This window comes from Amblyomma maculatum, chromosome 3 (assembly GCF_055883805.1).
Source record: "Amblyomma maculatum isolate TAMU_Amacu chromosome 3, ASM5588380v1, whole genome shotgun sequence".
Lineage (NCBI taxonomy): Eukaryota > Metazoa > Arthropoda > Arachnida > Ixodida > Ixodidae > Amblyomma > Amblyomma maculatum.
In genome coordinates, this window is record NC_139346.1 from 199,107,043 (window position 1) to 199,179,131 (window position 72,089).

The following is a 72,089-nucleotide window of genomic DNA, read 5'->3' on the forward strand; positions in this document are numbered from 1 at the left end:
GTCACCAGAGATATCTGAGGCTTACGGCGATTTGTGCTAGGGAAACCTCTGGTCTCTGTATTTTATGTTGACGCTGTTTTAAAAGCAGACGTGACAGCGCTTAAAAAACTGCATTTCTACTCGGCACATTTTTTTTTTAATTTTTTTTCTGGATTAAGCTATTTCAATATTTAGCTTGTTATTACTGTAACATCACTACACGTCCTAAACACATGCTGTTAATTCATTTGAACCACCTGTGAAGATTCATATCGGTTGCGCACTCTCCTGTCATAGAGAGGGCCTGGGTTTCTACGACACTGGCGACAAATTTGTTTTGTTGAATTGTGTATTTTTTCTGGCTTGTTTCTGATTTACAGTTCTCAATATTTGTGCACGGTGATGGATTTTGAGCTGAACGAGCCCATACTATATAGCCTAGAATGTTTGAATATCGAAAAGCAGTGAGCAGTGAGCGTTGGACAGTTCGCAGCCCTGTCTTTGCGCTATGCCTTCGTTCTAGTTTACGTTTAGCCCAACGCTGCGTAACGAAATACTGTATTGATAAAAATACACTTAGCTACACTGAAAAATTTTTTTGTTTTGAATAATATTTCATTCACCTCTGGTTCTTTAACCAGAGCGTATACCTTGATTTCGTTCACTGAGTTTGAAGCTGACTGGGCTTGCAAATTAAAGTCGGAGCTCATTAGGACATGTATAAGTAGGAACTCAACAACCTTTGAAGCAGACGTTCAATTACTGCAGTTTTTCGTCATAAATTATATGAGCTTTCATACGAGGTCTCATATCTGGTACCATATCCTGGTTGGACTTTTCAGCGTGAAATTTGCATTTCTTAACTTTGTGAGGTCCTGTCAGCCCGAAATTCAGCCCAGCCGCATAATCTCGCAAGTAGAGCCTTAGCAAAAGATCTTCAATAAGCCCTTGGACAGGAGGCCCCTCACGAGGTTGAAAGAAGACCAGCGACGAGGAGCGGCTGGCGGACTCCATATTGGGTAGCATGAAGGTCGACAAAGCAGCACCTCCACTAAATTTCATGTAAGGGTCAGGGTGGTCCAGGACTCTGGAAGACAGACAAACACTTCTTGCGGCTGACATGACACGCGAGAAGAAAGGAACATTTCAGTGGCTGCGATAGCAAAAAAGGTCGGAGGTCGTCGATGGACAGGTTCCCTGTGGCACCCAGCCGCGCGCAATTTGAAGCTGACGTAGCGACCTCGAGATAAGGAGCGTTACCTTATCTCGTATGACAATCTCGAACAATGCAGAATTAATTACATACGGCTGGTAACCTTCCAGATAAATATGGCACCATCTCTCGCCGGTAAGAAAGGGATAATGCTACAGCCGTTGGCTTTAAACAAACATGAGTAGAGCTGTGATGCGTTACCATGTTCCGCCTTTGTGAAAAGTACCCAGACAGCTTCTTTCCTAACTGTGCAATGCTGAAATTACGACCCGCAGAAGCTCTAAATATCTGTTATGTAATTAGAGCACTTCCTCTCCCGTTTCGAGACGTCAGAGCACTTTAAGGGGCTTTAAATGCTCCGCTCTACCGCTGACAACCAAGCCATTCTGCTTGCTTATTGCTTGCAAATACGCATACGTATTTTTACGGTTTATTCTAAACCAGACCAGCTGCTGTGGCGCCGGCCCCATTTAGACAATATACAGAATAATCCGTGTGCTATGCGATGTCAATGCACTTAAACATACCCAGATTAGCAGACATTATTCCGGAGTCCTCCACTACGGCCCTACAGAAATGAAATCGAAGCAGTAGAGTGAAATGTCCATCTGTTTCGACAATAGCATTTTTATACAACTGCACGCATAAGTGAGAATTCAACCAGGGCGACCAAACCAACGAAAAACCGGTTGTCTCTGCGGTGCATCAAGCATCTAAGGGCGCTTAGCGCAATTTTATGCGGGATACCAGCTTATCAATGCTATGTCAAAGCACGGAGGTGGACGAGGATGCTGGAAAGTGCACTGGCCACAGCATTTCACCGACACCTTAATTCAACTGAAATATACAGCTGCTCTTAACACCCAAATAGACTAGCGGAACATGCACATAGAATATCTAGCCGTTGCGTATTTTGGCAACACAACATTGCACGCGGCAATTTCCAAGCCTTTTAAGTTGGGCGTCAGAGTTGGCACTTCAACAAAATAAATATTGTGAAAAGCAGAGGTGGAATATTCCAATTCGAGGTGTCAGAAAGCGAAGTCAGGAACATGGACAAAGCTAACCGGAAGATTTATGTGGTATTCAACCTTATAAACGTCGCCAACCTGCGTTGCTCCTCTTTTTTTAACCTCTATTTCTCCCCGTCGGTGTGACACAGGCGACGAAAATCGAACTACATCTAGGCTATCGTCAGCCACCGCAAACATAAGAAATAATTATCTCGCTTCCAGTGGCGAATGCTACAAGGCGCTGGCCTAAGTCTAAGTCACGCTTTACATGGTTCGTGTTTAAAGGGCTGACGGCGGTACATAAGGTTACTGGGACCTAAGTGTAAATATTATAGTACGAGGAAGCCGAACCTCTCCTTTATTCTTTATCGAAGGAAGTTACAGACATGCGTAAGATAAATACGCAGAAACCCACATACACAACTTTGCTGCGTGCATAAAGTAGAAATTGAAATGCAAGGGAGAATTTCTCTTCCTTTTAAGCCCATACGTTAGGTAAGTGCTAAAAAACAAAAATCATAAAATAACTTCATCTAAAGCAAGGGTAAAATATCTTTCAGAAATGAAACGTTTTCGCTGCTTTTCAGTTTTATAAACTCATGAGTAGTAAGAGTATTTTTAAAAGCTATGGGGTACTTTGTATTTTTGTTTAATAAAAACTGCCAGCTTTACACGTAATTGAGTACAACATAAATAAAGACCCCCACATGTAAAGACGCGCTCGTTCTGGATGCCTGCTTCTGTCTCAGAGAGGACAAATATATACCCTAGCTTCGTGCTACGGCCAATCTGAGAAGGCTGCATCAGTGGCAAGTGCAAGTCTTTCTTATTATTGGCGGTTCTTGTCACGACACTCCTCCGCTAGTTTGTTTTGAATTTGTTTAGCTGAGGCTAGCTTTTTTATTCTTGCATTCTCTACTGGCTACACATTGAGATTACATATGTTGAGCCTCCATTCCTGCGCTGTTCCCCCTCTAGTTAATTTGCTATAGCTCTTTTGTTCATGAGTGCGTGCTTAGGCTGCCAACGAATATATTGAAACAAATGACGGCTGCCTTGTCGTGAGCCGGCATAAAACCCTCGTCGTCTAAGAAAGGAGGAAGTAACGAAGAAAAATGACGGGACCGGGTTCCTGTGGGAGGTCTGCGAAATAAAGTCGTGGCCGAGTTTAGGCATGAAGCAGCACTGCAGGATACTATTGCATCCTGGTATGTTAGGTTGGTTTAATAGAGCTTCAAACAGTGAATTTAGCCCCCGAACATCTTTAGTTAATGAAGAGACAATTGCGACGTACCTGAGAACACTACGTAATGGCAGTATGTTCCAGAAAATCCAACAGCTCACATCAAAAAGAAAAAGCACCAGATCCTTGTGCACGTGTGGGCTTGAGACGAAAAAAAAAAAAAAAACGCCATGCTTTTTTTACCACACTGCCTTACCCACAACCATGCATGCATCAACCATAGCCTTTTTTCTTTCTCTTGAAGAGGCAAGTTTATATTAGGTTGCTGAGAGTTGGTAGCCTATTAACAGTAAGAAAAAGAAAACGAAAAGAATAAGAAAGGAAAAGGGAAATGGTAGTAATTATGAAAGGAATAGGAAGAAAAAGAAAATGTGTAGAGAGGGTTGAGTTTCAGTCTGAATTTGTTGGTAACTAGGTTGTGAAGGAATAGTTTTGTGTTTCTTCGGTTCGCATGTTGGTGCCGAAACCCGGGAATTTCGCGAAAAACAACGGCAACTTGAAACCAGCGTTCCAACTGTAACGGACGACAGCGATGGAGCGTCTCCAAACGAAGAGAGAAATTACGCGAGCCGAACTGAACCGACTAAACGAGGAGCTTGAGCGACTAACAACGACGGATGACTTCGGCCCCCAGCAACGAGACCTCCTCGCGGAAATATCAGATGAGTTGGACATTGTTTCGAGAGATTTGAAAAAGTTAGATGCATTGATTGAGCCGCATGTTTGTGACGAAGGCCTCGCGGAAGAATACAAAGGCGTTCGTCAGTGTCAAGCTCTCATGACACGAATGCGGACAAAGCTTCGGCGTTGCAGTGAAACGAATTCTAACGGTGCAACAAGCACACTGAATGCAGAAGAAACCGCGTCCAGGTTACCTGCTGCCCGTTCCGGACAACTGAGGTTGCCTAAGCTGGAGCTTCAGAAATTCAGCGGCAACAAGCTTGACTGGCAACCGTTCTGGCAACAATTCCGGCAAGCAGTCCACGAGAATAGCGGCTTAACCAGCAAAGAAAAGTTCTTGTACCTGCGGACAGCGTTGACAGGAAAGGCGGCGGCCGCTTTGACCGGCGTCCAAGCGACGGAGAATAATTACGACTACGCTGTAAAGACACTCCAAGAGCGTTTCGGGCGTCAGGACGTGCTCGTGCAAGAACGCCTTACGCAGCTGTTAAACCTTCCCCAGGTTAGAGCTCTCAGTGACGTGAACGCGCTGCGACGCCTCCACGATCATGTTCAGCGAAACATCGCAGGACTTGAAACTTTAGGTATCAAATCGGACAGCTATGGTGCGATGCTGTGCGCGGCTTTGTTTCGGGTATTGCCGGCCGAATGGGCTGTTGAGTACCATAAGGCCCACAGTGCAGACAAGGACGTGCTCGACAGTTCGAGTCTCCAAGCCATTCTGCAATCAGTTCGCCTGGAAGTGGAGAGCAGGGAAAAGGCGCACGGAGAAAGCACGAACGCTCCTCAGCAAACGCGACCTGACCGCGCCAGTGAACGGCGTCCCAACAGCGTCTACGGCAAGGGCTCAGCGGCCAGCCTCCAGGTGGGTGCCAAATCGAGCAAGGAAAGATGCCCTTTCTGCGCTTCAGAGAGGCATGAGGTTGCAGATTGCAATGCTCCGATATCAATTGATGAGAAGAAAAGAAAACTGCGAAAGGAAGGGAGGTGCTACCGATGCGCAAAGAAGGGGCACATGGCGAAAGGGTGTAAGAATTGGGCACTACGTTGCGCGAAGTGTGGCCGACGACACATCACCTCGCTTTGTGATCCACCGGCACCGAACGCCGATGGCGAGACCGCTACTGGGTTGCACTCAGCAGCGTCTCTTAGCAACAGCAATAAAAACGCCGTGCTGCTGCAGACGGCGCAGGTGTGGGTCGACGGTCCGAAAAGAAAACGCCTCGCTCGCTGCCTGTTTGACGGAGGCAGTCAACGATCGTTTATAACAGAGAAGCTCTCGCGAATACTGGATCTTGAGGTGATCGGTGAAGAGGAAGTGACCATTTGCCCTTTCGGCGGCTCGACCAACGTTATAAAGAAAAAACGACGCCGAGTGAAGCTCCGGCTACGAAGCCAGTACGACCGCAAGGAACACAGCATCGAAGCCCTCGAAATTGAAGAAATCTGCTCCGACCAACTGCTGCGTCCAGAAAACGCTGTTGAGATGAGTCAGGTGGCTGATTTGAAATTAGCGGATGTCACCATCTCACCAACTCGCCTCTTCACACAAGGCATCGAAATTCTAATAGGCGCTGACTATTATCGGACTTTTGTGCACACAAAAGTAAGGAAAGTGCAAGGGGCCTTGGTTGCGCTCAAGACTGACTTCGGCTGGACCTTGCAAGGGCCGATACCTCTGTCTGCTTCAGGTGTGTCGTGTTCCACCGTTGCCGTTCTGCGCACCAGCGTCTGTGACAAGAACGCCAACCTGTCAGACGAACTTCGAGCGTTCTGGGAGCTGGAGAGCCTCGGTATCTCCTCAAGCAGCTGCCTACTTGGAAGCGAGGAGCAGCAGGTGAGAGAAGACTTTACTTGTTCTCTGACTTTGACCGATGGGCGATACGGGGCGAGCCTTCCGTGGAAGGCACTTGACCAAAGGCTAGCCAGAAGCGAAGTTGTAGCAAGAGAACGCCTGGCCAGGTTGATGCGGCGTCTGAGACCCAAGAACAGGCTAATGGTCTATGATGCAGCCATCCGTGACTACCTAGGTAAAGGCTTTGCTGAAAGGGTTCCAGCCGACAAAATCGACAGCACCTCGTCTCGAGTGTATTATATGCCTCATCGTGCTGTTTTCCGTTCAGAGAGCTCTACCACCAAAGTTCGCATAGTGTTCGATGCATCTTCGAAAGCACAAGGCTGCTTGTCACTTAACGATGCCCTCACCAACGGCCCGAACCTGAACTCCGACCTGCTGCGGCTTACGCTGAATTTTCGATGCCACAAAATTGCATTGACCGCCGACATCGAAAAGGCCTCCCTTCAGATTGGCGTCAAAAGTGAGGACAGCGACGCACTGCGATTACTCTGTGATTCATCTGCGTCATATGAGAGCTCATCAGAGGGTGATATAGAGGTCTGGCGCATGACCAGAGTGCCTTTTGGCGCCACAAGTAGTCCCTTTATGTTGGCTGCCACCATATGACATCATCTGGCTAACGTCTCTGAGGACCTCTCTCGCTCCGCACAAATCTTAGGCAGCTGGCTGTACGTAGAAGATTTGATAACCGGAGTCAGCAACACGGAACAGGCGACCAAATTTTATGAGGAGGCACAGCAAATAATGAGCTCAGCAGGAAAGAAACTGCGAAATTGGAGTTCCAACAACGAAATCCTACAACGGTTCAATGCTGACGGCGTTGGAAATGCCTGCGCTGACACTGCGACGACGACTTCAGCCATGGCAAGAGTGTTGGGGCTCGAGTGGGACAGAGCAAACGACGAGCTGAAGTATTCCCTGAAAACGGCACTGGAGCTTCTTACTATCAACAGGAACACTAAACGCTTCGTGATCCAGGCCACAGCGAGAATCTTCGATCCCCTCGGTCTGCTGAGCCCAATAACAATCACAGCACAAGCACCTCTTCCGGTGATAAAATTTAAGCGCTTCAGCAAACTGAATCGCCTACAGCGAGTCACAGCCTGGATGCGACGCTTTGTTCGCAACTGTGATCGAAAAAAGGATCGACTTGAGGGCCTGCTCTGCGCATTCGAAATCCAACAGGCGCAGAAATGGTCGCATCACGGAGGAGTTTCCTGGGCCAGATGGAAGAACGCGATCCTGTATGATCCGTTTACCAGGTGGTACTTTTGTAGCCGTCGGAAACCAGAAATTAATGAGCTAGCGCTCATTCGGCGGGGAGGATGTTGAATAATCCGGGTGCTGCCTCCGCGGCCTTCGCGGCACGACATTTGGGCCATCCCACGGACAACGGGGGATGGACGTACACGAACTGGAATCGCCCATTCTTCACCGCGGGGTACGGCTGTGTGTGCGTGTGCTGTGTGTGGTCGGTGGGTGGCGCGAGAAAGGGACGCTCGTGCGCGTGCTCCCTTCAAATGACAGACACTCAGCGTTTACGGGGCAGTGCGGTGCATAGTTATGGAGACGCTCTCCCACCAGTGTTGAAGTGAGTGCAGTTTGGAGAATTAAAATTCATGTTGTTGTTGTTTATAAAAGTTCTCCCTAACGTATTTGAATAACGAACACATGTCGACCGGGTTCATCACTGTCCTTGGTATATTCACTATGATTGAGTTCTCAGGCAGTCCGTTCTTGGGGAGCTTATTGTTGCCCCGGAGTCACGCTGGCAGAGAGATAGAACACCATCTTATCGGTTATTGGTTGCGCACGGTACCGTCTGCTACCCCGTAGTGCGGTAGCCTTTGTTCGTCTGAAGTTTGTTCATTGTCATTGCCTTGTACTTTTGAGTATTGTAGGAGGTAACATGTCGGCCAGATAGCACTAGTCATGCAGCGGGGCTGATACACAAACAGCAATGCCCGATGCCTCTACCACTCACGTGTTCACAGTAAGGAAATTGCTTGTCATACAGAAATAAACACAAAAAGCTCAAGTCATCATAGTTTAGCATCTATATGTACGCTGCCGAAACAGGTTATTGGGTTAGATTTTTTTGGTTAAAACCTTAGCATACTATAGGCTTACCAGTTTATTTCGAATCAGTAACGAAAGCCAGCCGCTTGAAATGTCTGTGGTATCTGATAACAGGCATGCTCCACCAGGTGGCAACATTTTCAGGTGGCTGGGTAATGAGGCAGCGTAATAATAACTTTGTTTTTGTCGAGAACATGCATCCCGCACACTTATCAGGTCGACAGTGTGTGCTGACCTTCATACGCGGTGGCTGGTTCTTCCTTTGTTTGGACGAACTTAGCGGCGAGTTTCAAGCTGATGAAAAGGCTTCCTTTCTAACTTTTTTCTAATATTTATATACCTGACGCAAACAATACAGCCATACGTACAGAAAGTTAAATAGAACTAGAACCATACTAAAGCCTGAAAAACTGTAGTACTCTGATTGCACGTATGCTCATTAGCATACAGTCGTAGGATAATGTAGATCATATTATGGCCCCACGGCATGCATTTATAAAACACGTGCCCGTTCTGAAGCCGTGTGCGTTGAATGGCCTAGTCGGTAGCGTCCTAGGCCCGTCGCAACCTAAAGGGTCTGGGTTATAAATCTGCTTGAAACCTGAGATCTTTTCCGAAGTCAATTCTTATTAAAATAAACCCTTCGCGACATTCGGAGGTTATTAACTTTCATTACACGTCACGTTTTACTCACTTTTATTCCGAGCGTGGCCTCAAGCACCGCGCGAAATATGCGAGACGTTTGAAATTCCCGCGAGAGTTCATAAGACACTGAGCTCATGACCCTTTTAGTCAATCTACCTTTTCGCTTAGGAACGCATTGCCGACACCACATTTTCTGCTACAAAGGACCGTTATGCGGTCCCGTAAGCCCTCGGAACCTACCCCTCCACCATAAAAAAAAAATTCTGTCTAAAATGAGTACTTGCCAGTCTGCTTACAGTGTCTCTTTAACGTACAGTCCTCGAAGGGCTGACTAGGCGGACACTGAGAGTTACCTAATAACTGCCAACCACATTTAGGCTGCGCAGTTCACAAGAGAAAAGTGTTTTCGATATTTCACAAGCGTACTTAAGCTTAGATTGTTTTCAATTAGCTTCTAGAAGTACATTTTTGTGTGTCTTACGGGAACATACAGTACTCAATATTGGCTTCGCTTGGGCGAGTTGGTTAGACATGTTGATCCTGAAAAGCACGTAAAGAACAGACGGACAACAGCAAAAGACGGACACATGAGCTCTTATATTCAACTAATTTTATTTCATGAGAGAAGCATAATATTTGTGCTTTTAAAGTGACATGCGCATGCGAAGCTAAAAACTCAGAGTGAAAAGGAAAAACATTATCGGGCTGCACGTGTAAAAGATGAAAGATATGACATCTCTTTCTCAGGCAACATAATCGATGGATCACTTCCACAATCATCGCCAGTTCATGCTGTCTCTAACGCCTTAACAATATCGCGCGTTTTTTATATTTGCTCCTATAAAGAATTTCACATTAAGGAAAGAGAGGACTACAATCCTTCTTTCTTCTGCACTTGAGACAATGAATGCTCATGTACCCCCCTTTTTCGTTGTCCAAAATGTATTTATGCTCACCTAATCTCTAATTTAGGCATCTACAACTTTGGCCTATATGATATTGACCACAAATCAATTGCACCTTTTACACAAGCTCTTCTGTGCATTTCAAACGGCTTTTGTAATGCTTGATCGTGCAACCAGACTTCATCCTGCTTTCTGAAGTGCTCTGCTTACTTGGGGCAGAGAACAAAACATTGACATTCACTCGGTTACCAATTTTTTTAAGGTTGTGTGACAATCTGTGCACGACCTTAAAAAAAAAAAAAAAAAAAAAAAAAAAACATTACAAGAGTTCAACGCTGCTGAAGCAAATATTGAGCAAAAGAATTAACTGCGGGTGACCGAGCGTTCTTCTTTTTTTGTTCTTCCTCATCCCACATATAAAGCCCCGCTTTAACCAAGCCGTATGAACCAGGGTCCTAGCAGGCTGATTCTGACATAACCGTCCCATGTGAAACGAGAGACCCAAGTTGGCAGCTGCTGCCAGCCCGTGTGTCACGTGGGGTGCGACGTCAAAGCGTCACGTGGGTAAGACGTAACTGCGGCCGGGTCACACGAAGGCTTGAAAGTGCGAGTAGTATTGCTTTCGCAATAAAATACAGCACTCCCTACCCAACACTTCGGTTTATAATAAAGTGGGGGTATGATTGATTTTCACCTCACATTTTTGCAGTTGCAGCGCGATTCACCTTGAGAAACTAGAGCAAGACATACGTAGGAAATCAACGTTATTATGGCTACTGGTAATGAAACCTGAAAAGTTAATTTCTTCAGAGCGTGCACTACGCCTCATCTAACATCAAGGCAAAAGCCAATTTCCTTTGCCATCAGGGAGTATAGCGGGGTGCGCTAAATAACTAATCAGCACAGCCATGTAGAGATAGCGAGAGCACTAATGCCGTGGGTCTGCTTCCCTGCTTGCTGAACGCATCCGCGTCCCTCGGTTAAAGTTTAACATTGCCCCCGTAGACAAGGCCTTTCCTTTGTTTTGTCTGATATTTGGCAGCTACCTAGGGCACGCTTTGTTCACATTTCCGGCGGGTTGTGCTTTTCGAAAGGGTCGATATTCTTGTGCCGCGGGTCGCTGTTTATGCCTTTGTTAACCCCGGTGTAACTTCGAAGGTTCGTTCAGAGTGTGATGATACCTGGGAAATGCACACATCAACTAAGCCTAGAGAAAATAAATGTGCGCATGGATGTAATTTCAGCGCTATCTTAGTGAAAGCCTTGAGGAGAAAATATGCCCCAACTCTTACGCCGTAAACATTTGGAGATTTTAAACACTGCTTGTAGAAAATGCTCTATCAAAAATTCCTACCCAATTCCTTACTCCGCGTTATCACACTTGCCTAACAATTTAATAATCCCTAGATGGTTTCAGCATAGAGTGGATGGAATATCCTAAACGTAGGTATACCGATATAATGGATGCCCGCTGTGCACGTGGTATCCAGCCCCCTAAATCTGAAAGCGATGAATAAGCACAGAAATACTGGCAGATTTGTTCTTTTGCAAACGTATTGTATCTGCACATACAACGCACACAGAAAATGGCAGACCTAAGCGTCGCGGGTTAGCTCATCAGAGCGCGTGAGCTAACGGTATTTGCCACCGAAAGGCCTGAATGGTAGGAAGGCTGCAGACCTCCGCCCTAAGGCTGCCCCCATCTAGGGAGAGGACGAACACGGCTGCGTTGCAGTCTCCATCCCGCTGTTTCTTACAGCAACGACGCCGCGGCTCAATTCCCAAGGTGGGTGTAGAATCTCGACCAAGAAGGTCCGGTCCAAAACGCTGCAGCATGGTAGCTGAGAAAAAAGCCTGTTTGAAGCTTTGTTTTGTTCGACGGAAGGAAAATCGTTGAGCCTCTTGCGGTGCTCGCATAGGTGGTATATGCCTGTCGAGTAGCTATGCTGTGTGAGGCATAATAACGCGGCAACGTTAAATGCCATGTTCACCGAAACTCTGCCATCGGCGTCGGAGGCAGATGTTGGCATTGGCGCTGTGAGCTAAAAATCTCGACCATGGCCCTGGCACACGCTAGACGGCAGCTTGCATGGACGAGCACTGACTGTAAGCAGGGTTGCCTGACGTTACGTTGGGTAGTAGCTGCCAACTAGGACCTCTCCTTTCACTTGGGAGGATGCCAGAATCAGCATTCCAGGCCATTTGAATTCACGTTACTCCTAGGCGACGCGTGCGCATTTATGCAGTTTGGTTAAAGCGGAGCTTTATATGTGGGTGGTAGTCTATGCAGTCACATCATTCATACCCTTAAAGACGGATGTCACGTGCACTCCAAAAATTTTCAATTTGCTTTCTGTCGGTCATGTAAAATCACTATGTTCTGTAGGATAGCAGGGCTCTTTTCTCTGTCTTAATTGCTTCATTTCGTGACTCGCATTTCCCCCTTGTCCCAAAAGGCCCCCCTTCAAACCAAACGAAATGCAGTTTCACGCTGCAAAACGAGATGGCGCCAACATTATCATCGCTGTGGCAGCTGCGGTACTCTCACGCATGCGCAGAAGACAACATTGCTCGCCGGAGAATGCACTGTATCATCTCGCATACGCAAAACGCAAGGTAGTGTTCCGACGAATGTTATGGAGGTCTTCACTAATGTTTCCATGAGAGTCTCTTAAACACTAACAGACGCAGCTTACGCGTCTGTTAGTTGTAATCCAAGACCCCATTCAGGACGCTGAAGCCGCGCAACCTTTTTAATATGCGCGCTATCTCTTAAAGGCGCGAAAAAAAAAAGTTAGAGGGTATCTTAGGTGTCTCTTAAGAGGAAAATGGTGAAACTTTACCCTTCCTCCTTTCATCATTTGCCCCTTATCGGCGTTCGTTGCAGTGCTACATATAATTACAATTGGTTAACAGGAAAGGAAAGTACAGTATCTGTCACACTTTTTCTGGCAATTTTGCTTGGACAGTACACCACCGCTTCTGTCGCGTAGCGTTCCTTGGCGCTCGAAGTGTGGTATTGCAGATGACAGGAACCCTAGACAAGAACACATCTAGCGGAAGCTCGCGGATAATGATAAGCCTTGCGCAAAACTCTTGCGCGAGGGTTTTCGTTCCATGAGGCTAGAAAGGATTTCGCCTTAAAAAACCTTTCAAGTAAACGATACCTTGATACAAACAACACAGACAGTTGTGTTTCCAGACGATCTGCAGCTTCTGCATTGAGTGTTTCTTACTGAAGCGATTAATAAAAACTTAACCAGTTAAACTACGATTGAACTTTGCAGAACAAATGATACTCCCGACTAGGCCACTCAACTCTCAGCGGATCATTATTTGGGTGGAGTGGTCCGAAGACTTCTTGGGTACCTGGGCTCGTATCTCGTATATCCTGTCCTTGAAGCCGTTTTAAAGCAAGTGTTCAGACGAAAGACTCCCGCCGCGCTGGGGAGCTTGAAAAGCGCCATTGTAGAGTGCACTGTAAAAACAAAAACACCTTATTAGGTGTTTTCGCATGTCTATAACTAACACCCATGCACCCTTGAAAAAAAGTGGCTTCAGAGTGCCAGTACACCCTCAAAGATGGTGCTTCGGTTGGTCATAACACCCTTCTATGGGGCCAATGCACTGGGGTGTTTTCATCACCTTTACACCCTATTGCAGGGTGGAAGCAGTGGCATTGCACCCTTACACCCATTTATAAAAATCAGTGCGGGTAACGTCCATATATTTCATTCCCTAATTAGGAATTACTTTTGCCACTACACGTTCCTTAATGCTTTTCCTATGTGCACATTTGCGATCAAGCTTAATGGTATTCCTTTTAACCACCTGTAATGCCAAATGAGCATGTAAAAAGATGCTGCATGCCTTTATTTTGACATCTAGAATGGCCCATGCCAGTATGATTGTTTTTTCAAATTCACAGAGCATGTTACAAAAAAATGTCACACAGAAGGAAACTGGAAGTCTTTTATTCGGCATAGAAGGGTCAGGGTTCGGGCTAGCGGGTGCTCGGGTGCTGGTGGAGGGGGGGGGGGGGGGCAGGGGGGCACTTGTGTTCTGTTTCTTCATTGATGCGCGCTATGGAACCTCATTTATTTAACAATACTGCCACTCTCCACCGAGAGCCTAGCAGACGGGCAAAAACATACATGGTATGTATGTAAATACCTAAAAAAATGAAAGAAGCAAAACAGTTCCAACAAATGCAGACAACAAAGTATACAATTTTTTTTCAAAAACAGACCCGAACAATGAACACTACAGCATGGTGACATTTCTGAAAAAACAACAACAAAACGTTTAGTCGTATGCAACAATAATCGCAGTACACAATATTAATCCTATGCTTTGTCAGTGTCAACGCGTGCGCTTGCATAAAATTCGGCCTTAAGCGATGAAATAAAGCGTCGTGCAGCGCATCTTGGCTTCGACACGCAGACGCCCAAAAAGAGGTGCTCTATAAAGCAGCACAAATTGTCGGACCCCTTGTCATACGTCAGATTGAACAGCCAAAATCGACCCATTATTGGAACAATACCCTAAGTAGAGTCGATGACTCGAAGAAGCTTCCGCTGCTGAATGAAGGGGAAATGCTCTTCAGCTTCTTTGATGCTGCTCCCAGTATATCCGACGTACGGCGTGGCAGGCTTTTCTTTCTGTTCCTTGATAAAATTGTGAAAGAAGTGCATAACAGAGCAGCTGTATAAATATGCACTGCACCTGGCAAAAAGCAAATTCAACATATTTTCTACTCTATATTTAGAATACGCCAATGCCCCTTTAGTGTACAGCAGTGTGCTGGAAAAGGGCCCTATCGGAAACCACTGGTGGTTATCTCACAATTAACAATGCAGAGTACACTGTTATGGTTGGTTCAGGAGGCACAAAGCCAGCAGTCTGATCAAGTCATAAATGAGAGCACATAAGGTCAACCCATTTTTATTCATGCAGCATGCTGTTGCATGGTAATTTTTGGATTATGCAAGCTATTTTATCAAACAAAAATGGCTACACTCATCAAAAGCACCTGGGTTAGAGAACTTCAATGCTGGCCCACGAACTTTTTATTTCACATGAACTGGAATGCTTATTATGATAGTTAAAAATGTAAATAAACAATAAACACCACTGGAGCACGGTGTTTACTACTAAAATATTAACAGCTGGCTCAATTGAAGGTGTCACACAAGGCCTACAGCATACCCTGCACTGGCCAAGTAGATACTGCAGAACCAAACAAAAAAAAACATGGAAAGAACATACTTAGTAATGAGACCACTACAAAAAAAAAACAACAAAGTGCATGTAATACATAACACATAATGCATTTCTGAACTTTTGCACGTCTTCTTGTGCTAAGTATGAACCAGCCAAGCCCTAGGTCATCGCAATGCTTCCTGAAGTGTTTACATTTAAGGTTTAGTAACAAGGAAAAAGTGTTCTCGCTGCTCTATGTGGCAGTTCTGAAACTTCATCACACATTATTCATTGAAAGTGTACACTGGAGCTTTGAGTTGAGCGACAATTACTAGTGCAACAGCAGAGCATTACCAAACAACCAAACAGCAGAAGCTCTAAAAAATAACACTGAAGCATGGCATGTTAAAACATTTTCCACGCATAGCACATTGTATGCATAAACATCCAGAACATCAGTGGTGAGCCTCAAGAGGCGGCAGGAAGCTCAAGTGTTCAAGAAGTTGTAATCGTTATAGCGGCAGGCAGTCTGAGCACTTTGAAATACTAAAGGTTCGAATACTAAAAATATGTTGACTAACTTGAAATGCAAAAATAACAATTTGGATTTATTGAGAATGTTTACTATAAATGAGAATGTCTATGACAGTGCCACATGGTTAATGCATGAAATGTTAGCATCTGTAGTTGAAGGCATTATATTTATACAGCATGAACCTTGAAACACAGCAGTATTTTCTCCCAACCAATGTGGTAAACCTAATCTCCGAAGAATTAAAATTATTACATCATTTCAAACTTCGCTAGCAAATTACAGCATTTTTTTAAAACAACTATTAAACTGCAATACCCACCTTCAGAAGCCTGTAGGATAAGACAATGTGGCAAATATTTCTTTTGAAGCAGTCTCAGATTATATATTCCAGACATTAGGAACATGTTAGGTACTATAATGCATGAGCAGGTTGAGAGACCCCTTTCCAGCAAATGCTAAACCCCACCAAGCTGCCTGCAAGAGCCATCTGATAAAGCACTGCTGGTGCACTGCAGCAGAGTGCTTAGTCAAATGGTACACTGCACCAATCTTGACATTACCAGTGCTTCATCAGGTGACTCTTGTATGCAATACGACGTGGTAAGCATGTGATGGCAGGAGTATCTTAAAAGTGCTTTTGATTGTACTTACAGTGCAAATAATCCTTTCACAGCAAAGAATTCACAGTTGTGATGAAAACTTGTGTAGTATTTCTATTTGAATTATGAATCACTAATACATATTACAAGTTAGACTGTAAACGATTTTAGAAACAAAGAAAATTCGCTAATAATGTCAGTTTAAAGTAGGCTTCCTGAATATTCAAATGACAAAGAGAAAACTTACAAATGATACAAACAACATCCAGAGCTCCCGGCTGGTTCCCAATGTTTGCTTAGAGTTGCAGAATGCATACTGTCTGTACATCTACAATAGAAATAAGCAACACAACAATGGTGTACCTCCTTGCAGGTAAAAAGAGACAGCCGAGTTTTGAGGCGATAATTTATTGTCTAATTTAGGAAGGCGAATAAACAAAATTGAAAGCATGTAGAGGCACGCAAACTGAAAGCCAAACATCTGACAGCAAAAATTAGCAAAGCTTGTGAAGATTTGAATCAGGTATCACCTAATTCTCTGCTACTAGTTGAACAGATTCGAAAGGGCTGCACCATTACAATGGAGAAGAACAATAGGTAATTTAAATTTAGCTAATACGAAAATTGTTACATATGAAGAAATGCACAGGCTAGTTATGGTTTTATTATTCTTTCTGAAGCTCAGCCATGTTTTTAGTATATCTATAAGGCAATGCAAAATGGCAAAAATGTAGGCATTCAGCGAAAAACTGCCAATTAGATAGCACATGCAGCAAACAGAAGGAAACAGTTGATTACTTACGCTTCTTTCTCCTTTCACGCATTCTCTCAGAACTTACTTCGAGCACCCGGGCAATGTCCTTTTTTCTTGCACGAATGGTGTCCTTCGAAACCAAGACAAGTGTCTTGTTAAGGCCGATTTCAACTGCCTCTTTGCCGTCCTTCTTGATCAGCATGTTGAAGTCATGTAAGAACTGCAAGATTGTGTGAATGGTAGCCATAAAGAATTCATTTTACTCAATGTTTCAAGTAACTGAATATTAAAAATCATTGTACAAAAGCTAAGGCAATTGATGCCTTTGTAATATCTGAAAAAAAAAAAAAACTGGCATTAGCAAACAGCAAATACAAATATTTACTAAGGTTAGAAAACAGCAAAAACCATCAGTATGTTGCCACTCATCGCCAAACTGCAAGCAATATTAAGGAAAGTCTAATATAAAAAATAACTAAGCAAAAATTATGATCCTCCTTCCCTCAACTTGGCACTCGGCTGAATGGCAATAAAATATGTAATATACCTCTAAACTAAGGGTCCCCGCTCAGCTTTAAAAAGTAGGCTTCAATTCTTAGAGACAATCTACAGACATGCATCGTTAGCATATGAAAGTCAAATTGTTTTCTGGGCCCTTTAAATCAGTAAACTGCTTTCAACACATACATTACAAATTTTTTAATAACAGTAAGTCACAAATTTGCCTGCAATATGCGCACTGTGATGAGCAAAGAAGGTAAACATATGCGACTAAGGCTGTGATAATCGCTTCATATGTACATTTAAGCAAAAGACAAAAAAAAAAAAGTAAACATCTGGTCAGAATCAAACTCTCTAATAGCAACATCCGGTACAATATTTGGCCACGGAATTCAAGCTGTCGACCTCTACTTGAATGCTGAGGCATCAGTATCGAATATTCATTTATTCTAGTCTAAAGACACTACAAAAATCAAGTAATGCGGTCAAACTGTTATGTTGAAATGTGACCACGAAAATAAACTGGATGGTTTGAACCACATCAGCTGACTTAGCACGTGTACAAGTGCCTTAATTGAAGTCTTGCTGAAAATAAAATACGTACCTAAATGATTCTTCGAGAGCGAAAGTAAACGCCATAAAAATGCAAATTCACACTCCATGCAACCGCAAAATATAGTCCCCGTAAAATGAAAAATGCTCCCATTGTGACTAAAAAAGGCAAATCCAGACGCGGGGAAGTTAACATAGGCTGATGATAGCGGCATATAGTTTACGCAGTTTGGAATAAACTATTATGCAACCAGGCCGGCCGACCAGCGCACTTCGATGCCGAGAGCATGAGCGCAGAGGCGTGCCGCGCTGAACGGCCGCCGAGAACGAACATAGCCTCCTCGAACAAAAAGTTTAAACAGAAGGGCTGCGGGAGGACGCTCCCCGAGCAGCAGGACGGTGCGCGCCTATGCTCCGAGTAAATAAAAAAAAAAGGGGGGGGGGGGGGATGGCAGCGCTCCGAGTGAAAGAAGACGACGAAGCATGAAAGGTTTCAGGAGAGCGAGCGCGAAGTCTAAGAGATAAGGGAGGAGGGGGGAGTCGAGAGTGCTAGGAGAAAATAAGGTAGTACGCCAACATGACCTTGCCGCACGAACGGAAACGGTAGAACAAAGCCGAGTCGTTGCGAACTGAGCGCAAGTATCAAACTGGCAAGAAACGAAAATCGTTTCGTGAAACTCCTGCGCGTACAAAATGCAAGGAAACGTAGCACATACATTATTTCTGTTCAAGAAAGTTGAGACTGATGTTCTTGCGCGAAATCTGCGTGACTCGCCGCGACATCTACCACATGTGCGATGTCATTTTGGCAGCCAGGTGAAAACAAGCGCGTGTCTCACGTTTTCATTTCAGCACATTCTGGAGCGTTCCGGCACAAAAAGACACAGAATGCAGCAATCCGGTAGGTCACTGTTCCCACAAAGCGCAATATGCGTGAGAATAGGCTTACCTTTACAGACGATTGCGTCAGCCGCAAAGTACGCTGTCCGCCTTCGTATCACCGGCACCGAACCAACCAGTGCGATTTCAGCGCGAGTGCAATGTAGTCGGCGCATATACCTCTTAGTCACGCAGAAAAAAAAATCGTCCATGCCTTCTTCTTTCAAACATCTCAAACAAAGCGGTGCAGCAGTCCTTCGGCCTGAGCAAAGCAAAAAGAAGCCCGGACACTTGCCGACACGATAAATGCCCGTTTGCGTTAAACACCACATGTAGAAGGCACTTCACAAGCGTACACACTTCTGTAACACATATGCAAGGGAAATGCGACACATTTCACGAGGGTACACAATCGAAGAAGCACGTTCAGCATTCGCCGAAACGTGGTCGAAACGCACCCCACAATGCTAACGGCCATATTGTGAAATTTGAAAAGAGCGTTCGCAGCTACCGGCGGCCTCCTGGCGGTGAAATTTTGTTTCAGTTTCTGTTTCATTTTTAGAAAGCACTCGTGTGTAATTTTAATTTTAGCGTTACTTTTGGTGCTTTATTTAGGTGTTGGGTTATACTAGCAGCGCCGCTTGTGTATAAAAGGCTACGAAGTTACGCAGCCATATACCACCAGCATGTTAGGTGATATTGCTTACCCGTAACACCCTAAGGCATATTCTCCAACCAAAGCACCCCTTTGGCATGCAAGAGGTGATTTCCAATGGCACGAACACCCTAGACTCAGGGTGTAAGGGTGTTTTGAATCAGACAAATGCCCAAAAAGGTGTTTTTGTTTTTACAGTGTGGTACCCTTTGCAGAGGCACCCAACCATAGTTGAATTTGTTTAATAAACAAACGACTTCATTGTCTGTCTGTATATGTCTGCGCTATACGTGAGCTTAGTATATAGCGAGCGGAACCCTCGCTACCATAGGGTTTGTTTAAGTAGAAAGAAGGACTATAAAATGTTTGTCCTGCCGACATTTTCGCCACTTTTGCAAGTTTGACACTGGTAAGAAATAACAATGCAGAGAGTAAGTTGCGTTTCCGCATCAGTAATCACACCGGCATCAGATGTGGCTACATCAACACATTACGGTTATACATTACAACACTTTACATAATAAATAAAGTTTTGCTACAAGTGTCACTTTACTGGTCAGTTCTGCTTTCGTAAGTGCCAACTTCGTTGGTTGGAACTGCCTGCTGCCAATTCCTAAATAAATATCGCGTAATTTGTGTTTATCTCGCAAAAGTAAACGAGATGTCGGCTGAAAGTTTAACAGCCGCGGGCAGCGGCAACTTAAAAGCGAAGAACAACGAGGCTGCCGGTCAATTCCTGTCTCTCCGGGTGGACTGCCGACTCACTTAATTTGTAGAGTCAACATATCAGACCCGCTTGGACGGATGGAAGTTGAGCTGGAGAAACAAGATAAATGGCAGAACAAGCACCAGTGCATGAAACGGCTTCTTGTGCTGATTCCTACTTTGTAAAGAAAGCTCATTTCAGTTGCTCTTTTTTATTGGTTGCTCTTCGGTATAAATGTACTTTCAGCATCGCGAAGTTCGCTTTTATATTATAGTAAGAGGATAGCCAGCTCCTTTATGACGTACCTTATTGAACGTATACACAAGAACTGTTTTTCTTTAATTATGTCCCTATTTATTGGAAGAAACTCGTGTGTATTCACTGCACCTCGAAAAGGGAAACCAAATTTCGCCAAGGGTCCTGCATTCAGTCTAATGATCAGATAATAAAATTTGCGCTACCCTATAATATTCCCGCCTAGCGCTGAGTATAAATGGTTTCCATAGAGTAGGAAAGCCTTTCTTCTGCACTGAATACAACCTGAATGATGGTACCGAGAGTAACTCTCCAGTGGACATATTACAGTTGAACTCTGTTAATGTGAAAAACTGAGCGAGTTGGATCGCGTTCATTGTAAGGGAAGCACGCAAGATGAGGTCAAAAGAAGACGGAAGGCATAACACCAGAACAGAATATAAAATCACATTCCGAAAAAATAAATTAAAGAAAGAGAGGGGGGGGGGGGCGGTTAAAAGTGTAGCAGCACGAAAAGCACTGGCCAAGAATATTGAACTGTGGAGACAAACTCTGTGAGAAGGCACCCGAACAGAATACAGGAATATTTGCAAGAAACCATTCCCACTCGCGGTCTGGACGTCATTTGTTGCACAGTCAGGTCAATCCAAAGAGCATTTATTTAATGAAAATTGGTTTACAGCGCAGACAGACAAACACGGGAAGGAACGAAATAAGACGACAGAGCGCTAACAGCTATGGAATATGAATAACCGATCCGTCGTTTATATACAGAAGCTGCTCATATCAACAAAACGCAATGGCAAAAAAAAAAAAATTCAGGAGAACTCAGAACAACTGATATGAAGGCATACAACTAGTTCTCTTAGAGCGCGAGGTACTTCAGTTTTGTCTATGATATCAAAATTCAGAGGTTACCGACAAACGAGCTACGAGAAATTGCAATCTCATCAGCTTCGATAGCCGCTCTTTCTAGTTACTTCATGCACCTGCGCAGCACCGCTATATTATCTAGATTATATGCTTTATACATCTCCGGCCAACTTATTCGACGCCAATCTACCGTACAGATTCTAGGGACGCATCTTGACCAAGACGGAAAGGGCACATCATGGGTCAGTAAAATTAGGTCACAGTGCAAGACACTCCTACGCCTCATTAGCAGAGTAACCAGTCTCCAGTGGGGTACAAAGGATAAGGATACCCTCAGGATAAGGAGACCCGTCAGCTAATTACAGCCCTTCTCAACTTCTGCATAATGCATGGATACAATTTCCACATCATCACAAGCAGGCAGTCTGAAAACGATGAAAAGCTCAACTGAGAAGCCATCCGCATTGGCACAGGTCTGCCGAAACACACCCCTCTGAGCTGTACGCGCACAGTGGCATGAGCCTGCTTGTGGAGATTGCTGAACAGGCAAATCTCGCCCAAAGAGATCGGCTTAGCTATACCCCAGCTGGATGGTGCACCCTAGAGGAACTTTTTATTGAGCCAAATGCAGAAGTTCGATCTTCAAATGATTATGTGTATCCACCTTGGGCCCCGGCAACATCGCTGACAAATGGTAGACCATCACCACGAAATATTGCTCCTCGCTGTGGCAACTCGGAGTGGCGTAAGCGTTCCGCTAAGGCGCATAGCTGCAGAGCAGCGAACAAACCAACGGCTACTACCACAATAATATATACTGATATGGCAGAGACAACACTTCCCACAACCAATGCCAATAACAGCGACACAGATGTTCCCAAGATGTTCTGTTGGTGTGGAAGAAATATTGAAATTATGTTAAGCAGCACCATCACTTTCTTACCTCTGCGTCGAGCATTCTTTACGAAGTAACCAGTTCCTGCAAGGATCCTTAGGAGTTTAACACATAATTATATCTTTCCACTGTCATAATTACCGCTACATTCCTCGCGTAAAGGAAATCCTCTGTATTTTCTCTCGTCTCGTCCCCTCCCTTTAACATTTATTGCTTTCTTCAGCCTCCTCTTGTAATTCCTAAAGAAAACTATTTCCGGAAAAGAGTCGATTCAGTTCACCCATCTCGCTGTGAAATTACTTCGGAGTGTTTAATAAGGTAACTGCTCAAAAGCCATCCATGCTGGCCTCCGTGTGCTATGATAGAAAGACAAAACAAAAACGTTATATTTTGCTAAAAAGCTTCTGCTGTTCGCATGAGCGCGTCTCTCCACATACGTAGTCGTTCGAGTGGGCATACACAGCTCGCTTTAGAAATAAAAATTAAATTAGGCCTTACTTGCCCTTTCTTATATTTAGAATTGCACTTCCTACGCGTTTTTCAAAGCGAGATTCTCCCACTCTTCGCAAGGACCACAAAAATAACGAACTGCCATCGAATACCGAGCGGAATTTGTCGCTCGTGTTATTAATTTGGAGGCAAATTTTGCCCGCGGCACTTACATCGAAATATTCAGAGAAAGCGGCGAATGTTTAAATTAGATTAAAGAGGGTACTTGTATGTGCTTAGCAAGCTACTGAATTAATTGAACGCACTCAGCCCCTTTATTGAAGCTACTTACGTCGCCAGTTGGTGGAGTTGTTTTATCCATAGCTTTTTGAGGTCTGTCGCGCTGAAATTCTGATGAACTTTATTTAAAGTGAAACCTTGCATATACTACATGCGTGTTTGAAGCGTGCTCGAAGCAACAAATAGGAAGGAAACGAAAAAGCATAAAGCTTCACTTTCAAGGCATACGTCGACATCATTATATTTATTTATTTATTTATTTATTTATTTATTTATTTATTTATTTATTTATTTATTTATTTATTTATTTATTTATTTATTTATTTATTTATTTATTTATTTATTTATTTATTTTTTTATTTATTTATTTATTTATTTATTTATTTATTTATTTATTTATTTATTTATTTATTTATTTATTTATTTATTTACATATACCGGGTATTATAGCTAAATGTAACAAAGGTTTTAGACATGCAGTGGACCTCATCTCAGTGAAACAAATTCAGAGCTGTTCAGAGTCAGCTTTGCTAATCTGCAGTATGTTTTGTTCACCAAAGCTAATTAATTAGTCAAGACTAATTAGCTGTATCAATACAAAATTTATAGATCTCGAAAAATGGCTAGCTACACTGTTTTAATCATACCTCGACTTGGGCCGCCATATTTATAGGCCTGCATGAAATGCTAGTACGTGACCATGCTGTTATTTTAAATGATTCTCCAACTGCCTACAACCAGATTCATTGTAGACAGCGCGGCCCATAAAAGCGAATTTTGTCATCTCGGACGAGTCTCGGGGCTTCAAAGTGATATCGCAGTTACGAGGAATTCTTTTTTTTTTTTTTTATTGCGCTAGGCGTCGTTTTCGGTTGTTAAAAAAGTTCCTTTACGTAGACGCTAGTTTCATGGGAAAAACGTAGGTAGCCGTCTTTCGAGATGTAAAGTTTTTACACCGACACCTCTTCTCTCAAGCCAGTAGTAGGAAAAATAGCTAATTAGTCTTTATTATATTAATTTTATTGAACGAAGAAACATTGCAGATTAGCATAGGCTTCTCTGAACAGCTCTTAGCGGATTTGACTGCGCTATGGCTCACCGTATGTTCTACGACCTTGTTTACATTGAGCTGGGACATCCTATATATATATATATATATATATATGTATATGTATATATTGTAAAGATGAAGATGTGCGTGCGATGATACAGAAGAAGCTTCCGTGCACTGTCGCCAGTGACATCGCTATCGGTGTGTGCGTTGGGCCTGCTTGTACGCGGACTGTTCCTGACGTGCGTCTAGATCGCGTCCCGAGTACCTCAATAAACCCATCCTACATTTGGTGGAGGTGCTGGATGAGATCTATCAACATTATGTACAGCGCGAAAAACAAAAACAGGGCAAGAAACACGCAAACAAACAAGCGCTGACTATCGACTGAAATCAACTGCTTATAAAGGCTTCAAACCCAGCACGCGAAGTCGCGCAAAGCATGAAACACACCAAAAACAACAGAAACAGCAAACCAAACCACGTGTGCGCATTAGCCTCATTGCACTGCAGCAGTACTCTAAAGATAATTCAGTTCTACCTGGTGTAACGCCACCGAAGGTTTCGCAGCGCCCGGGGTGCGCGATGGGGCAATCAGATACGCCTCTACTATTTCCCCGCACAACTGATTCCTGTGCCTGAAGACAACTTCGGCACGCCACAAATTAGGAACATACACCCTATCATTTCCTTTGCTGCAGTCACGACAATGTAAATGAGATTTGATGAAGCGGCAGAGGTCTTCAGCGACCTGTCATGCTCTCTCAGGTGGACATTGAGGCACCTTCCAGTCTGCCCATAATTAATTTTCCGACACGATACGGGTATTTTGTACACATCGCCCGTGTTGCATGGCACGTATCTGTTGGCGTGTCTGACAGTGCATGTTCCTGCAATGGGCCTTGAGTCGTCCTTTCTTTTCCTGACCGTGGCTCAAACCTTTCCAACCTTATTCTCAGCAGTAAAAAATCCCTGTATGCCGAACCTGCCTCCGGGTCGGGGCTGTGTATAGGTTTCAAAGTTGCCCCAATCCTCAGCGACATATTTTTTGGGATGGTGGATAGGGCACTCGAAAACGATATCAAGCTTCTTGCAACCAAAGTGCTCCGGTATGTGGACGACTACCTGGTTTTCATTAGAGTAGGGAGTGACGTGAGAACCTCAGTAGACCTGTTGACACTTTTTAAGGAAAAGGGACAAGGCTTGAAATTTGCCTTTGAGTTGCCAGATAGTCGGCATATCCAGTTTTCAGACATTAACCTGCTGTTTATCGAAGACCACGTGTGTTGGAAATATGCACCACGATAGCAGATATCGCTTCTGAGCCACGAGTCTGGTCACTCGAGGCTTGTTAAATATGGCATAGCAATGACATGCCTTGGGTCATCATTGAATACGTCCTGCCACACTTGATAGAGTGCAGCTTCTTCGCACAGGTTTCAATCAGGTTTCATCATACCCAGCTCCCAGTCTGCGCCAGATTATTCAAGAACAGGTAGCTGAATCTTCTCCTCCAGCCCATCAATCCAAGGCCTGTCGCAGCCCCGTTGACATATGCGGCTCTTGCGGCCCGACCACAACCTACATATGCTCCGCCACAACCTGCCTGCCTTCAGCCGCCTCCTGGTCCTGCTCGAGAGTCTGCGCAGTTTATTCCTTGGCGCACGACAGATAACCGGCCCATTTGTTACACTTGCTGGCTGGCTGGACATATTTCACGTTATTGCCGAAACCGTCTCCCAGTGTCTGCACCACCTACTCACAGTTCTGGGTACTTGTCTTCGACGCCTCAGTATTCCGCGCCTACTGAGCCTCCAGTAAGCCGTCATTTCTCATCAGACCGCTCAGCCATGCCCGACCGCCGTTCACCGTCACCGCAACGCCGCTATATATTTCCGATGAGACGTCGACAGAATGCTTTACGGGGGGAAAACTAGAGGCCGCAGTTCCTGGCGCGAGAACTGCGACCTCGTCGAACTTCCCAAGTCCTCATCTGTCGCCAGCCAACCTTATTGAAGTTTTCGTCGAGGATGTTGCTGTCATGGCTCTTATTTACGCTGGTGCTGCGATTTCGGTAATGGACCCAAAACTATGTAGCTCTTTAAAGAAAGTGAAGACGCCAATTGCAGGACGTTTTTTTTGCAAATGGCCAGTGCTCAGCATATCAAGCCTTTAGCAGCGTGCGCTGCTCGAGCAGTGATCCAGAATTGCCTTTATACAATTGAGTTCGTACAAATGAGTTACACAATTGAGTGAATATAAAGCCATGATTAGCTTTTGATTAATGGACTAGAAAAGTTCAGTAACGATGCCATGAAACATTCCTTATTATCTTAGTTTATTTTACGGAGCGTTTAGGACAATGGGCCGTCTTGGATCAGGGCCTGCACCTACACCAAAATGTTACAGGTGGCATGACAAGCGATGAAACCCACCGACACAACATATAATGAACAACATGATTAAATGACGATGAGATATGCTTTAATGACCAGCAGACCTGGTTAAAGCGTTCAGCCACCCACCACTGCCCGCTTTGTCATCTTCGTAGCATGACCTGGGGCCACCGAGCGATCGCTCCTATCGATTGATGGAAATCCAATGCATGATGCGGCGATGACCACATGGGGAGGGGAGGCAAAGCTTGCCACCCCGATTAATGGGAAAACGTTATGAATGCTTGATCCCCCGGAGCATCAGGTCCAGCCCTCGCCGTTGCCGAACGACTTACCCATGGACACGTCGATGGCTTGGGCGAGGGTGCTGGCTTGGATCTTGTGGTGATGGGTTTACTTCGTCGTGGGGTCGTTGGTTTGGTTCTGCTATTCCATATCGTCATGACTCGTGTTCAGGGCAGGGGACGGGGCGGGAGAGGGTGGCTAGTTTAATCTGGTTGTGTAACTGGGATGAGCCGGGATTAAGAGTCTAACTGGACGCAGCCGACGACCAATACAAGCGGAATGCTTCACTCCAGGGACAGAATGACCGATTACATACCAAGAACCTGCAGCAAATATTAGGGGAAAGAACTTGGAAGTAACCGCAACAGTTCACCGTCAAGGACACACTGCCAGAAATAATCCAGCCTAGCTTCAGCGTCGTATTTGTTCGTCATACCGCACCAGCACATCTTCGTCATCTCGATACTACATATCGTAACAATATAGAGGCGCTGATAAAATCAAGTAAAGACAAGTCATCTGTACAATATTTGAAAAAATATCCAGCGCTTGCCGAATTAATCGCTCCACTAAGATTTATGTCATCCAAGTTTTTGTAAAGGACATAGTAAGCCTTTTTAAGAATCGGTATAGAAGTAGTCTTAAAGGTGGAACCTGCCATTGTCCGACAGGCTAGCTGCATTCCCTTCTCAAACAAAATTCGGCTTCATAAGTTATCGCCATTGAATTTTAACCATAGACATCCTATTCCCGTTCTGGTCTTCGTATAAATTCAATAAAACGGGTTTCTTTTCCGCCTTCATTGGAGACTTGCGCCTTTGATCTTCGTGCTGTCATGCTCTAGAGCTACAGAGGTTTTAATGTAAACAGGGAGCAAGCCGTCTACTAGCCCTTTCACTCGAGCGAGGAACCCCCCCCCCCCCAAAAAAAAAAAAAAAAAAAAACAGTTGGTAATCGAATCGGCTTAATAAAAAGAGAACAGCGGCGGCGGTCTTATAGTAGCGCAGCACAACACGCTCTCCCACAATCCCACAAAACTGTTTTTTTAAGCCTGAAAAAAAAAAAAGGGCCTTATTTACGCCCTTTTCAAAATGCAGTTCTCTTTGAGAGGGAAAAGAAAGATAAAATTCGAAGCAGCGGATTCGCCTTCTGAGAGGACCTCATCCTAATGACTTCTGTCAGAGATTCACGCACCTTACACCGAGAGAGATTCGAGGCTTGAACAGCCGATCGGTGGCTGTCATAGAAGTATTTGTAAATTACTCGAAAACCTGACGCACAAACTCTCCCTTTCTCTTTTTATGCTGTCACGGACGAGGAAGAAGAAGAGGGCAGTAGCATAGGCAGGAGTTCTCGCGCAAGGCGCGTCAACATTCCTTAAAATCATCTCAGTAATATTCTATCTGTTCAGTACCTTTCCACCCCGTAGCAATATTCTAAGCAATGGGCTTTTACATTATTTCACTTCTCGATGTATTCAATAAAACTTGAGCCCAAGACACTGCTGTTTCAATAGCTGTGTCATGTATTTCAGCAGTGCATCTCTGAGCAAGCACTCCTAGAATTGTGGATTATCTTACCGGAATGAACGTTGCCACGAGTCCGTGAGCGTACTGGCGGGCGAATCCACCAGGTGGCATGACAAAATTGGGTGGCGTGGTACAGAGGAAACCCCTGTCCCTAAAGACAGATACCGCAGCCATGCCAGACAGGCTGTCGAGACCATTGAACAATTGGAAGCCAGAATAGCCCGCTACCAAGAAGGTTACCAAATGCAGAAGTGAGCCAAGATAGAAGCGGCCGCAGTGGCTGCGGCTTTGCCGATGCCTTACGCTCGTGAAACTCAGAAATTCAAGAGTAATTGAACCTCCTAATGACTGACAAGAAATAAGTCTTACAACCTTTTTAAAGTTGTATACAAATTCCTTCCCCGACTACATCATCGTACTGTTTTCTGATTCAAAAGCTTCTCTCGTCTGTATAAACACAACTGTGAACCATTTGAGCTCTTACCTAATTATACGACTTTTTAAATATCGACTATTTCAGTGCTCGTTTTTCTAGGCCCTTCTCTATGACACGCTCGGTCTACAACGTTCTTCTTCCCTATATTTCTATTTTTTGCAAACAGATTTCAGTGACTGTTTTTATTAGATTTTTGTTAGGTGTGAGAAGCTCCACTGTACTAGCGCGATTACAGGTTGGTGCTACTACAAAAGCGAGGGAATGGTTAGAAGTGCACTCTGGTCGGAGGATATAGAGCCTTTGACGACAAAGGCACAGTTTTCAGCTCCATTCAATTTTTTTTTCTTCCGTCTTAATGTCTAAGGTACCACTGCATTCCTCCTATCGCTGCCATTAGCCAATTTTCGCAGCATATGATAGCACTGTAATGCGGTAGAAACAAAAATGGCTGTAAAAGGTAAGTTTGATGCGAATGTGTATAGTCTGGCAAGGGAAAAATGCTAAGTGTCTTACTGCAGATGAAGTGAGCTCAAAAACGTTGACAAAAACCTGCAAAAGACCCATTGCGACAAAAAACATGCGTGGTATCATATGTGTCTCCTCTACGTTTTTATTTTTCTTCAACATTTTCACGCTACCTTCATTTACAATATGTACAACCTTTTAACCCGGAAATATGCACTTTCGTTGTTAAAGGTCACTTTGATCAATCACATTTTTAAATAAAATTATATTTTTAACAGAAATGCCTGAACGACTCTGATCAGGTTGATTCGCTCTTTGAGACAGAGCGATGCAGGCCAGTCGCGTACGAAGATTGGCGAGCTCCGCTGCAGCAACTATGTAAACCCCGTGGAGCCACCTTGCCAATGAACACTCTTCGCCTTGAGGCAGATGCGGATGCTGTCTCGATCATATCATCCTACCAGTTTATTAGTGTTATTGCATTACTGGTAGTGGTGTGGTCTAATAACATGCGAAATGCTTCGCCGTATAATTAGGTTGCCTCAGAGTGTTTTGTGTGAGACGCAGGAGGTACGAAATGCGGCGTTGCGAGCTGCACTAAATCGGCTCGAGCAACTAACATCGCGGACCTAAGTAAAAAGAGAAAAAAAAAAAACAGCAGAGTACACATGACACGCACGGCGCGGATTTTTGCCCAAAAATGTTTTTTGAAACGTTGTTTTATGTCTCTCTCACATGACTTTTAAATGTAGTAAGGCAGTAAATTTGTAGATTACCTCAAAATGTCACTGAAATCGACACTATCAATCACAGCGAATTTACCAATCTCATTTATACAATAATATATTCGTGGGGCCCATGCTGAGTATTAGCACCCACTGATGTGCTAACTGCGAAGCGTTTGTGTTCGTGTCAGGTGTGTCAAATATCTATTGCTTGATAAAGGTAAGAGTTTAATTGAAAAATTGAAACAGTTAATTTTGGCATGCTTAAGTTTCTCAACGGGAAATTCTAGTTTTTCGTTAATGGATCGAAACTGAGTTCTACTTTGTAGTTCACTGGCCTATATCCTTATCTTTTAGCAGGAATGCCGTTTAATCGTTTTCTAGTGTCCTTGGCTCTGCTGGGTATTATTGTTGGCAACAAGTATATATATTTTGTAATTGTAATAATTTTTATTTTCTCTGGCGCGGCATAGATTTGCAAGACTGGAAGCGTGAATGAAACTCAGAATCTCATCTTTCTGCCAACAGCTGCACCGCACCGTCTGGACTGCATATCCCGCCGGCTCCTGTCTGCCGATATGGTCCCTCATTCCTCGCAGATTAAAACTTGCGGTCAAGTGAAATTCCATTGCATCGGATGCGTGAGGGGGTGTTCTGGCCGCAAACTTCCCTTCAGCTTTAAAACCGCGAAATTATCAATTCTGGTGCCACTGAAAGCGTTCCCTCTCGCTCTTCGGCAACCCGCAAGCCTCTTTCCGCTCTTCATAGATTGGATGCCTATCTCTGCCAGTTGGAAATAGTTGGCGTAGTTTGCCCAGCTTTCCCTGAGCTGGCTTTCGAAACCGCTGCCGAAATTAGAAAAGTGGTATGGCAGAGTTTTGGCGGGAGTGGAAGCTAGCTCAGTTAAGTAATTACGGCAGCTTCCATACAAGACTGCGTGCTTTGATGAAACTGGTATTCTATGCATTTATGTTTTCACACCGGATGCAGGGGATCTAGAGATGCTGGGGTTGCGAGGTATTAGAACGCCGCCACGCGTTGTCTTGGCTCAGTGTAGTGAGATGCGACATGCACCGCTTAGAGGCCGCGGTTTCATTAATGCAGTTTAATTCGAGTCCAGTGGCTAGCTTATAATGCAAAAGAAAACAGTACAGCTACTGGAGAACAACCCTTGCTTTAAAAAGGACAATACAATTTTATACAGCGAATAGACGCGATTTCGGAAACCTTTAGGCGAGGTTTATCTAGTACATTCAAAGCTTGATACGTTTTACTTTTCTAGTGCTGCCAAATTTTCGCTCTCTGATTTTGTCTCTTGTCCGCGACAAACTTTTCCAAAAGCGACTCTAGAAATTACGCATATACTAATCATTAGTTCCGTGACATTTGAGGAATTCCATGTGGCATCTTGTTTTCAAGAGATTCTATTAAAATAAAGCAGGTCCCCTGTTCTCAAGAACATTTTTGCAGGCTAGTTCATGCAAAGAAATACGAGGACAACAGAGAGAAGCGCGGTGTTCCGTCTTCAGTCTTTCTGTTACTCTTGTCGTTCTGTTCTAACCTTGCTGCCCTGTTCTGTTGCAGTTATGTCAAATGTGATAAAAAGCTACCTAAAAACTTCACGTTTACAAAATTTGCTGATGTGAATAAAATCGAAAAGGCTGAAATGCAGAAGTGACAATGCAGTGATGGTAACTTATGAATGTTATTTTCTCACCATACATAAGCTATTGTCTCGTCCTAGCCACTGATACTTTTTGGCGGGTAATATTCTCCACTTCTAGGCGATCCCTCATTTCCTCTACCTTACCTGCACCTGTGGCTGCGTCAAGGGTTTTGGTGGATTCTTCGTTGCATATGTTGGAACAATCACTCTTATTTTTGCTTGGGATTGTCGCGGTGTAGGTGTTTTTTTATCAGTTCATGATTGTATTAGTCTATAAGGTATGGTCTGTTTCATCCAATGTCACTTCGGCCTGCCTATACACAGGCCGGTTTTAGCCTTCACGTTGCCTTTTGATGCTTCGTTCGCCACCAGTCTTTTCTTTCGTGTTTGTATTCTTATGTTACGTATATAAGGGCTATTTCGCACAGTAATCATGTACAGTATATTGATTGTCACTTCTACCTTTCAGCCTTATCGATTTTAATCACATCAGCGCTTTTTGTAAACGTTACGTTTTTAGTAGCTTTTTATCGAATTTCACACGACTGCAACTGAAGGCGGCAGCAGCCAAGTAAGTTAAGGAGGAAGAAAGAAGGAAAAAAAAAGGTATAAATGCGTCCTTTAGGGAGTGAAATACAGTTGCAAGTCTAGCTTGGGCCCTGTCCCCCTACCTTCCGTGTGTCTTTCCTGTGCACTAGCACCATGTCTGCATTCCTCAGTAACCATTTTCTTTTCTCTTACGCCATCATGAGTATTTACACTTCAATGCAAAGGAAATACGTCGATTTTCTCACAGTAGGTATTATATCTGCGAAAGCATACGTTTCAGGGATTTAGTAATGAGCCACATTTACCATGATTCACTTGTTGACTAAACATGCGGCTAGTTATTTTGCAAGCACGTAATAAGTATTTACTTGAGTTAAAGCAACCAACTAGAGTTTTATATGGAATAAAGATTACTGCGCATATGCTAGTCGTGTTTAGCGCTTCTTGTATGCTGTAAATATATACGCTAGTTTCTTTTTTTCAAGCTATAAATAAATGCTTACTTCAAATCTCACTTGTACAGGAACACGTATTTAGTTAACCTCATGAATTCAGTGGGTACTCAGTGGCGCCAAAGCTTTAGCGTCATCTAAATCACCACGAGGTGTCACGCTAAATATAAACCATAAAACCTCACCAAGGCTCATGCTGGGCCTGTTGAGCACGCGCGGATGGACTAATATTGTGTTTTCCCAGACTTATGTTAAGACAGCGTAAAAAAAAAAGGGGGGGGGGGAGGATTAGAAGCTAGTCTAATGGCTTCATTTCTCACACCGATGAAACGTATATATATGTTAAGCTGAATTCCCAAAAGAATATAAAGCTCAACTTCATTTTTCCTATGTTAGCCACGTCGTCTATAACCAGGTGCCTAATAAGTAGCCGCGCTGTTGATGATTGTTCTTAAAGCAGCGAGTTGCGGCTAGAAATGAAAACGCAATCTTGGGAGAAAGTTAAATACATCACTCAAGATCTACCAAGAGTCCAGAGTTTTGATTATCTTGGGAACAAGAATAACCCCTACACTGTAGTGATCGCTTTCGCTCCTGAAGGCCAAAGCAAGCATTGGGTCCTCGTGGCATTCAAGGTACAGGGTAGTGCACATAACAGCCAAGAATGCTACACTGCGCTTTTCGTGTCAGCATCAGAAAAATTAGCCATATTCATTCACCACGGGAACATCTCCAATGCGACTTTCTTATAAAGCGATCGCAGCACGACAAAAACAAAACAAAAAAAAAAACACGAAGAAACACAAATGACAGGACAAATGTTAAGCAGCAGTCGTCCTGTCGTGTGTTTCTTCGTGCCCTCGTTTGTTTTCTTTTTTTCGTGCTTTGATCCCTTTACATAATAAATCAACACCAAAAGGCCCAAACATCAGTGGTGTTTTCCAATGCGACTATACAGCACTTAACCACTTAAAAGGCAGTGTTGCGACTCTTGGTAAGACTCAAATTGGCCCACATGTTGATTCCACGATTTTGGTAAGTTACTGGTTGGCCGAAATATTTATGCGGGTAGTAAGAAAGAGAGAGAAGGAACACTATTTGGTGAGCAAGGAGAAGATGTTCTTCTTGGGTCTCCTCAGCACCTCTAGGTTGCCGGCAGTAAGCCTGTCGGCGACGTCTTACGCTCACGCGAAGCGCCGTGATTGGAATTTAGAGTCCAGACTGCAGAGAACGCTTTCTCTTTGTTCAAGCGGGGAAGGTGTGACTAGATCTGCCGGCTGTGGGTCCTCCACGCAGTCAGAGGTTATGAGCTCTAAGGTCGAAGGCTCGCCACAAAGTGGACAATACGGATTTACTAGAACGTCGAGGGGTTTGCCTGTTCTCGACTGTTCGCTGTTCGCTCACCTTATTCTCTGCTGAGCGAAATGTGCTGAGGAGGCAGGCTCGCTCTAAGGCGCCTTTTAATAGTTAGTTAAAGCGCGATACGTATCCTGCGCCTCATATCATGGCATCCCTGCGTACGAGACACCTCACCAGCTCAGCTGATGATACCTTGAGGCCATTGCTGAGTGACGTCATTCACATTCCTCCTTGCAAACTGGGCATTCATGGCACTTCCATGTTCCTGGTTAAGCTGGCTCTTCCAAAACATGCCTAAATGGGATTTGTTCACCTCCATTCGAATGCAATGCAGTAAAAAAAAAAAAGTACTTTTGGTTCTGTTACGACGATGACAAATGTTTGGCTCCTGAATACAGTTGACATTAATTTTAAGCTTACCCCACACCTTCACTCAACTAATTTTATTGAAATCGCACACTTCATGCAGAAACCTTTCCTAGGTTTGTTACTGAAAGAGTAAATGGACTTTGTGACTTGTTTATTTAGTAGCTCGCTAAAATATTTAATAGTGCACGATTCAGCAGCACGATTTCAGTAATTTGCGCGCAAACACCTTGCTTGTGCGCTGTCGTGAAGCGTGAAGCCTGGAATACGTAAACTGCCATCGGGCAAACATGACAATGCTTTAAACTCTTACGCTAGCTTCACCACCCAAGATTCTAGTCTACAATGGGGGACTTAGTTATTTTCAATTCAAATGAACGAGAAGAACTCAGAAGTTTGCGTGCTTACTAATAGTGCTAATAGATTACACGAGAGAGTAAAAGTTCTGAGCAGCGAGAATGCAAAAATCTTGTTTTTCAAAAAGCCGCATACGTTTTGCTGAAGAACGAATGAAATTGCTGATGAACGTCAGCCGCTTCTCATTGTTTCACCGTGTGCTGAAAGTAACTAAAAGCGTTTTTTGCTACACTTTTTTCCTGCCCCACATATGGTACACATTTAGCCGTGCAGCAAAATGTTGCGCCTTTTCCGAGAGTTCGCCACATATACAAGTATGCGGCAAACAGCAAAATAACGACGTCGTTCTCATGTTGCATTTCTTTAGATTTACTAATTTCCGCTTCCCCCAGTATAAACTGGATGAAGCGGAAATCATGAACTATGATTATTAGGATTATAGCCAATTTTGCATAGCCGCCGCGGTGGTGCAGGGGTTAGGGCGCTCGACCACTGTGCCCGAGGAAGCGGGTTTGAATCATGGTTACGGCGTCCGTTTTTCAATGGCAGCGAAAAGCAAGGCACCCCTGTGCTGCTCGATGTCTGTGCATGGTAAAGAACCCCAGGTAGCCGAAATTTCCGGAGCCCTCCACTGTACCACTACGACCTCTACCACTGCTGTAAAATTTCTGAGCCTATCCGGTCCCGAAACCGCATCAGTGTTACTTGGCACTGAAGTGATATTTTCAACTTGCTGTCGCTGGTGGCTTATTATGGTCGGTGCTCGATTACAACCAGCGTTTCATTAGAGATCAAGTTTCATTGTAACCGATGTATTTACACCGCCAATACCACGGCTCAGTTTGTAAGTGAAGTTTTCATAAATAAGCTGACGGCCTACATTTTTCGCCTTCCTGACACTCGGGCAATTATCGCATTAGAAACGACCGCATCATCCCGCGACGATTTCTAAAAAAAATTAAGATGACTATAAGAGAATCCCCGCTGCACCGATAATCAACTAGCGGGCTGGCACTTACTCCAGGCGTAGAATACATAAGCATACCCAAACGGTGGAGCACGGTAGCCACGTGCCTTGAACCGTATTACGCCGCCGCTATAACAGCGGAATGCTTCCATGTTAAGGATTCTTCGGGTACGGGCATCACCAGTAGTACATTCTCGGACGCGTAGGAAATCTGTACCGCAGCAAAACGCATGGTAATGCAGTGAAGCTCGTTCACCTCAATCGGACAAGGCGGAGTCTCACGCGTAGTGCGTACATTCGGCTGGTATTTGCCTCCACAGCCGTACACCAGAGCACACAAGGGCCGCACAGAGCCGGGTCCATCACTTCTAACCTCCTCGCCATGAACTCAGCTTCATCATTGTGCTTCTGCTCTGGCAGCCCTGACCGGCACCCACAGGCGCTCGCGGCCAACTTGGGCTACACATGCGTACTGTCCGACCGGTAGCGATACTTGCGCATGCTACCTACCAGCTTCTGACTTAGAGGTATAGAACGCTCGACCAGACAGCTGGTGATTACTTTGACGCTCAAAAGTCCTTTATTTCTACTGAATCTCTGGTATAAAATCTCGGAGGCGAGGCGGCGCGAGGCAACATCGTGCTCAGCAGAAGACCTTCTCAATTCTCCAGCACGGAGAAGTGACAGGTTTGGAGGCTCCGCATCCCACAGCAGAGTGTCGGTCATGAGGGTTAAGCGTATTCTATCTTGTCCGAGTGGGGCCTAGTCGCTTAGCGCAACGTGGATTATAGGGCCACGAGTGGGGCATTAACGAGAGTGTACGTATGGGTCTATTAGCTAAATCTCACGCAGGGAAGATTGTTGTTATTATTTTAACGCCTGAACGTTCGTCGTCCCTTGAGGGCGAAAGTTGTCCGACTCATCGGCGTTGACCATCGGGAGTCTCGTGGCCTGGAAAATTTACAACCATGCCTTTGACAGGTGGTAGTTGTCAAGTGGCAAACACCGGGACCTTTGAGTCCCATCTTTGAAGCCACTCACCCTTTAAACGTTACGAGCACACCTTTGGCACGTTGAAGTTGGTAGGGAACATAGCCGGGCACGGAGAATTAGGAGGTGGAATGGCAAGCCGGCGCTCATTTCTCTTTCGCTCATGGAAATCACCGGACGTTTGATTGGTCGGCGGCTTGCGTGACGTCACGAAACCAGATGACAGTGTCGAGTTGGAAAGATCAGACAACACGGCCAGCTTTGTTTATATTGTTGGCATGAGAATTGTTGGAAAGGTTGTCATGAGAATCAAACAGACCGGGAGCCTGGCACCCACCATTTGAAGTAGTATCATCATCGTCATCATCCGCCTGACTGTACCCATTGCAGGGCGAAGGCCTCTCCCACATTACTCCGATTAACCCGGTTCTGTGCTAGCTGCATCCATTGCACTCCTGCAAACTTCATCGGCCCCACTCACTTTGTATCATATGAAGCAAAACTGCATAGAAAAGTAAAAAATTTAGCTCAAAGAAAACACAAAGGACAAAGAAGAACACATAAGACGTTTGACCTTTGTGTTTTTTTTTTTTTTTGCTCTAAATTTTTTGCTTAATGGATCACCAACTAGCCCGGCAACATGCTCTCCTCAACTGCATAGAAAAATCTAAACGCTTGCCTCTGGGAGCCGGCACGCTCGCCAGACCGCAAGGTTGTGTTAATCAAATGGAGCTGTAAATTTTCACTTGACTGAAATGTCAACGGCTACAAGACACCTAAAGTTTTGTTTCGCAACAGCTAGCACTCGGGACAGACCACTTTTCTGAGGTGTCAGTAATTCCTTTCATCGTGAAACTAAGTACTCCATTTTCGGTAAAGCTCATTTCTCACTTTTCTTTTCACGTACCTTTCGTTACGCAAAATTAAGGACAATAAAGCCGCTACTGTAACTTTTTTGTGGATTTCGGCCTTATAGCTGGTGTGAATTTCATAGCACCTGATCAAATGGCCACAAGCCAGAACATCCTTCAGTTTTTAAAATCAAAACGCGCTTTGACTAATAATAAAGACCACGGATGAAGACTGGCCCGTTAATGGACTTTACCTCGCCTTGCAGAGATCACAGGTATCGTAACTTTATTGTTCGGCTGTCGTTATAACCTTAGCATAAGCAACGTGAACAGTGCTGGTTGTCCAACTTTCCCCAGCATGCAGCGTGCAAAATACTTTTCTGTTATAGTTGCGGATAACAAAGGACACTGAATATTTGTCCACTTAGATGGCCGTTGCTGCAGTTGCAGCTTAGCAGATGCAGCAGTTCTAGGCCTATCATTAGCAACATACAAGACTAATGAAGAAGAAGGCAACGAATCACTCATATTTCAGTGCTTATTTTTTGTAGACATTAGGCGGCATTGTAGTCTCGTATTTTGTCTGACGCGGCTTAAGAGAGACTGTACATCCGTTGCGATGTAGCACAAGGCATGCCGCGCCTCTGGAATGCAGGTAGGTTTACCGCCGCTCCCAGGATCCATCACACTAATGATGCCGTATGCCAAAGGGGCAGACCCAGATACTTTCTTGGTTCAGCCTAATAAAGGTGCATTTCTTGGTGAAATGGGATGAATCACGTTCTATCTATTGTCGTCTAGACACTTGGTGACATGTTTTTTTTTTTTTTTCTTTTCTGCTCACCCTTTCTTCAGGGTTTACTGGCCTGCAGCAATCCGGTCTGTTAGGCTACTGCATAGAAAAACACGTCACTCAGGTTGCGTTTGTACAGACCTAAAATTCTAGCATATATTTTGCTTCCCATCGCGATGTGTCGAAGATGTCCGATCATGCAGCTCCAGAAACAAAATGCTGCCCAGGGGGCTAGTACTGCATGTAATCACCCTAATGTCCATTTTCGGTAAGGTCGGCGACCTGGAGCTGGACAGTGATGCCTAATTATTTCCCTTCGAAGAAGCAAATAATTCCGAGGTTATAAAGCATATGGTATATAGGGACACAACAAGGGTGATATGATTCTAGGCCCCATGGTACAACTTCTGATAAATTTAAATAATTTTCTTTTTTGGGCGCTTATCCCATTTGATGAGCTAAAAGTAAAGTGGATGATTCTCAGCAAGCTTACTTTTCGTGCACATGACTGCAAAACTATTGAGGCAGTCATGGATAATACATATACGAGGTGTTCATCGTTCGAAAGTAGTGAGCCAAAAAGTATTTTAAAACATTAAGATGGTTGAGGAGGTATAGAATATAAGTGAGGATGTCCAATGGATTTCAAACCTCTTTACCGGCGCCCCATAAAGACTACATGGATGCAAAGAATTTGATGTTCAGCGAATCTGCACATTAGTCAAAGGAAAGAGAAAAAATAGCGCTATGGCAGTGAAAAGTACAGTTAGAATAGAGAATCCTCTTTGGTGATAAAGAGTGCTACACAAGGCAGCATTTAGTATGACTGAAACAATCTGAGATGAAAATATTTGGGACTACTCAAAAAGAAGCGCTTCATGTTCGGAAGCCAGGGTTTGGTGCTCAAGTCCGAGCTATCGGCGAGAATTTCTTCACACAGAATAAAGATTGCTCTGGCTGCATACAAGACAGATAAAGAAGGAAAAATGATTACGGGGGTTTATCCGGGTTAAACCTTGTTATAGCGTCCCAAGTTCTGTCAAGCATTGCTACACAGTGGTTTTACTGGATATAAATCATTTTTCTCAACCATGCCTTCGTCCTTGTCTTTGCTATCAATTACCAGGGCGAAGAGTGGAGAAATATGGGAGAGGCCTTCGCCCTGCAGTGGGTATAATCAGGCTGATGATGATGATGACCAGGGCGAAGAATGATGGTCTATCTATTTGGTATCAGCGGTAGAAGAAGCCGTCTTCGACGACGATGTCGAAGCAGCAGCAGCCTCTGCTGCAAATTTCCGCTGATATCGATCTCACTCACTTCGATGTTTGCGTCGGTAGCTTAACATTTCCTAGCGCTGTCGTTCTTCATTGCTTCTTCTCTTCAAGATGCATCGCCTGCGTGGTTTTATGCAGCCTGGCGCCTGATTCAAAGCGTTGTTGCGCACAAATCGGCGCTCAGCTCATTCATAGTGAGCCTGAGTGAGCAAGCGCCAGCGAAGATGTGATACCCCTCTCTCGGTCGGTATCACACGAGGAAGCTGGGCGAGTACGCACAGCTTAGCCTCTCTACGGCGTGTCACGTTGTATGGGGTCATGCACACACACTCCTCTGCTCCGACAGAAACGAAGGTCGGTTTCGGAGCCAGGTGAACTTAGGAGTTGTAGTGAGAAGAGTGGAGCATACGCTGTATTATTTGTTATGTCCTGTGCTAGTCCCTCCTGCGCTGACGACACGAAGAATCAAGGTGTGGTCAACTTTGTGAAAGCAGAAACCAGTAAGAAGATATTAAAGGACTGTCACAAAACGCAAAATAATTGCTACAGATCGGGCAAGAATAAACTAAAATTATCACTAAATTTGAGAACAAGCAAATTACTTCTTTGAAGCTACACAGAATCAAGTTTTAATATCCTCAATGTTGGATGTGAAAGCGTTGCCTTATGATAAGTCTGCATTGGTGCTAAGTAATTGTCTCAACTCATAATTAGCAGTCGTAATGTGCAGTGCATGTATTTAGTAGCAAGCATTAGGGCCAAGTCGTAGTGCTCCATCACTCGGTACAGCATAACAGTGGTGCTTCTTAGGAAGGCTGCTTAGTAGCGCTCATCAGTGGCATTAACCAATTGTTGCTGTAATGTACTGGGAAGCTGTTGTCTACTCTTCCGCACGAGGCATTCGCTCAAGCCTTTAAAATGTGACGCTCACTGAGTGCTCTCTGTGGTACAGAGGTAGTGCACTTGGCTCGGTCCCCACAGGGAAGCGTTTGAATTTCACGTGACCGACTCTTCAGTCGAGAGATGCGCCCCTTCCGTAGCCCTATCAGCGTGCGTTTCCACATGACGAACGTGTCTAGCGAAGCGCGGCTGCCGCCCCACCAGCTATTTCTCCTTCGCACGTGTGGCGCTCGAAGTCGGCGGCGCTGCATGATTCCGTTTCCTTAACGGTACACTCTAAAGTCCCCTTAGTATGATGGTGATGGTGGGTGTACCCTTTGCAACGGGCCGCCAGCGCCTCGCGACGCGGCGGAGCCTTACAGTTCTATAATCCTCTGAGCAGCTTCACCTGGCGAAAAATCGCAGCATTCTGTCAAAACGAAGAAAAGCGCAATTAAAGCCCGGTCTCCTCGTTGCTTCTGTGGCGCAATGAATAACACTGCGCTTTCGAACGGCGAAAGAGAGGTTCAAGACCACTTCAGCTTCCGCGATGTTTAGCATATTAGGCACCGGAGAGGGAAACTTTTATAGTATTATCGATGGAAAACCAGCGCGACCCAGTGAGACTCGTGAGGACAATGCCAATGCTTAAAAAACACTTGCTACTTTCATTGGACTGCTCTAAACTGCCCTGTGAAAATCAGCGTTTCTTCGAGTTTTCCCCTATGTTATCCCGGATACATCAGACTCAAGGAGGACCTTGAAATAGTTTGATATATCGATAATTTCATAAATCAAACATACTAACAGATGAGCTCTTCTGTTACCTAAAATCCCGAGAAGCTAGCGTAACCCCCACCTACGTCACGCTTCCTGCAGTGATGGGCTGTTTCTCCATTTTTCTTCCGTCCTTCCATTTCTCTTTTCATCAAGGACCCCATCTGCTGACTTATGATCACTTCCCAGACTACACTCCCCTTCGTCTATTTCCATTTTTGTGACCTCGCTATAAATTCCCTACGACATTAGACAGAAGTCAATGGTCGTCTGCCTGTTGCGGAATTCCCACGTGATTTGTCCTTCGCATTTTTTTTTCTCTATTTACTATAACTAGGTCGTGTCGCTCACAGAAAACTAGCATTAACTTCCCGTTACAATCCGCGCATCCATCCAGATCGTAGATGTGGCCGTTCATGTCCCCCAGCTGAATAATATTGGCCCCGTCTCCAAACTGGCTTATATCGTCACTGAGACATTCAACGATATCCTTGTTTTCTTGCCTGCATTGGTGTCCTGTTCTTAAATAAACTACCCCTAGCCATGTCCTTATACAGGCAACTGCTCCCAACCACTTCGAAACGCTTCTCCAGGCTTAACTTTCTTTTGTCCTGATTAACTGTCACCACGTACTTTTCCAGCTTTCCGTTCGATTCTAGCACCTCAGGCACTGTGCATACAACTATCTGCGCTTGCTGTGTTATCTCCCTGATATCGTCAACTCTCTTAGCAAACCTTTCCACCACTCCTGCAGCGTCACCATTTATGACACCGTTTAGTCCCGCGGCTACTATCACCATATTGCGCTCTGCGGAATTTTTCAACAGCCTATTTTTACTCTCTTTCAGCACTGCCCTCATTGTCATCTCTGGGAAGGTTCCAACTAACGCTAGCTTATCACCCTTTACACGTTCCATGATATTTCGCTTGTACCTGCTGATGTTAGAATCCCCGGCGGGAAACACCCGGGCATTCTCTCTCTCCCTCTCAACTGTTGGCTCCTGCTTTCGGTTATCTGTGTCCTTCTCTCTAGGAGTTTCATTCTTCTTCACTTCTTCCTTTTTTTCCGACTTCTTAGTAGCTGCTTCTAAATAACTCTGTCGGTTCGAATCCGCCTGACCTACTTTGATTATGCCTTCCCTGCCAGTGCTGGTACCAGCAACGTGGCCCGCACTGGAATGTTCGTCATTGTTGTTTCCAAGGACAAAGTCCGCCTGACCTACTTTGCTTATGCCTTCCATGCCAGTGCTGGTACCAGCAACGTGGCCCGCACTGGAATATTCGTCATTGTTGTTTCCAAGGACAAAGTCCGCCTGACCTACTTTGCTTATGCCTTCCCTGCCAGTGCTGGTACCAGCAACGGGGCCCGCACTGGAATATTCGTCATTGTTGTTTCCAAGGACAAAGTCCGCCTGACCTACTTTGCTTATGCCTTCCATGCCAGTGCTGGCCCCAGCCACGTGGCCCGCAATGGAATGTTCGTCATTGTTGTTTCCAAGGACAAAGTCCGCCTGACCTACTTTGTTTATGCCTTCCATGCCAGTACTGGCCCCAGCCACGTGGCCCGCACTGGAATGTTCGTCCTCGTTGTTTCCAAGGACAAAGTCCGCCTGACCTACTTTGCTTATGCCTTCCATGCCAGTGCTGGCCCCAGCCACGTGGCCCGCAATGGAATGTTCGTCATTGTTGTTTCCAAGGACAAAGTCCGCCTGACCTACTTTGCTTATGCCTTCCATGCCAGTGCTGGCCCCAGCCACGTGGCCCGCACTGGAATGTTCGTCATTGTTGTTTCCAAGGACAAAGTCCGCCTGACCTACTTTGCTTATGCCTTCCATGCCAGTGCTGGCCCCAGCCACGTGGCCCGCAATGGAATGTTCGTCATTGTTGTTTCCAAGGACAAAGTCCGCCTGACCTACTTTGCTTATGCCTTCCATGCCACTACTGGCCCCAGCCACGTGGCCCGCACTGGAATGTTCGTCCTCGTTGTTTCCAAGGACAAAGTCCGCCTGACCTACTTTGCTTATGCCTTCCATGCCAGTGCTGGCCCCAGCCACGTGGCCCGCCCTGGAATGTTCGTCATTGTTGTTTCCAAGGACAAAGTCCGCCTGACCTACTTTGCTTATGCCTTCCCTGCCAGTGCTGGTACCAGCAACGTGGCCCGCACTGGAATATTCGTCATTGTTGTTTCCAAGGACAAAGTCCGCCTGACCTACTTTGCTTATGCCTTCCATGCCAGTGCTGGCCCCAGCCACGTGGCCCGCACTGGAATGTTCGTCATTGTTGTTTCCAAGGACAAAGTCCGCCTGACCTACTTTGCTTATGCCTTCCATGCCAGTGCTGGCCCCAGCCACGTGGCCCGCAATGGAATGTTCGTCATTGTTGTTTCCAAGGACAAAGTCCGCCTGACCTACTTTGCTTATGCCTTCCATGCCAGTACTGGCCCCAGCCACGTGGCCCGCACTGGAATGTTCGTCCTCGTTGTTTCCAAGGACAAAGTCCGCCTGACCTACTTTGCTTATGCCTTCTATGCCAGTGCTGGCCCCAGCCACGTGGCCCGCACTGGAATGTTCGTCATTGTTGTTTCCAAGGACAAAGTCCGCCTGACCTACTTTGCTTATGCCTTCCATGCCAGTGCTGGCCCCAGCCACGTGGCCCGCACTGGAATGTTCGTCCTCGTTGTTTCCAAGGACAAAGTCCGCCTGACCTACTTTGCTTATGCCTTCCATGCCAGTACTGGCCCCAGCCACGTGGCCCGCACTGGAATGTTCGTCCTCGTTGTTTCCAAGGACACAGTCCGCCTGACCTACTTTGCTTATGCCTTCCATGCCAGTGCTGGTACCAGCAACGTGGCCCACACTGGAATGTCGGAATGTCCGCCTCGTTGTTTCCAAGAGCAAAATCGGTCATTTTTGTTTCGCATTTCAGGAAGCTGTCCTAGCAGTTTCTTATTTTCTGTCCTTAATAAACCTACTTCATTTTCTAAATCATCCACACGAGACACTAAACCGCCTTTTTCTCGTTCAAATCTGTCTAGGCGCGCACTCAGCACGCACCACTGACACAAAAGGTCCGTGCCTTCCACTTCATCTACCGAGTCAAAACACGTTTCCTTGAGATCTGCGCCTCACACTGAGTACACTTTACCTTCTTTTGATTGCACATCTTAAGCATATCAACTGAACTATTTCTACTACGAATTCTCAGAATACACAAACTGCAAAAGGAAGACACAAAAACGACTAGCAAACATGCGTTAAAATAAATTCTGCGAATGCCCATAGCCAAAGAATATTTATCTAAACAAAATAGTTAAAGAATGAACGGCGAGAAAACCTAGCTGCTGGCACGAAAAACCAGGCCGCTAGGACAAAGAGCTAAAATATATTCCTTAGGCTGCACCCAACCTAACTAGCTCAAAACGAAATAAAGTTAATAAAAGGAAGTACTTATTTATTTGACGCTTTTGGAAGCTCCCGTTGTCGCCCGTCCGTCCGTTTCCGGTAGCCACGTGCAATCGGAGGAGCGATGGAACACGTGTCCGCACCACACGGCTGTCAACTGTCAACTCAGCGGGAGAACTGCAGCGCCACCTATGCAGTGCAGGTTCCCAATTGCTTCTGGGATGACTGAGCTCTAACCAGAAACCAACGTGCGGTGACATTGCTTTTTCGGCTCAATATGTAGGCAGTTCAAGTTTTAAAGTGTAAGGAAGGAACCCTATATATAATCATGTGATAACAGTACCTAATTCAAAACTACCAGCCACACTGAGTGTTCGAGAAAATGCAATTCATGCTTTCTCGGGTGCGTTTAGTGAGCTCAAGAGATGGTGGGAGTGCGGAGCACTCGTTTCTTTTTCGCAAGCACATTTTTCATGAAGAGCTGCCTGTCCGGCCTTAAGGCAACAGTTCTTGCAAGGAAGATAACGTGCTTACTAGCGATCAGAATTTCAGATGTGAGCGGTAAAGAGAGGGAATCAAAACCATTTTTCTAGAAACGCACAAACAGTGCGATTTTTATTCAGTGCACCGAATGAAAATCGCGAGAAATGACTCCTTTTACATTTATTTCCAGAACACTTCTCTTAATGGCCTCTACGTATGAGGCATAACTGAAAACATATGTAAGGCTGAACATTAAATTTATTAACCCATACGGTTTTTGTAATTCAATTTTGGAACTTTCGGGGTTGTTACGAGGCCACCATGCTGTGACTTCAGCAAAAATTTTCGATGTTGTCGATGACACCGCAGTGCGATTTTTGCAAACTGCTTTCACATGCCGCGACCCGTGTGCCAATTTGGTGAGAGATAAGGTTGTTTGATGTTTTTGATGTTTCGTAGAAAACGCGTACAAGAGCGTGTTAAATTTACATGCTCACTGGTCTTTTAAGATGCAAAGCAATAATTCATAAGTATTTGCTAAAACGGGCAGTCTTCCAGCATGCAAAAAGTGCGCTGCTGCGCCGGATGAAACTATTCGGGCGCTGGCTGCATAGGTGTCAATATGCTCTGCTCTCCCACGGCTGGTCTCAAGGAACAGCGCTTGCGCACGCGCTCTCCTCCAAGGCTGGACATTTCACGTCACCAGATGTCACATGACGTCACGATGCTCCTCGGCCTCTCATTGGTCAGTCGCAGAACAATCGCACTGCGGCTGCGCTTCAATTCCGACTTGATGGAAGCTCTTCTGAGGCTAAGTCGATGAGAATCGCAGCGTCACAGGGCAAAATTCGCAGCATGTGAAACGAGGATAATGCGAACGTGTGAGCCTTAGCTGTGGTAAGGAGCAGCGAACATTTCTCACACTACAGGTCTGCTTCTGCTCTCGCGAGGTTAGGCAGCCAGTGCGCAATTAAATTACGTAAGAGAACAGCGGTAATCATAAGTTAACTCCTTTAAAGACATTGCTTGCAAAAATAGCAGCAATTATATTGGTCGGTTTGTACACGCTGGTTGGCCAACACCGCATTCTCCCACTCTATCCATAACCTCATCATTTCAAATTAGTCGCCCTCGTGATTCTTCACACTGAATCTAGCTTTCATTTAACCTTTACAGCGTCCTCGTGATGATCGACTCGTATTCGCCGCACACACTCTCCGAGTTCTTTTCGTAAGAACCACCTTCCGACCCTGCGTTGCTCCGCTGTCGCCAATGCATTGTAAGCCGTCACCCATCATCCTCTCTTCTTTCTCCTGCGCTACTTCCTTCTCTCTCCTTTTCCATGAAATGGGAAATGTGGATTTTTTTTTCTCCGCTTGGGCACTCGAACCATGGCAGTCGGACTGGCGGACGCGGACAACGACAACAACGGTGCAAAAATGAGAAACAGGCCAAAGAGTGCCAACGCTCTAAATATACTTCATAGTATCCTATTGTGTATTGGAACATGAAAGACACAGCAGCCGGGCAGAGCCTGGATTCCGGTTTATTTTGATCCGGGAGGACAAGTGTCCTCCAAAATTGACCCGAGTCGAACGTACCAGCAAGTGCTAATGGACAAGGCTTTTCACGAGTATCTCATCCTAAATACGCACAAATAACTGTTTGCTCTAAATCGCCTAGCGTTCAGAGTTACTACTTTACCCACCATTTTTGAAAAGATCATGGACGACATGTTAAAGAGGCTGAAAGGGGTTGAAAGGGGCTCAAATGTTGACAGGTTCAGGCGCCTTGGCAAAAGACACGTTACATCGCGATACACTTCATAGGACTTTCCTGAGCCTTCGTCCCATTGGTGGCGCTGTGCAGTAACACGAATTCCGAGCAGGAGCTGTGGAGTCGAAAAATTTAGTCTCTGATATTGCAGCTATTTCAGGGAGATTATAGCGTTTAATTACAAATTAAGGTTATTAGTTTTGGTAGAAAACTCAATGTGTGCCCGCAGCCTTGGTGACATGAATAAAAAGGCTTGAATTATGCACCCCATACGAGAGGTACCGAACGGTGCAAAACAAAAACATTCCATCATCAACAGCACGCAATGGACGTAACGAAGTCTCAGAGTTCTTAGAGTCCGTAGGAGTGTCAGCCGAGCGTAATAGTAGACGTTGACGCCGGAAAATGCGAGAGCGGAAGCGCATTGCAGAAACGGAAATGGAAAGCAGGCGCCATCATTTCGCTGCCTCGCGCGGCCAGCACGAACCGGGGGATCACGCAAGGAGCACGAGACTGGAGAAACGCTGAGATGGTACAAAAAGAAAATAGAGTTGCTTCAACTCAGCAAGGCTAACAAGCACGCAGCGTGGCAGCCCTATCACGTCTCTGTATCTATTCTTTTCTGTAGTTTGTTGTGTTTTTCCGGTTAGGTTCACTGTCACGGTGTCCTCAGGGGATGCCCTTATTGCTATCTTTGCGATCTCAACGGCAATGAGCTGGGCCGTGCATGCCTGCCTACAGGGTTTCCGTACTTTCAGAGGAAGCTATTTCCTGCCCTTTTCCGTTTCCACCCGGTAAAAGCAAAGTCGGAGCTCGGATTACGGCTGACTTCCCCATAAACGTGCACGCGCAGGCGGATAAATTCATATGTGCAACGGAAACATAAATTCCAAAAGCGGAGTCTCTTAAATAGGGATAGGAGTAAATGGACTGAGTTAAAGTAACATGCTGGTGTAAGAATAATATTCTAGATCTATCTTAATGTAGGGCCATCCACTTTTCTACTTATTTTACTGTGAAGCGAATTCTCCATCTTTATCTTTGTTAAGTAATTTTCGTTTCGGCAGCCAGCCCTTGCGCCAAAATATTAGGATCGTGTTACTTTCTCGCGTACTTAGTCCCGCATACAAAACTTTCCTGCCATAAGTATTCCTGCTATCGAGATTCTAACGAGTGTTTGAACACCTTGCTGGCTTCCATGCAACCGGATTTCACGATTCACTCATGCTTATATTCCAAGGACGGGCGGTGTAAATTATACAGGAATCTCGTAGAGCGTCTGTTTGAATAAAATATTGCGCACTTTAAACATTATTGCGAGCGTGATATGTCGCATCTTTCCCCGTTTACAAGCCCCGTTTCTCTAGCGGAAGGACCGGGTTATCTGCGAGTAATCAATTCTATACCGTTTGCATTCCACACGTGATTTCAGACTCATATTGGTATGTTACTGAGTCTGATATCAGGACGAAGCCTGTGGAGGTGCTTGTTGTTAATGGGCTGTAAGCTGGAAAAGGCTGCATGCTGAAGCAAAAGGCAAGGTAACTAGTGAGCCTAATTGATAATTTGTATGGTTCACTTCGTTGCAATGCTAAACTTGCATGTTGCAATTGCGTTCTAACCTCATTGACCGGTGCCTTTCGAAGTCACAATACACGGGGCCTATTTTCAAATCATGCACATTGAAGACGGCAGCGACTTCTTTCATACTTCATAGCGCTAATTCTGCAAAGGTCTGCCTTAACACGAGTGGTCATCTCACTTCGTGATATATATTGCCACCTAAGCTTTAGTTCATATACTACATTGTTTTTTTGTCTCGCAAAAGCATTTGACAATGTATCAGACCAGCAGTTACTACTATAATATGTTCATTTTATTATATATAATAAAACATATGTCTCATTACCAACTCTCAAATTTCCTTGTTAATGGGCGCATCTTTCGCTCTTCGCTCTTGACACCAGGGGTCACCGAGGTTTTTGTACTACCTCCCCACATAATGTCTATGATTTCCCCGCAGACCTCGCACGTAATCTGGAATTTTGCCTATGACTCCATTATTATTAGCAATTAATAATACCTCCTACGAGTTATTATTAGCGGGAACGGGAATTCAGCTTGACAGACTCATTTTGGGCCCTCCAGTTTTTTCCTCGGCCCTTTTCTTCGTTTTGACGAATAAATCTAATATAAAAGGAAGAAGGAGGAAACACGCCTTTACGGGTAATATTCTTGAAGCCTTCATCTCTAGAAAGCAATATTCGTCATTAACAATAATAAAATATATTAAAAAATATATAAATTTTGATATTTTTCGTGCCTTCTAGGCGACTAAAACGACCTTCGGAAATTTGGCTAAAACCAGGTTACTTAGAATTAAAGCTGTATGCTTGACCCTATACATACACTTCCTCCCTGATTATAGGGTTCCCTTTTCATTTCAATAAAAATTGACTAGAAATAAACTTTAAAAAGTATAAAAAGCTTCTCGCAGAAACAAGCGCCGTGGTTTGGAAACAACCTTTCAGCAGCAGATTATTTAAGTGTACGAGAATGACTAGTAAGGGTCTCTAATAAATACTGAAAACTCACAGGTACTTTAACCCGACTATGTTCGAAAAAGTTATAGAATTTGCTCTAAATTCTTACTAATGAATAACCGACATAAATACACAGACAATACAAAATGGACTCTAAAATATTCTATCAATTATTTCGTCCCAAATGTAGTTCAGAGAATATTGTACCACGTACTTTCTTATCAATTACGCACAAAGTAGTGCCTTTATGAAGTAATTATGGTAATAAAGCGAAGAGAGTATATTGTATATTCACGATTATGACTCTCTGATGCACTTTTGTTTTTGGATGTGGGTTTGAAAAAAGTTTGTTTCTTTCCATCGAACCTAATAAGAGAACAATCACGAGTAGTAATGGTTATTGATATATGTGTGTGTTTTATTCTCTTGCTCGTGATTTGCCTTTATTTTGAGGCCTTATAAACACTCTGTTGAAGATTATTTGACGGGATGAGAATACTTTAAGTTTGCCTGAAAGCATTCGGATTGTTTTTCAGATCTAAGACTCAGTTCAGATCGACCTATTGATCTATTCAAATTACAGAGATAACCATAAGCCAAGAGGTGGAATAACCGAAATCGGAAGATAAAAATGTCAAGTTTACCTTCTCTTTCCTGCTTGTGTTCTACGCCATCGCCAGTGTTCTCAGCAGAGCTGACAACACTGAGCAAGCGCGTCAGCGTTCTGCATACGGAGATCACACATTCTTTCTTTTACTCGTTCCTAAACTTGAGGGCCTAAATGATTTAGCCCAAGAGAAGCGTGATCGATGGGCGTCTCTAGTGAACAAAAAAATAGCCTCTGAGAGTCAGAAGTAATTATAGTTTTACCGCAAGAACACTGCCACCAACGTTAGCACAAATGTCAGCTCGTAAATAGAGACGGTGGAAAAAGGAAATACGCAAAACCTGAATGATCACTAAGCCTTTGACGCGATGAGAGGGCAGCAGTCCAGAAAGACGATAAAGAACAAGAAAGTAAATCGACGTATCACTAGAATGCTGTCGCTCTAGCTCGAATCCCATCCATGAAATCTGCTGCAGCGCGAATGGCTCAGGGCGCGATCTAGGAATAACGGGACAAAAACAAGACTGCTGCTTTCTCCGCCATCGCTGTTTCATGCGCCATACCTCATCACACTTGTATGAGTCTTTCAGGCAGATCCGTTTTAATAATTTTTCAGACATCTAGGGAAGGGGGCATAGTACATTATTCCATATTTTTCTTTGTTCTTTAAATGAAGTCTTTTCACGAATCTAGACGATTGCAAAATTCTTTGCGTCTTTTTCACTTTGGTGGATTTCGGAGGGATGGACGTAGCTGTGCCTATTTTTCGAAGCACTGACCGTGACCTATGTTGCTCATCGCGCCAATGAATGCCGATTCATATCAGGTATAATGTAAATGTAACGAAAACACCAGAGTTCTATTTAGCTCTCGCATGTTAATTTACTTTATTATTGATGTCATTATTATGGAAAATATGAAGAATTTATGATAGCATAAACCAAAACCTATTGTTCCTATTATCGCTTTTACAGTTCGTTACCAAGAGTCGTACAATAGAAGGAAGGAAAAACTTTATTTTGCCCTACATTATTTTGGCGGTTTTTTGAGCCTCTTCAGAGGTGTCTCCTTGTTGCTTCCTCAGTATTCTTCTCCGTCGACCTCGCCCACGTTTGTCCAATGGTCGATTGCCCTCAATCCAGGGCTCCGCAGGCCACTGTCGCCCATTGAGCTCGCTGTACCAGACCTTGCTGGTCTTCGCAGCGGTCGCTGGACAGCAGAGTCTCCCATTGCTCCGTACTCGGGTTTCGAATTGTGGGGACCACGTCCATGTTTTGACAGGCCCATGTGATGTGGTATAGCGTGCGGAAGTTCACTGGTTATCGATGTCGGTTTTGTCCTCCCCACCAACCAATGCTGACGATCAGGATCATCACTGAGCAGAATCGGCTCCTATTGCTCTTTCGAGAGGTTTGGAATGGGACCAACTATGGAATTAATTTGACATACCCGCACTATGTGACAGAGTTCCGCTACCTCTCTACAGTGCGGATTCTGCGCATTGTATAGTGGAGAGTATCACTGCTCTAACCTAGGTTTGCGATAATCGCACTATGCATACTTTACGTTCTTCGCTTTACACATAGTCCTTAACTGTCTAAACATCCCTAAAACTACTCTCATCTTTTCTTTTCTTTCCTTTCGTTCCCCTACCCAGGAAAGTGTGGTGACGCAGTACATTAATTTTGCGTTATCGATATCAAGAGACTTTCAGCCGAACAAGTCGAAGTGATATGTCTACGAAGAATATCGGAATGGCTTGCTAAGGCACATTATCGCTCGGTACGTATGTATCCACAATAACTAGCCTCTTATAGTCGTCCCGCATTTAACACGTCGCACAAAATATATATATATACATATACATATATATATATATATATATATATATATATATATATATATATATATATATATATATATATATATATATATATATATATATATATATATATATATATATATATATATATATATATATACAGATCAATTAAGGGGAAATGAGGGTGCTCGTTATAATACATGAAGGATAGAAGCCAACAGTCGGCGAGGCCATGGAAAGCGTAGGGGATGTTACTTTGTCTTTTTTTTTTTTTTTTGATTATTCAAGCATATATTAAAAAAAAAAAAAAAAGACAAAGTAACATCCCCTACGCTTTCCATGGCCTCGCCGACTGTTGGCTTCTATCCTTCATATATATATATATATATATATATATATATATATATATATATATATATATATATATATATATATATATATATATATATATATATATATATATATATATATATATATATATATATATATATATATATATATACCCCATCCTTGAGCTCAATGCAAAGTAAGGTTTTGTTTTATATTAACTTAATATACCTTGAAAAAAAGGTTTCAATATGTAATATAAATACTCCGCGATGTCATTATAATGACAGGCGTTAGAGAAAAAATTAATGTGGGTACATTATCTTCAAGTGGTAGAGGGAAACGAGTGTGCACACGCACAAACCCAAGCATTCCTCTCCCGGAATCCCTCATCACTCCCCTCAAATGACCCCCTGCGAGATACTCCAATACGCTTTGTGAGACAAACATTCCCGGCAGCCGCTGAAGTACTCAGTAAACTAGAGGAGTGTCACCTTTAGGCGGTTACAAACTCCGGCCTACAACCGTCCAGCTAAACTGCACGCAATTAGGCCGCGTAATTCTTCAGCTCAATGCGCGTTTTGCGCCCGGAAGGCAGACCTTTACTATGCGGTAGGGGCTTGCTTAGAAAACCAAGTCATACCTCGTAAAGAAAGCGTGACTTGGGGTGGATTGGGAGGTGGCCCTGTACAGCCCCGAACTTGCGGCACAAAGGACCTTGCTTGCGAGAGCTCGGTCAACGTCTTCAGCTTACGGACTCTCGGACGGAGATGTCGACTAACTCCGCATCTTCCCAAAAAAATGTTTTATACTACCACTGCTACAGTACCACATACTCCACTAATTCAACCACTCTTATGATTAGGCGTTTTTCGGAAGGAACACTATCGTTCATGAGAAGTTTAGTGTATTTTATCATCAAACAAAAAACCGGGAAAGCCTCTACAATGTAGGTAATAAGACTACATCTATTTGAAACTCAAAAGCGCCGCTCTTGGCGCGAGTGCGCTGCTCATTTGTGCTCTGCTAGGAAACTGCAAATACTAGAATACCCACGCAGAAGAGGAAAAGCTAGACGCCACGCCCCGTGCATTTCGAAACGATAACATATCTTACCCCCAAGACTAACGCATGAGTCTAATGTGGCACTTCATTCATTTTCATTAGCGCAAACGTTACGCCACGCGAAATTTTGTAAACAAGAGTTTGTACCAGCGCCAGTCTACCACATCACAAATAATTAATGGAGTCCACAGAGAGCTAATTTGTTATGCCCAAGGTCTTGACGGTTGGGCTGGTCGCAGCTTCAGTGCCGAGGCACGCATTAAGTTACAAGATAATATAAGTCCTGGTGCGCCAGCGTTATAAGAGCCTCATTAAACATCCAAGCCGTAGTGCTCACCAGTAGACAATGCGCGTATGTGGAGATCTGCTGAGAGAAGTGCTTCTCTGAAGAAGAGTTGGTTGTTACACAAGTGTGCAATACATTCGAGAAAAGCCTACAGGAATTGCCAACAAGATACGTCGGGTGGTATCTGTGCATGCATTTCACTTCTCAGTATCTCTCTGACTTCGTTGAGGATTTCCTCTGTCTAAAGCCGGCTTGCAGTTTCATAAATACATCCTTGTTCGTAAGCAGCTAATCACGTGTAAAGGTACCGCATTCAAGGCAGAGAAATTTGAGAACAGTGTAGCAGACGAGCTTACGAAACTAGTCTAGACATTTCTCATGCAGAAAAAAGTGTAACAATGAAATCAAACAAAGCATCTACAACTAGCGCTCAGAAGAAACGCGTGTACTTCATGTCAGCAAAATATAAAGCATTTGAGAATTCAAGATTCCGACGCGGCGGAAAGTTTTCACAGAAAACGTCTTGGCTTATAATGAATAAAATGCCTACCTCGTTGTTAGAGCCATAGGTTGCAGTAAAAAAATATTTTGGGAAACAAATCGTGAGCAGATAAACTTAACCGAGACTACGAAGTATGTATGTTCTCCTGGCATGACGCGCAAAGCTGATGAAAGCTTTAACCATGCTGCTGACTGCCTTTTGGTTCATGACTGAAACTTACGGAAATATAAGAGGACGCTCATGCCTCGCCTTCAGAGAAGACGCGATAGCGACTTTAACACCGTCCTTTCATTCCTCAAAGACATTTATATTTATTTGTTTAAGGTTTTGGGAAGGACGCAGGGGAGGGAGTCTGGCGCAGTATTGTCTCGCTTCTCAGTGCACGCCTATAATTATCTGAGTGTCTTCGGTTCAAACCCCTGTCGGAAACTGGGCTCTAAACTCACTAGCATATGAATGCTAAATTGGAAGCGATATTCTGAGACGCTCCCGGAAGCTGCACAAAGAAATGAAGAGTAACAATTTTGATAAAACCGCGAGCGTATTTTTCCCCACTTCGTTTTTCTCAATTCTGGGTAATGGCGACGCTTTTTCCACTGACGGAGCCATTCGCGTGAGAGCGTATGGCCTAAAGACCATCTGGAGGCCTCAGCTACCGCAACGAATGAAGTGGGTGCATGACCACGTGCTCGAGCCGTTACGCATGCGCGGAAGTGAACACGAAATAGACGTGACTATTACTTGACCCACCTAAACACCATCTGTTTTTAAGTTGCACATAAGATAAATCAAAATCAGTCATGGAGGGTTGTTTATAGGGGCTCTCGCAGTGAACTGAGTCAAGTGTGAGCGCGAAGAGGAATGCATGTACTCACTGCGAACCGCTTCCTTTACTCGCACGGAATGGAAGAAGGCTGTCTCCGCAATGTCAATGCTGACGTTGCGGTTACCTGCCAAACGGCAAGCCTAAGCAGATCTGCATGTACAGGAAAGCAAAACAAAAAAAAAAACACTAAGAGATGGTGCTAATGCAATCTGTGGTGATAACATCATGACAACTAAATGGGGCATGCAAACCTTACGCTTTAAACTGCACACACGGCCAAATGTACCAGACTTGAATATCACATTGCTAAGAATAGCTCTGTTAGCGTGTTTTATATTGTGATGAATTAACATTACAAATGGACATCAATCTTATTACAGAACATTGCCAAAGAATGCGTATGTGGATCGTGTTCTTATAATTAACGTTAACATTATCCGAGAAAAAGTTTGCGAATCGTTCTTAAAGAGTTACATTTGCCGATACAAATTGTTGGTCCAAATACTGGCCCACTCCTGTACCAATCTATTAAAGGTTCTGACATCAAAGTTCTTAGTTTATACCTAGATGGAAAAAAAAATACAAAATCGCACCAAAATTACAATAATATATTCAGTAGCTTTGCCGTAACATTGCGGAATTTTTCTTTAATAAAGTGCTTTTTGTAGTTCTCCATTTTCTCTGTAGTAAATTTTTGTTGTCCATATTTCCATAGTGCTTTCACGTTGTACCCAATCGGAATGTTGATAGTACAGATATTTGTTGATTTACAACAGGTTCGCGGCCAAAATCCGTACTGGAACTGTAGTAGTTGTTTTCTGTAGTTTTGCGTGCAGTTTTTTCTTAGTTGGTATTAGCGAGAGCAAGAGAAGGCAAAATTTTCCAAAAAGTCAAGCATATAGATGAATGGAGGGCGCTCGGGATACCATCTGTGTATTTTTCCAGTGTTCGCTTGTGGTAATTGTTGCGAGAATTAAATAGGGAAATGTATTGCTGCTACATCTCTGAGGGTTCTACATATCTGCTACGGGGAAAAAAAAAACCTTCCCAAAACGAAGGTCTCTGAAGCATCGCTTTTTGAAGCTAGGCTTTGATTCCAAAAATGAAATTCCAAGATTGAAATTCGTCTTCCCTCCCCTAATCCAGCTGGCCCACCTCCGATATTGACTGTTGAATTTGAGAACTGAGTTTGATTCACGACTGAAACGGACTTCGACCCACCCAATTGTGACTTAGTGAACCTACAAGATTTGGGTGGCTTGCCCACAAAATACACTTCGACAATTCTGAGAATTGGACAGACGTACCAACAATCGGAACCTACAGGGCTCACTAGCAAAATGATCTTGTCCAACGCCAATTAACTGGGCCAACTCTAAAGGGCCTTTTCAAATTCCTAAATTTATTTTGTCAGCGTCCAATACAGGCATGGCCTTGGCGAAATGTGGAATAGGCCCACACCAAAAATGGATCTAAATACCTGGAAAATTGAGTTGACCGACGTTTAAACCCGATTTCTCATCTCCCTAAAATAGACTTGGACCTAACCGAATTTCAGTGAACCAACCTCAACATTAGGTTGTAATATTGTTAAATGTAGATGCGAAGTCAAGATTTCAATGCTCTTGCTCAATATTACGTTAGCTGGCGGCGTCCAAGTCGTCTCTTAATATTTCAGTACTCAGTCTAAGCTTTCTTTGCTATCAAACATTGGCTTAAAAGGTTTACTTTAACCTAAAGGGTTTTCATTTGCAACAAGGACAATTGACATTTTCAGCAAGTTCAGGACACTGGATCCCGAGCAAGAAGATTAACCTGGGTGTGGAGCTCAAAGGCGCGAGAGAAGCACTAGTACGAACAACGTTACGGGATTCGCACTATTGTGAATTTCGACACGCATTCGCTTAGTAAGTAAAGGCATTTGTGTTAGAAGAATAGGAGCAGATTAATGTCCACCTATTGGTGAGCTTGAGAAGAGGCAGTCGACGCCACGGGTGTACGTGCCGTGCCGCTGGCGTCGCACGCGCCTCGTACGCGTACGAGTGAGGCAGGGCGCATCATGGTACAAGAAAATAGCGCAGGAGACGGGACACGCTTTTAGGCAGGGCGTAATTTCGTTACCTCCCGCAGGGCAGGCAGCGAGCGATACGCATCTGGGACTCTCCTGATGGATTCAGATTCTGCCTGGGAACAGCTCCAACCAATCAGACAATGGAACATGCCGTTGCTTCAGCAATGTGCCTCTGGGTATTGTGGTGAAGAGGCCAAAACAATAGCCTCTGTGGAAGAGTAAGCAGATTACTCGATGCTTGCACCCCGAGGCATTATTCTCAGGTAAATTCATGTAGGCAATGAATGCACCCGCAGGTGAGCAACGATAGTGTCTTTGTCCTCGAGCACGTTTGTAAGTCGCAACGGACGCCAGCATTAATCAGCTTTCAGCTAGGAATGTTTTAGGCTGTTCATTGCATGATACTGAATCACAAACTCGCATGAGGTGCTGCCAATGAAGTTGCAGGACCCCAATAGAAAGCTCTGCTCATTGGAATAACAGAACGTCTTGGCATACTCGCGCTGTGAAGCCTAGCTTAACGAACAAGTTGTAACAATACCAACGAGATCTGCACTTGTTTGCGGTCTTGACATCTCTAAGCTCCGTGCAAGAGTCGCGGCCGTTAAAGGTTTAGAAGACTAGAGAACAATTTGTTGTACAGGCGAGAGCATCAGAGTCTTGTCCACATATTACTCTGCTTCGAGTCGTCTCTTTACATAGCACTCTCCTTAATCTTAATCTGGGCTGTTAAGAATTTCAAGCCCGCAGATATGGCAGACTTACGACTAGAGAGCATGCATACGCTTGTCCAGACTTTCCTTTTCGCCTACGGCATCTGATGCAATGTTCTGTGAGTTTTCAGTTTTCTTGTTTTGTTTTGAACGTGACATGATGCCCACAAATACAACAAAATAATTAGGGTTACACTGAAGTGTAAGAGTAGACGCCAAGCACGTTTAACACCGCTTTTTCATTCTACTAATTATTTTTTTTGTGAAAATAAAATCTCAGTATTTCACTTCTCATGTGGACGCGTATACTTGTCAGAGGCGCATATGTAGTCAGTTGGAATGAACTAACCTCCAACCGGACTGGAAGGTGGATGCTAAATTGGCAGTGAAAAGATACTTAAAAAAAAAAAAAGATAATTTTAGTAAGAAACCAATCCTGTATTTTCTTCGATATCGTTCCTCTATATCTGCGTTACAGCGGCGGCGATTGCTTTTCGGCCGGGGGAGCTAATATGCTTTGCGTAATAAGGAGCACAGTCTAGCGACCACAGGAAAAGCTGGCCTGGCCGCGGCGCCAACGCAAGCCACACTGTTGCGTCCGCATTTAGCGTGTCCTAATACAAAGAAAAAATGCTTCATAGTTTCTTTGTTTCACCGCACAATTTCTTTCAGAATTGACATCGGCTCCGGTAATCTTCGATTAAAGTGTCAAAGGCATTGCCACGCTCCGTATTTTGTTGCATCGGTGGCAGGCCATCAGTGGGGAATGGCCGTGCCGTAGAACTCAGCCAGAATAAATCAGTCCCTTGGGTCGTCTACGAAAGAGCCAAACACAACCCCAAACCAAATTCACAGCTTCGAATTGTAGCCACAAGACATTTTATAACCGTATGCAAAGAAATGTCCAGATAAAGCAGTCTGCTGCAGTGGAGAAATGAGAAAGCATGCGTTACAGAAACCACTCCTTTGTGCCTCCTTAAAAATGTCTCGTTTGTCACTCTCTGCTCCTTATCCATCTGTGCCCATCTTTGTGCCTATTCATCTAGTCACCTCATCGTATAGTCACGTAACTTTGAAACATTTTTGCAAGCAATCTTGTCATGTAATTGAGACATATGTATTAAGCATGCCCATAATTACTCAAATAAGCCTCCGTTTATTTCTCGAAAATGCGTATTCAAGATAAATGCGCATTCACTAGGCGCACCTTTATTCAATCTTAAACGTCGTCTGTTGCTGAAAGCATGTCACAAATTCCAACCTCGGGGTGCTCTTTGGAAGCTCAATGCTAGGCTAATTGTCGATGAGCGTTTCAGAGCATGTGTAAATTTATCTATCTAGTCTTGTTTCTCGAGGGGAACTCATTGCAGTAAATTCCGCCTTGCACTCAGAGGAGCCATCCGGTCAGGCTTTGTTTGATGAGCACCGTCATGCGCGAACAGAAAACGTCACCACCTTATTGTGGCCCTGCCTTGGTGATTAGCACGGATCCAATAATGTCGGTTTTCGAAAAATACATGTTGCTTCAGCCTTCCGATTCCTATAGAGCCTCAGATGTTGAGTGTATAGAGCCTCGCTTCTTTTGTGAAGCCTCTTACCGAGAATAAGGGCTCGGACAATAAGCGGTCCTTTAACTTCAGCAAAACAAGCAGATACAATTACCCCGCAACCACTTTTAAAAACACCTGGGCGTTTCTGTTGAAATTTACAAGCCTTTTCAAACCCGCCGTAAGTGCCACTGTACTTAAGATTTCCACTTTTAGTCTGGATATCGGAGTTATGTCGTAGGCACGTACAAAGAGCCGTAGTGTATAGGTACCAAAGAGCACAGGCAAAGAAAAATTGCAGTATGTAGACGGCTATAGGCCCATTAGGCTATCTAATGCTCGCTATAAGATTTTTGCCAATGTTATGGCCAATCGGTTACAGTTTGTAATGTCGACTGTCAATGGACCACATCAGACATATGATTTGAGGGGTCGTTCCATCCTATATAACTTTAATTTTGCACCAACAGTTTCAATATTTTGCAGCAATGCCCAGGAACGTGTCACAATGCTTCAAATTGAGCTTTCGAAGGTGTATGATTGTGTCCGGCCACATTTCTGTTCTCATGTTCACAGAATGTGAATGTTGACTCTGTTGTCTACGAAGGAGTATGTCTTCACTAGAATAATTGCTCCACCCGCTTGATTGTTAATGGTTCGCTTTCACAGTCGGTGCCCATCTATTTGTCTTTGATGCATGCAGGTGTGTCATTATCACCACTTCTGTTTACGCTCAACTCAAAACCGCTATGTATGAGCATTCTGCAGACAAGTGCAATTCGAGGTTTCCGCATCCTAGGCAGTGAGCTCAACGCATTAGCTTATGCCGATTATCTAGATTTCTTCTGCGCAGGCAAGCCTAGTGTGAATGCAGTTATTCACACAGCAGTCTGGAACAGTTTCAGGAGAATAGGCGAACCATTCGTAGAGTTGCGCTATGTGCTTTAGATTGTGGGGATCTACATCAGTAAAATTGGAGGACGTGGCATGAGTGTGTGTAGCTTCCAAATACCTTGGCGTGCCATTACACGCGTAAAGGTACAGTGAAATCTATGAAAAATATCGGGTATCAGTGGTACAGGCTATGTCCAAGGTTTTTCTCACACAGTATGTGGATATTCAGCAAAGATAGACTTCATTTTAGGAACAAATAATTTATATTTTTTTGCCGATTATACGCTGCACAAGCACTTCTATTCAGTGCTGCATAAAAACTTGGCAACTTTTGTTTAGGGCTCTTCCATGGAACCAGCTCTACGTGGTTACCTTTTCCAACCTGTCAGTGCCGATAGAATTGGTTTAATCAATCTTTATGTGCGGCCGATTGTTGCCCGCTTTAATGTTTGAAGTTAAAGGAATTCACGACGTCATGTAAGGCCGAGATCGCAGTGCGTGGCACAAGCCGGTACTGCGCCAGCACCCTAACCATGGCAACCAGCAAGTGTTCCGCCGCTGCGCTCGCTACAGAGAGGAAGAGTGTAGCGGCATCTCAGCAGATGGGCGTGGAGAGGAGTTGAATGGTAGTCTTCGTACTGCGCAGGCGCGCGTCGCCACGGAGAGGGGACCGAATGGAGCAGGAGTCTGCTGGAATAAAATGCGCAGGGCATGAAAGTGGATTCTGCCTAAAAAGGAGTGATTTCGACCACGTGGGAATCTTAAACGTGCACTGACATCGCACAGCACACGGACGCCTCTTCATTTCGCCTCCATCGAAACGCAGCTGCCGGCGGTCGGCTTCGCAGCCAGCTACTCTGGTTCCGCAGCTGCTTTCTATCCACATTCGATTTTGCAGCGTTGAACCCCTCGAGTGTTTTCATTATATATCCCGCCCAATACTTTGAGCGTTTCTGCAGACAAATTTAGTTAATTATTTTCCGACATTGATCGTGTCTTCTAACTTCGCTGATGTCCTTGTTTAAAGGGGGGGGGGGGGGTGGCATTGGAAAGAGGTAGATTTTGCTCTATATTTTCTGAGAGTTCGTTATTCAACAAGGTGCTTAATACCAGTGTCGCCAAAATGCTCGCACAAAGACTTGATTTTAATGTTTTTCCCTCCGCCTATATACCGCTATATTCATAGTGGATTGCCAGGACAGGACGCCCTTACTCGGGTACGAAAAATGTTACTGTCACCTTGAACTAGGGCTTTCTTCTACATTTTACACACGGAAACATTGTCTGTGAAGAGTTTCTTCAGATAAAGAGCTATTTTGTGTCGTGTGCGAACAGCCGCCTTTGCGGCATTACTGAAAAAACTCAACACGGCATCATGACTTGTAAGGACGCAATTTCGTTGTGAGATATATTGCAGCGGACCCTGAAAAAGACGAATTGGTTTGGCATCAATTTCCATCGACACCGCACCGCAATGCAATATGTTGCGACGTTTTGACTTGAGAACATATATTCATCGAGGAAAAATGTTCAACATTCACTGGTGTTTATGGCTTACGCGTCAAGGAGGAGTCCCTGTGAAGGAGAATCAGGGTTTGATTTAGGAAGGGTGGTGTGGTGACAAAGCGTGAGCTACAAATATTTCATCCAGCAGGGCAGTATGACAGGTAGCATGATAGAGGGGTTTAGATCGGCCTACCGGCATAACTGAGATAAAGTATTGGTAAACTGAGCAGACAAAAAAGTTTTGAGTGTGAGAGAAAGTGTACAAACAGCGAACGCATGTGTGCTCGTGTCAGCGAGGAAAGTTGCTTGTAAATCATTATAGTTAAAAGAAATGTTTTCAGAAATGGAGACCAGTAGCTTATAAATTAACTTACCAGCAGAAGTCATGATCAGAAAGACATGTAAGCTTTAGAAACTGCAGTTTTGCTCGACCTACATGGAATTTTAAATAAGGAGTTATATTGTTTTAATACTTTGGAATAACTTATCTATTAACGTTTCTTCGTGGCTTGTAGGCTGTAGAAAATAGTTTGAAGTTGACTGTGAATCGAAGTCGAATTGCTTAAAGCAGCGTTGAAGGTCTTCATTATTAACTCTCTAACGTAACCCGCAATACAGAAGCTAAGCGGCCATTCAATCACGGACCTTACAAAAACGACCGATCAGCTTCAAGAATTCGTGCCCTTATTAGGTTACGAATTCTAAAGCTTCGCCCTCAGTAAGAACAAGTATTGAAACAGCGACAACCATCATTCGGCCTAAGATCGTACACCGTGCACGAACCTCTTTCTAGATGGGCATTACTGTGCATTAAAAGAGCTTCGTGCAAGCAGCCTCCAATTTTCTTTTACCGTTCATCTAGTACTTGAACGCTCGCAGACACTATTAGTTGCTTCTTTCAGGTTTCCGATCTCACTCCCAATACTGCTGTACCCTGTCTACCTGGTGCCAGCTTTATCCGGCGGCCATATATACGTGTTAACCTTATATGGAAGGTGGAGAAACTATTTCTGCAGGCTTACAACACCCCATGAGGGATTCATCTCGGTAAATCCTCTTGGAAGATCGATGTGTGCTCGACCAATGTAAAATACAAAAGACATAAATATCAGGTAATGGAGACAAATCTCACCGACAACCAGCCAGTAACCACTGAACAAGGAGTGATAAAGTCTAGTGCACAAGAGGCACTGAAAAGGAAAGCATGCGGATCCACGTGGGAAAGGTTAGGCCCGAATCGACCGTTCTTTCTCTTTCCAACAGCGTCTCTTGTTCTTGCTTTCAAATGTCGCACTGATTCGGGCTCAAATGTATTTCTCTATTCCAGTCAGGGTTGACAGGTCTTTTGGGATGCAAAAAGGCAGAAAAATCTAGAAAGTAGCTAAAGATACCACCATAGGACGCTAACGTTTAGTTGAATCGCCAAAAATTTCCTATGGCACGAAACAGAAACAATTTTCATCTTTATTTTCCTGCAAAACATTTATTATATATTTCACCTTGAAAAAAATATGTCGTGGTGTTTTTAGAAAACGTAAAAACCTCCATTTTGTGCGCTCGCGATGTGGGGGCCTTCTTCATGTGTCGTCAGTTGGTAGGCGATCGTGGAGTTTAGTGAGGCTAGTTTAAGACTAGGCTATGTAAACGCTCGTAAGCTCATTCGTCGAGAAATTCAAAGCGTACAGTGAACTAGAAATATCATACATCTAATGTTCATTATTGCCGACCGTGGTTCGGCAATGGATATGCGCTGAGTGCATGGTAGGGTGCAGTCAGCATGAATGGTGGATATGGAGGGTGGCACGCGAAGAGGAGTGCATTTATCGCTATCACGTGTTCGCCCCGCATGAAAGCGGCACATACGACACGAAAAGGCCCTACCTACTCTTTACCGTGATGCAGAACAAATTACGGTCTTTCCACACTAAAATGTATACTCCCCAAATACGTGAACACACCGTTTTATGACCAGTTGCAAAGTATGTCTTGCGCTGCTATTCGGAACACATTCCTTGATTAAATTGATTAACTGTACTTGTGCAAATTTGTATCGATTTGTAATGTTATGTAACCACTGTGTTTCTTTTTTTTCCCCTTCTTCTGTCTTTTCGTTCCTAAGTATCAGATGTACCCAGATAATCTTGAGTGTATGCGTGTATTACCTTTTATATCTTCCGTGTGTTCAACAAGTGTATATCAATCTCGCCCTTTCAGTCACTAAAAAACTGCCTCCTTGTAGGAGTGGCGAGGCTTGACAAGCGGTTGTAATGACTGCTTTTTTCTTGCCGCCCTCAGTTTCCTTGTAAAGAAAACGGGAATAAAAAATGATTGATTGATTGATTGATTGATTGATTGATTGATTGATTGATTGATTGATTGATTGATTGATTGATTGATTGATTGATTGATTGCAAACAACAAATGTTATCACATGTCTTAACATATTATAGCTTTTTGAACCTACTATCTTTACGGCGGCATTTTTTAATGTAATCGATTTTGCGGGAGAAAATGGTTAGGCGAAGGGTGAAGAAGAGCGCTAAATAAATTCTTGTAAAGAGCCTTATCACACATTGTTTTGTAAAAGCAGTGAAAAGATTGCAGAAAAGGTGATGTTTTCTTCTGTTCAGCAGTTAATAAGGAGGAAATAATTTGTGCGAGGTCGAATTGTTGTCACGAGCCCCGAAATGCCGTATATAGTAACCGCGCAGGGACAGCGACCCTTCCGTATCTTCAAGTCACCATGTACAAATTTCTAATCGAAAAACTGTGAGATAGACACATTGTACATCATGAGTAACATATATGGTCAATAGTAAAAATAAAAATGCATGGGTAATGCCTAAGAACAGGTAGCGTCAATATGAGATAGTCACAGAAAGAAGGCGCGCACACCTTCATCAAAAGAAGTGGTCAATCATGGATTTCTGAGTGGAATGGAGGAATCCAAGACAACTGCTGGATAGAGCAAGCGGGAAGACACGAAGCGCCGGCTTTGGGTCGTAGCTTGATCCTATTTCCTAGCGAATGTCCGCAGTGCCCAAACACAATGAAGTGCATTTTGCCGTTCGTGCCAAGTCGAGCGGAACGAGACTACGAGCACAGGCAGTGCGAGGTCGCTCGACGCTTCCAGTTCCAGATGCCTGCGCGTACAAGCCTGCCTGACTTCACCAGAGAATGAGATTGGCCATGGGCACTGCAAGGAAGAGCGGAAGTTGTAATAGTAAATGGAGAGGGAAAAGGACTGTTCTGAGAAGTAATGTACTACAAAAGGATGTTTCCTATATTATGTAGAAGGTTGAGAGTCATTGCTTGATGAAGCTGGACGAAAGGAGCGTATAGTGTCCTTTGTTAGGAACAGAAAAAAATAACATGATACGTAGAATCAAATCAGCAGGAATTCTTTGCAGTCCACTTTTCAATAAGAAGCAAACGATGTGCTTTGTAGCAATGCTTTCTTTCTTGATTTCTTTTTTTTTCGCGACTTTTGAGAGAAGGTTGATGCTGGTGCTGCGACTGATGTTACCTCCTATGTGTGACTCTAACGTCTCAGGAGTTTCGCAGGAAACAAATCGGCAAAAGCGACAGAAAAGAGGCAGGGCGACCACCACCACCACCACCACCGGGTGTCTCCTTGTGATGCCCCACCAACTGGCCTACAACCACGCTCTTTTAAGTCTCAAGAACTACTGATGGTAAAGGGGTGAAGTAAATATTAGGCATCCGATTGTAATAAAAATTGTTCCTGGTCACATTATTAAGAAGCGCCTACAGTGATATCAGAGGAAGTACTAGCAACAAAATTTTTTAGGGTGCTTTGTTCTTTGTACTGACACGTACGACATCAGTATACTCGCATCACTTCGTAGTCTCCACCTATGGCGAAAAAATGTATTAGAGTTGAACTGCTGTTCACGTGATCTCAGTTTTCGTTTTATCCGATGAAAGATGACGGACGTTAAGAGTACAGTAGAGAAAACATGACGAATCAATAAAAACAATATAACCTATATTCTGTCTTCTGATTTATTAGTATCTTTATGTCAACCTATATTATGTCTTCTGATTTATTAGCATCTTTATGTCAGCCTGCTTCAAGAGACTCAAGCACTGTCGATGAGAAACCAGCGATAATATTCAGCTTTTGAAAGCCTCTCCTACAAATTACTCAACTTTGGCATCAGATCCATTATTTTCTTGCTCAAACTGGCACACAAAAGGGCACGAGAAAATACATTATATTGTGACAACATCTGCCGCTTCTTGGCCGGTAACACACGGTAATCTATGTGAAAAACGTTTTACGAAACATTAAGAGAAATAGGAACCCAAAGCACAATTTCTGTCTATAATTTGTAAATGAGTACTGGTAAAAAAAACATGTGCAAGGAGAGAATTGCGATTGTGAAACTGTGTGAATCGACAGTCTCAACAATAATCAGTACGAAAATGCAGCACGCTTTTCATTACGTCAACATGCAAAAGAGGAGGAAGGGAAGTGAAAGGACAAAACCAGTGTGCAAAATGTTCTCATACGCGGTCATTGTGCTGTACCGTTAAATGGGCTGGAACCAGAATATTAGCAAGTGGATTGCGAAGCACTAGGATAATATTGATGGGGTTAAGTGTTATTTTATTCGGTTCTGTTAATAAAAACAATTTGACAGTAAAGTTTGAGACATGCAAGCATGTTTGCTCCCTATTTCCTTAAACCTTCAGCTAAAAAAAAAGGAAGGCGCTGAGTGAAGGGCTGCTTTCAATTTTGCGGATACAATGACGTACTAGAGCTACACATTTTCCTGCGCTCCGTTGATCGGCTCTAACTCATCAGCGTGAGCGCAGAAAGCTGTAACCCATTGTTTTTGTTTCGAATTTTAACCCTTTTTTTATAAGAACGGCTGTGTGCCGCTGATATTGCTGATAAAAAAAGCTATAAAACAGATGGTTTCAGGCATCACACCTGCTCAAGCCACCACCAGCTTCCTCGAAGGTTTCAGCTTGTACCGCGCAGTTGCTGCTTATCTAAATGAACGTGTGGCAAACTGGGCAAATTGATAAAAACCAGAACAAAGGGTGCTTGAAAAAAATTTAAATATTCTGAATAGCACCAAAGAAGCTTTATTTTGTTCGCGGTAGTTTTTTGCAAGGTATTACATTTTTTTCCTAGTTTCCTCCTTTTAAGCATAAAAACCTCTCAAACGAAGGAAGGAAATTTGTAGGAAGAGGGATAGCAGTCATCAGAGTCAGTAATTTTACTATCGTCGTTCAGAACATCTTTTTTTTTTTTCTTTTTGTGCGCGAGCACGTCCTTTGCCATTATTGCATTCTTATATCGTTTAGCTCTGGTCTGCTGCATCCATGGTTGGGGGATAGAATCCCGGCCGCAGCGGCCGCTTCTCGGTGGAGGTGAAAACAAGGCTCCCGTGTGCTGTGCGATGTCAGTGCACGTTGAAGAACCCCAGGTTTTAGAAATTTCTGCAGTCCTTCACTTATTGTCTCTAATAGCTTGAGTAGCTTGGGGACGTTAAACCGCACAAACCAGACCAAAACTTGTAAGTATAGACAATGCAAAACAAAGAGTATGAATTAATGAAATGGACTAGAAAGAACCATCTCGGGTGGAATAAACATTGCCAGGAGGACATTAGACTCTTCCAGAAGAAGAGAAAGCTGTACTTCGCATTCTAAGGGGCGTAGTGGGTGCCTGGAACAGGGCACACAAATAAGTCGACGCAGTAACAAGGTGAACGAAAATTCTTCCCTCTAGAATGCCGGAGATTGTCGTTATGCTGTACGAGCAAGTATTGCGCCATTTGTCAAGGTTTTATTTTTTTGCGACTGTGAATTCGCTACTTTATTTTTGAGAATTTCAAAGAAACGCTATGGAGGCAAAACATATCAAATAAAATTGAGCTAATTTTTTTTTTTTATGCGGATCGAAAACGTGGCTGCAAGGCATAATCATTCCTTACATCTAGCAGTCCATCTAGGGTATGCAAAGGTTTTCTCGAATTGTTTGACATATTTTTCTCTCCCTCTGTAGAAAACACAAAAGGAAACCTGAACAACAAATTTCAGCGGGATTTCGGAAACCGTGCGCCTGCAGAATAGTCGACGACCGAAAAAAAAAAAACAAAAAAAAAATTTGTGATCGACGTAAGCATGCTATAGGAAACTCTAGTTATGGGTTTTCAAGAAGCTTCTCTGTGTGGGCAGTGAAACGTCCTCCACTTCATGCAGCCAGCAGAGAAAACACTTTGCCCATTGTGATCGAGGAGCAATACATCAACTAGAGCCCCATCCCCCATGCCCCATGCCCCATGTCTGGTAGTAAAGAGGGCGTTATAGTCCTCAGCGACTGCCAGGGGTCGGTCGTAATTAGCTATGATTTTATTTTTTTTCTAAATTATGCACTGTGTGCTAGGAACCAATGATAGTGAAAAATAAATAGCTCACACTGTTTTATCATGGAGGCAAAAGGAGCATGCAGAATGCTGTCACGATAACAGTATTTTTAATAATATCTTGATAGCGTTAGATAAACATTGGGATTGGGAGTGAAAGAGTGAAATATTGGTATGACAGCGGTATGAGGGACATTGTATGGTTTAGGATGCTGTGAGGTAAGGGAACTGAGAGACTGAAATTTTAATATTTGTCTTCAATGGCAAATGAATGTAATAAGGCTCCGCATAGGGTTGAGGAGCAAAGCTGCTCAATGAATATATGCCATCATTAGTTATGTTGTGTACCCTGGCGGATGAACACTGAACCCAGACTTTGATCACTCTCAAGAGGGCAATGTATTAGTCAGATTGGTCTCAGCGCTGTTGGTTAATGCTTCATGCCGGCACCGTTCGCAGCCTAAGCCCCGGCGAAGGAAGCGAATTTGCTCTCACTGGGACGCGAAAGAATGCCTCCTCTGGTAAAAGCGCATCTGCGGCAGCCACTCAGTAGCTGGAGTGAGCCGATTCGCTTCACATGGAAGGGCTGTTTGCGTTTGAAGAGCGTGTTTCTCAAGTCGGGCTCTAAGTACTGGTGTTCTCTATTTTTTTTGCATCCGCCATTACTTGTATGGGAGGGTTGTGACTGTCAAATAAGAACATACCGTAGGCTCTATGTCCTTCTCGACTGTAGTTGTGCGACTGCAATGTTTATGAGGTGAGGTTAGGAGCGCGACGCCGACATGTCAATGACAATTTGTCCTTGACATAAAAAGGTACGCTGGGCACCGGTACAGTGCCGCAATAAGACCCTGTTTTCTATGTTTTTATGGTATAAGACAGACACAAGCAGAAGTTTTAAAAAGAATATTGGAAATAAATTTTGAGAAGATTTTAGCCCTTATGCCAGACCAGCAGTAAGGTCTCTTATTACAGTAGCCATTTCTTTGCCTCTAACAGGCACAAAATACAATAATAAGTGTTCGTTTACGCTATAAACACTACATATGCTTTGTTAACTATCTAGGAAGGCGCATTACATAACTGTAAGGGAGGTAAAGCCCACAATAAAATGTTGGTCCTGTAAACGCAATAAATAATTTTAAAATACACTAGTAGTAGAGGAGGACTGCATTTTGATAAATTTTTGCTTAAGAATTTGAATTTTAAATGAACATCTGGGCCTTCAAAAGAATCAGCAATATAGGTGGATTACGTCCGACAGAATATATTTTTATTACGACAATTCATACCTATCAGAATGTAATTACCAAATGTAGATGCAACATAATATTAATAAGATATTAAAATCATGTTTGTTTTCGCCACTTGGTACAAATGAGCGAAAAGAGGTGGCTGGAGTAAAAGCTGCTTTCTCTGCAGCTTGACGACGCTCCAGCCACCTTTACATCAGCAACAGTGACAAGGCGAAAACTACGTGCGCGAAAATGCTTTTCCTATTCAACAGGCCCTTTCTAAACATGAGGCGAACAAACAATATTGCATTGAAGTAGACATAAAAAGAAATGTAACATAATCTTAAAAAAAAATCTGAAGGTAATGAATTGTTACACGACGAGATTGCTAATGGAAGGAACAAACAGCTCAAACAGACGGGACGTGTAGAAAGGCGAGACAGACACATGAGCTGTATGTCGCATGTGTCTGTCTCGCTTTTCTGCACGTCCCGTCCGTTTGAGCTGTTTCTTCCTTCCGTTCAACATGAACCAACCAGCCCGACAAAACCTTCTTCTTGAGATTGCGAATGTGGCTATATGGCATTGCAAGAACATCTAAGCACTGGAAATTAATGTCGTTCAAAAGGAATGGTAGTGAGTACTTTATTCTGTCAACTCCAAATCTAGTACATGAAGAAGGAACAAACCGGATGATCATGATTACCAACTGTGTGTGCTGGTAGCTTGCAGGTATTGTAGCTTAACAGAATGGACGAGAATTCAATTGGCTCGATTGGCCACGTGGCTTAAATAAGGGGAGTGCTTTTGCTTATTTTACTGTCCAACAATACAGGGCCCTCATAAACGGACTGAGCAGTAAGAAAATATCAATATAGAGGTGCCACCGAGAATAGAACACCGGCGGGACACTAGTACCCATGATCTCAATCTTTACAGCTCAACAGCAGCGTCGCGAATGATGAAACGGATAGAATAAAAGACAATGGAACAGCCACAGTGTCCTTGGGTGGCCGGAAAGCCAATCTTCGATATGCACGTAGATGCCGATTCTCCGCGTCGCGTGATGATTTACCGAAGGGGAATAAGGTACGGAGTTTATTCTGTCACCAGAATACCTTGGTGGCCAAGGCTTGTGGTAAAGTGAGATTGTGTTGGCCGGGCGGAATATCGCGCGAGTGTACAAGGATGGGTCACTTGGTCTGAGACGAGAAGACTCGGAGATCGAAGTTGGTGATTTAGAATGTCCTGTCGGTTTATTTGCACTAGATAGACAAATAGACTAACGGCAAGGCACAAGATTGCTTTTCTAAGGTTGTGCTCTATGTATGTTGACACAGCGGCGAGCCTTGCAGACTTCCTGCTTTGGGCAGAAAGACGAACATTGAGTGGAATTCCAATGAAACAATGTCGGTTTAGGCAAGTCACCTGGCCTTGCAGACTAAGTCTCTAGTTGTTGAATATTACATTGTTCGTTCTCCTTTTGCGTTGAGTTTGGCTGTATTCCTTATATATATTGTGAGCACTGCGTGGCGCTTCATCTATAACTTGGGCGAACGTACTGCTTCATCTTCATTGTGCTCTCTCTCGTAGATACGCATCATCATCGCGGAGTGTCGTTCGCTACAGTGTGCGACCAGGGCTACAGGTCTCCGATAAAACCTGATCCGCCATGCTCGACCTGCTCATAACCGTACAATATATATATGCTGCTTTAGGCCGCGAGATAACTTTTATGGTTGTTTTAACACGGGCGCTTCTGGTATTGTTTTCCTGAGCAAGTTGCCCTGAAGAATTGGTGTGTCGACCCGTTCGAGCAAAATGCTGATGACGTTTTAAGGAATAGCGATTGCGGAACTGTTGTAGTATCGAGATGTGCACGCAGTTATGTCTTAAAGGCAAGAAAAGTTACAAAGACAAGCAAAAACAAGAAAGCGCCGTGAAGGATGCGTCTCCGCTTAGGAAGCTGTGCCGATATTCTGAAGATATATCAACAGTTCTTTAGGACTGGGAAGAACACCAGCACCGAAAAAAATGACAGACGATTACAATATTTTTTGCTGCGAAAGTTTTGCGCAGCACTTTCGTTATTTCGTTCTGGACATATGCAGATAAAGAAATCGAGAGAGACATGCCTATACATGGGCACTTAGCACTCTCTAGTTACCCACACGTAATCATCATTGAGCAGGCTGCTTTCCAAATTTTTCAGGGTTCCTAATGAGGTCTCTGATGTCGTACGTGGCATATGTTATTCAGATGCCGAACCAATGGTCCGTTCTGTAAGGTGAAATATACCTAGGAGTTACTCAAGGTCTTCACAGCAGTGGGAGAAGTCCCCGCGTCTCGCCGACTTTGTATTGGGTGGTGGGTGGTCACCTCTCTCTTCTGCGCGCTAATATTTTTTCACAGTACATTACGCATCGTATGTCGCGAAATGAGTGCGATTTAGTTCGCCTGCAACCGCCTTGCCTAAACTTCCACGTCCCTTCACTTTCCGCCTTATTTTCCGCCTTTCTTCTGTTGTCAGTGCTCTCCCCTCTCTCCAGCCACATCCCCTTCATCCGCCTTTCTTTCTTGCCCTCTTGTTGTGCAATACCTCCGTTTTCTCTATAAATGTCTGCTTTTACGATAGTCACCATTCTGTTTCTTTATTTAGCACCACTCTGTGGTTGCGCATTATTCGGTGCTCGTCATAACGCCCTTTTTCCACAGTAGCCGCTATCGGGGTTCTTCCTCTGTCGCAGCCACCTTCCGGTGGCGGATGCCTCCTTTCCCATTATACACCCAAGCCCCTAAGTCACTCGTTGCATCTCACACTCTCTCCATTCCCTTCTTTCACCCTCTCTAAATCCCGACTTTGCTACCTGCTAGCTGCGGCAGGTGGTAGGTGGACGGTGGTTCATTCCTTTGCTATCGTGTTACACTAAAACTTCGCCTTCAAGAGGGGCGCGCGATAACTTTGATGGGCCCCCCAGTATCCCGACGCTGTCCTTCGCCAAACTTTCTTAGACGTTTGTATTCCGGATAAACATGACAGATTGCGGGTGGCAGAGTAGACTCCTATGACAATGCCCCATGTGATGGTCGTAATCCACTCGATATGTCTGCCCTCCGGATGCGCCGACGCCACGCGAGCCAGGAATGGAGGCCTGAGAGC

The 72,089-nt window shown here is 44.1% G+C and overlaps 1 long non-coding RNA gene across 1 annotated transcript; it reads right to left on the bottom strand.

Annotated features, from left to right (window-relative positions):
* Window positions 1-13,572: 13,572 nt before the first annotated feature.
* On the bottom strand, window positions 13,573-19,042 carry LOC146197386 (uncharacterized). Its single transcript, XR_014705664.1, has 4 exons — window positions 18,709-19,042; window positions 16,755-16,926; window positions 16,200-16,280; window positions 13,573-14,283 (listed from the first exon to the last, which is right to left on the bottom strand). It is a non-coding gene; the product is annotated as an uncharacterized LOC146197386 (long non-coding RNA).
* Between the last annotated feature and the right edge of the window lie 53,047 nt (window positions 19,043-72,089).